Source organism: Jaculus jaculus, chromosome 1, assembly GCF_020740685.1.
Source record: "Jaculus jaculus isolate mJacJac1 chromosome 1, mJacJac1.mat.Y.cur, whole genome shotgun sequence".
NCBI lineage: Eukaryota > Metazoa > Chordata > Mammalia > Rodentia > Dipodidae > Jaculus > Jaculus jaculus.
Genome location: NC_059102.1, coordinates 56,508,324 through 56,580,412, shown reverse-complemented (window position 1 = coordinate 56,580,412; position 72,089 = coordinate 56,508,324). Strand labels below are relative to the sequence as shown.

The window sequence follows — 72,089 nt, the reverse complement described above, 5'->3', positions numbered from 1 at the left end:
ACTTTGCTAGGTTAAGGCACAGGGAATGGAGAACTGCTGATTTATTACATTGACAAAGGGTTAAATGGTTCCCTAGTGGCCTAAGAGAGTTAATGCATCTTCCAAAGCAGGTAATTTACTAACCAGGGACAGAGCAAAGAATATGGGATCATAAGATAGGAAGGTAGGATGTGTGAGGGGTCCTTGGAAATCACAGAGCACAGCTCTTAACTGAGGATGTGATTGAGGCTCAAGAGGCTAAGAGACTCTCTCACAGATGCAGTTACTTCCTTCCAGGGCTGGGCTTGATCTATGTCCTCTGACCTCAAGGATGATGGCTGATTTAGCTCTTTTGTTTCTGATTCCAATAGCCACTAAAAAAATGACCTTATATCTTACAGCAAAGAAGTCATTTGATATTTGCATAACACTTTTATTTAAAATCCTTTTGAAAACTATTTTATTTATTTATTTGTAAGCAGAGGAAGATAGAGAGAAGAGAAGCAGAGAGAATGGGCACATCAGGGCATCCAGCCACTGCTAGCAAACTCCAGACACATGTGCCACTTTGTGCCAGTACTATGGGTACTGGCAATTCGAACTCTGGTTGTTAGGTTCTGCAGGCAATCTCTTGAAGTGCTGAGCCATCTCTCTAGCCTCGCATAACACTTTATATTTGTAAATTCAGAGTGGTGATTCGTTTGTTTCTTCTTGGGCAGAAATGTTGAGGATGGTCTAATTTACTATGCTGATTATGGCTTTTGAAGATGAAATATAATATATATGAAACTGGCCCCCATTAGCAGGATTTCCTACCTGGCTCTGACTATAGCCATTAAGAAAACCAGCCTCCTCATCTCAGAGAGTGACTGTCTTGCTTTTTTTGAGTCAGCAGCAGTTGGAACAATGCTTTGCTTTTGGTTCAAGTGTGGACAGCATGAAAGCTGACAAACTTCATGCCATCCTGGACAGGAATGCAAAGAAGAAAGCTGTGATATCTTAACAATCCAGGTTAGTTTTAGCCACTGTTTAGGACCAGTGTGCTCCCATCAGATCAAAGTAAGTGCTTAGAATTATGGGAACAACTTCAGAAGTTCCAGCCACACAGAGTGGGTGGGTTATGGTGGCTCAGCTTGCTGGGGCAGGTGCTGAAGTGGGAAGTAGGGTGGGTTATGTTTTTTAGAAGCAAGATCTCACCATCTAATGGTATCAGTTAAATAAGTGATCCTGAATGAAGGTGGGGACAGTTGTTTACCTGTGAGAGCTCTGCCTTCATTGGACTCACTTCTGGGATGAAACTTGGAAAGATTACCCATCACCAACCCTAATGTCCCTGCGTGGGGCTTCAGGGCTGGCTAGTCCCAATGGCAGCTGTCCTCAGCAGCCTTCTGTTCCCTCCCCATTGCTAGGACTCATGTAGATTGAGTATGTTGTATCTTAAAGAGGATTGTGGAATGTTATGACTGAGGAGACTTTGGTTCTTGGTAATCAAGGCCCTTATTATATATACAGGGAAACCGAGAAGTGGATTGTAGTCACTTATCTGGGTGACCCAGCGTGACAGTGGCAGGTCTGGGAGTAGATCCTGTGTTTCATTCCACTGCACCATGCTAACTTCAAACAGTAACATAAATTATGTCAGGAAAAACTCATGTAATAGTAAACTGGGCTTTCAGGACTAGGATGTCAAATGTCTTTGGAAAGCTGTCTCTAATCATCTCACGTGACCTATATGTAATACCTGACAACAGTGTGCCCTTTGGGTTCATGTCACAGATGGCTGTGGATGTGAATGGACAGGTGGCTGGGCTTGTCAGTTTTTCAGGTAACAGGAAGAAGAGCTATCTTCCAAAAGGCAGGACTTTTCTTACTCATTGCTAATGTCCCCATGCTTACCATAGCTCTTAGTGCAAGAAGCTACAAAGTATGGATCTCTGGGATATGTTAGGAAGGAGGTTTCACTTATTTTACCATGTTTTCATTCCACTTAAATGTGGATCAGATGCTACTCTGGTTGTGGAGTATTCATCTAAGTTCTCGGATAGGAGTTTCCTCATCTGATAGGAAGACAAATCTTAGGACTGTGTAATGATCAGAGTGGATCATTATGTTTCTTTCCTGGGCTAACATTATATGGGAAAAGCAAAACAAAGTGTGTGTGTGTGTGTGTGTGTGTGTGTGTGTTTCTAGTTTTGAGAATCATATGCAGCGGGGTTGGGGAGATGCTCAGGGGTGAAAGAGAATGGCTTGAAAATCAAATGGGTTAAATGACTCTTCAGCTTTAAATGGCCTCACCATATCTTCCTTACTTTTTGGGCAATAATAATAATAATAGCCATTATAAAATCAAATCATTTTTAGTGGTTTATGGAGGAGAAAAACCCCCAAATTTATTCTCAGCTAAATTAAAATGAAATTTGAGGGGACATTCATTTAATTTGAAAGGCACATTGCATGTATGTGTTTGGAAACCCTACAACTTATTCCCCTGACTGTCATAAACTACTGTGCCATGACAACGAGTATACTGCAGTGCACATTGTAGTAAGGCTGAAGATGCTGTAACTCACATTTGGGGTGTTGGATAGAGCTCAGGCTCTAGGAATTGATTTATAACTTGAGGTGAAGCCATGAAACCACATGCACTGTTGTCTGAGAATAAGTATGACCAACTGCACCTGTATTCCTCAAAGAAAATGCTACTAAAATCTCTACTCAGCATACTTTTACTCTCTATAGTATTCAAAAGATATTAATCATACACTGTTTCATGGAAAGAATTTACTTAAGGGGAATTGACAATAGTTTTATATATTCCTCCTAAGTTCAAGCAACAGGGGGTCATGAGATCAGAGTATCTTTAAGAGTGAAAAGGTGCTATTTAATTCGACCTCCTCATTTTAAAGAAAAGTAAACCGACAACAAGGCTAAGGGACTTGTTTATGGTCACACAAGCAATCGTCAGGAATTAAAACACATGTCTGTGGAACTCCCAGTCTATTCTCTTGTCTGTTCCCCAAACCCATTAGTGTAACAATTATTTAAATCCCAAGGTTTGTCTACCATTTATTGCTTCCTATGGGCTAAGAATTTTACATTTTTCAAGTCATTTAGTCCTCAAAATAACTTATTTTTACCACTAATGAAACTTGGGTTAGAGTTGGTCCTAATGTGTTAGGGTCACATGGCTACTAAGAATTAAGACCAGGATGGAAACTAGAGCAAGGTAAGTTGGCACCCAAGCCTCAGTATGTAGGACATTCAGTTACATGTGAGTTTCAAGTGGGGGAATATTTCATCTTTAAAATTATGATCATGTATCAGATACTGCAAGAGACAAATGTATTGGGGCATCCTGCATTTCCATTTGTGAAATATGGCAACATTAGCACAAGCTCACCCAGGGTTGTCTCTCTTATGGTTGTGGGAAGAAGCACATTAGCACCATCTTTCATTTTCATGTTTATTATTATTATTATTATTATTATTATTATTATTATTATTGACATATTTCAAATGGATACATCATGTGTTGGTACCCTCTTTTCCCTTGTCCCTGCCCTCATTTCACTGGGGATGCTCCTCAGTGGGGATGCAGGTATTCCTCATGGAGTTGTACTTTATGCATTGTAGGAGCAGCAGTCAGTAAGTTTTGGGGGGAGGAAATGCCTCTGGGCATGATGACTCAACCTGTGGCTCTTATAATCTTTCTGTCCCCTCTTCTGAAAAATTCCCTGTGCTGTGGTGGGTGAGTTTTAAGTCTACTTCAGTGATGAGCTCTTAGGAGCCTCTGGATCTCTGCTTTGGTAGGTGTTGAGTGTCTTCAGTGTCTGTCTCCTTCACCCTGGCACTGATTATCAGGTTCAGCATGGAAGCAGCACTCATGCTCATCTCCCCAGTTCCTCTGTGGATTCAGCTGTGGCTTGGCTGAAGTGTGAGGGGTAGTTTATCTCTTCTTCTTGCTACCTTATGTAAAAGAAGAACAGATTCTCCAATGGAGAGTGAAGTCAGCATAGTTTAAATAGGATAAGCATTATTAATTTAGGGAGAATTTGATGCATGTTAACCCTCTTTTAGCCAAGACTCGTGAGAGCTTGACACTGGAGAACATAATCTTTGTCTTAATAGGATTCTGATATGGTTCCCAATTTCAGATATGGGTTCCTTAACACTGAGCATATCTCTTAGCCAATCAGAAAACTATTGGTTACCCACTGAGACCTCTGATTGCTCAGACCATTGTTAGCCATTTTCCCCTAGTAGCTCATGTAGAGCTTTCCAGCACTAGACAGTCTAACTGTTGGGGGACTGGCTTTCTTCTGAATTCCAGCCAGGCCTCTCTGTTAACACCATGTTTCTGCTGGCATTTCTGATTCTATAATAACTTGAAACAACGAAAGGCATCTATTATCTCTTATATTTCAACTCCTTGCAGTTCAAATTTGATCTAAGTGTACTGGAAGCTTGATGCTGAAAGAGATCTGGTTGGAATTGAAATGGGGCTGATGTTTGTGGCACTCTATAGCACTGAAGGGGCCATGCAAGTGGTGAATATGGTGTCTGTTATTCCATTCTCCCTGCCTTCACAACTTTCCTTTTAGATAATATTATTTAATATAAATTGGCCCATGCTCCACTTTAAATGAGAAGGTATGTTAGCAGTGTTACTCCAGGACATGTATTGGGGGCAGTCAGTGTAGTGCAGGCAAACTAACTTTACCATGTCCAGAGACATTTGTTTTTCCAAGCAAGGAGGAAAAGAGTTTTCTACAGGTTTCTGCTTTTTTCAAGCCCATCCTGAACTGACATTTGCACTGAGTTAGCAGCCAATGCAAGAATAGCTCAGGAATGCAAGAAGTTCTCATTGTGAGGAAACCTCTTTATGTAATTCATGGTGTTTCCCACCATGAGGACATCCCAGTGGACATAAAATAAACATGTGGTCAAATCCAACACCTATTTCCATTAAAACAAACAAGTAACAGGATAATAATAGAAACACAGTTTCTTATGTTGGGAAGAGAGAGAATATAAGAAAACTGGCTGGCTACATGGTGAATTGAAACATTTTCATTAATGTCAAGAATGAGATGAGTAAAGTTGGTTTTTGGGGTAGTAACCAATGCAATGAGTGGAAAAAAAATGATAATGAAAGAAAACTGTAATTACTAATGTATGTGCTAATTGTATAGCAAGGTCTATCAAATAGAAATTGTTAGAATTAGTTGAAAAGGAGTTTAGGAATGTGTCCAGATATAATCATAATATGTACAAACTGTTAGCACTCATATTTTAATAGTAACTAATAAAGTAAGTAGAAAAACACATTAAAAATAGCAAGAGACAGTTTTAGATGAGACTAATATAGATACAGATCATCATTCTGTCCAAAGGCTACTTTGAAATTCCAAGAGGATTCTCTTTTTTTTTTTTTAAATTATTTATTTATTTATTTGAGAGTGACAGACACAGAGAGAAAGACAGATAGAGGGAGAGAGAGAGAATGGGCGCACCAGGGCTTCCAGCCACTGCAAATGAACCCCAGATGCGTGCACCCCCTTGTACATCTGGCTAACGTGGGACCTGGGGAACCGAGCCTTGAACCAGGGTCCTTAGGCTTCACAGGCAAGCGCTTAACTGCTAAGCCATCTCTCCAGCCCTCCAAGAGGATTCTCTATGCAGTACAGCCAGGTGACACAAGGAGCTCTCACAAACCAATACTTCTATAAATCAGAAGTAATAATGAGATAGAACAGTTTGGAGATATGGAAAACACCATATACAGTTTATAGGACTGTAAATTGGTACGTACACTTTTTGGAGTTCAGCATTAAGATTATAATCCACTTTAAGGAATTTATTCTGTAGATAAACTCATGCTGAACCCATATATATACATAATCATAATATATATATATATACACACACATATATATATGATTATTTAAAGTAGTTTATAGAAGGTGCCTTATGCTTATGTTTTGAATATTAGAATCAGTTGCAATAGTGAATTGTAGGACCTATAATTTTTGTAGTTTAATGTAAAAATAAAAATATGTAAGTGGTTCTGTATGTACAGAAGGAGAAAAATTGCTAAGGTATTGTTAACAGAAAAAAAATCCAGTTATAATCTGATCTTAAAATTCATGTTGAAATTGTCTATGAATATACAGAAAGGGCTGGAAGAATATGCTTCAAGTATTAACAGTAGTTACTTCTGGGAGTGACATGGAGCATAGAGAAGAGGGTGGAAGGGCATGATCTTTTTTTATTCCATTTATTTCTTTTTAAAAAATAATTTATTTATTTGATAGCAAGACAGAGAAAGAGAGAGAGAGAGAGAGAGAGAGAGAATGGGCGCATCAGGGCCTCCAGCCACTACAAACTTCAGATGCATGTGCCACCTTATGCATCTGGCTTACATGGGTATTGGGGAATTGAGCCTTGAACCAGGGTCCTTAGGCTTCACAGGCAAATGCTTAACCACTAAGCCATCTCTCCAGCCCCACTTCTTTCTTTTTTTTTTTTTTTTAAATATTTTATTAGCCAGGTGTGGTGGTGCATGCCTTTAATCCCAGCACTTGAGAGGCAGAGATAGGAGGATTGCTGTGAGTTCGAGGCCACCCTGATACTACATAGCTAATTTCATATCAACCTGGACCAGTGTGAGACCCTACCTTGAAGAAACAAAAAAAAATTTATTTATTTGTTTATTTGAGAGTGAGAAAGACGCAGATAGAAAGAGAGAGGGAGAGAGAGAGAGAGAGAGAGAGAGAGAGAGAGAGAGAGAGAGAGAGAGAGAGAATATGAGCATGTGCATGCCAGGACCTCTAGCCACTGCAACAAATTACAGATGTATGCACCACCTTGTGCATCTGGTTTTACATGGGTACTGGGTTCTTTAGGCTTTTTAGGCAAGCACCTTAACAACTGAACCATCTCTACAGTCCTCCACCTGTTTATTAATTAGAATTTTTTATGAGCATTCATGTATGCATTATCTTTCTTGTAGTCCTTCAAAAATATTTGTTAGGGCTTTTCAAAAGAAGCCTATGTAGTTTGAGGTTTGCATTAGTGGTCAATGAGACAGATGAATAGGATAACACCATCTGAAAATTGTGCCTATATGTATCCAGTATTGAACATGTATATACACACACAAAAAATTAGGGAGAACACAGCCTACATATTAATGGTAGTTATTCTAGCAATAAGGAACTAAGTGATGAGGCCTGAATTTTCTTCATTTGCATATTATTTTAATTTTTGTCATAAAAATATTGAAAAGAATAGAACCCAATGAAATTGTATTTCATTTTAATCTTCATGGTTTCAAGGACTGGCAAAGGCGAGGAGAGATAAAGTGAAGAGAATTAGCAGGGGTCTAAGGTTCTTTAAAGTTCTCTTTTAGGAACTTGAGCACTGAGAGAGGTATGATGAATGAACCCCTCTTAAAGCAGTCACCATCCATTTGATATCAATTTAACCTCTTCAGTGATGAGTTTGTACCAGACATTGCTAAACAAACAGGGGCTTCGCAGATTCTTCTAGAAGCAAAAGAACAAAGTTTCCCACAAACTCTTGGTGAACCTTGTAAAATATTGGCGATTCTGCAGGTTGAAGAAGATATGACTTCCATTTGTCTTTCATATTCTAAATATTTCCAGAGATTTAAAGCCTTCATTGCTTCCTTTTGCTGTCAAAGAAATGAAGGAAACACATTTCAGTAGCACTTCCCTGAATGTACTTATCTCTAGCTACTGCTATAAATATGTGGTGATCAGATTCTCCCAGTGCCCTATAAATCAAGAGCTTTGGCCAGAACTTTCTCATGTGTTATGAAGAAATAGTCTCTTACCCTAGTTATATTATGAATTCTACAGTAATTCGATTCCCTAGGGGAGAGAAATTAACCAAAGGAAAAGTGGGTTTAAGCAATGCTAATTTGTGGCTTAATTTACAGAAGGTAGTGGAACATCTGCGTAAACTGGTGAATGGCTGGTGTGATGATGTTTCAGAGTCTCTGTGGAACCTTAGTTATGACTTTGGTACAAAGGAAGTTAAGTCATGGTTGCTTTCTCAGGGAGCTCAACGGCATGAGACAAAGAAGTCATATTCTGATCATTGTCAGAAGTGTGCCAGAGAATAGGCTTATAAAGAATAGTTCAGCTGATACAGAACACAGGACTCTTTCACTTTGAAGTCTGAATGGTCCAAGGTTAAAATGCTAGAATAGGGCTGGAGAGATGGGTTAGTGGTTAAGGTGCTTGCCTGCAAAGCCAAAGAACCCAGGTTCAATTCCCCAGGACCCACATAAGCCTGTAGGTCTCTCTGATCAGCAGCTCATGGTGGATGTAAACCACATCTTGGTACAGGGAATTATAGGCCAGTGCCAAGGGAAAAGAAAGAAGAAAAAGATAGAGAAGAAAGAGAAACAGGAGAAATTTAAGGTTCGGTTTTGTCTCACCCTCTCCAGGGCCCTTTGATTCAGGGGCTCCCTGTAAGGTCCTCTTGAGTGTTCCACTTTTTTGTCTAACTTTCAGGATATAGGGTTCTATGGTACCACTTCAATCTGGGTTCAGTTTTGTGTCCCCCTCACCCCTTCCCTTCCTCAAAGTCCTACCCTCCCTGTTGTCCAAGTTTTAAGATGTCATTCAGGTATGTCAGCAACTCGGGCTGATACAGATTAGGAACCACAGATGAGTGATATCATGTACAGTTGTCTTTCTGTGATTGTGTGAGTTCATTTACAATGATCTGTTCCATGTAGAATTCCATTGTGTAGATATACCACATTTTGGTTATTGATTCATCCAATGATGAATACCTGGGTTGATTCCAGTTCTTAGCTATTATGAATTGAGCAGCTATAAACATGGCTGAGTAAATATCTCTAAACTGAGATGTGGAGCTTTTAGGATAAATGCCCAGTAAGGGGATAACAAGGTCTATTGGTAACTCTATATTCATCTTTTTTAGGACTCTCCATATTGATTTCTATAGTGGTTATACCAGAGTACATTCCCACTAACAGTGAATGAGTGTTCCTATTTCTCCATATCCTTGCCAGCATTTGTTTTCATTTGACTTTTTAATGTTTGCTATCCTTATTGGGGTAATGTGGAATCTCATAGTTGCTTTAACTTACATTTCCATAATGGTTAGGGATGTTGGACATTTTCTAAAGTGTGTGTTAACCATGTGTAATTCTTTCTCTGAGAACTCACTAGTTACTTCTCTGCCCCACTTTTGGAGTAGGTTGTTTGATTTTTTTATTGTTTAGTTTTTTGAGTTCTTTATAGATTCTAGATGTTAGACTTCTGTCAGTGGTATAGTTGGCAAAGACTTTTTCCCACTCAGAGGGTAATCTACTGGCTCTGCTTTTAGTCTATTTGTCTGTGCAAAAGCTTTAGCTTCATGAAATACCATTGTTTGAGTGCTTGTTTAATTTCCTGGGCTACTGGGGTTTTGTTCAGGAATTCTTTTCCCATTCCTTATCATGGAGAGTGTCTCCTACTTTTTCTTCCAGTAGTTGAAGAGTTTCAGGTCTTATATTGAGGTCTTTAATCCATTTGGACTTAATATTTGTGTATGGCAAAATGAGTGGGTCTAATTTAATTTTTTTACATGTGGTCATCCAATTTGTCTGACACCATTTCTTGAAGATGCTATCTTTTCTCCAGACTAAATTATTGGTACCTTTGTCAAAGATCAAGTAGCTGTAGTTACTTGACCTAAGGTTTTGGTCTTCAGTTCTGTTCCATTGGTCTATGTTTCTGTTTTTATTCCAGTACAATGCTGTTTTTGTCATGATAGCTTTGTATTATAGCTTTAGATTGGGGATGGTGATACTGCCAAAGGTATTTTTTTTTCTTCCTGAGGATATGTTTGTATATCTGAGGCCTTCTGCCATTCCATATGAATTTTGAGATCATTTTCTAAGTCTCTGTGAAGAATGATGCTGGTATTTTTATTGGTATTGCATTAAATCTGTATACTACTTTTGGTAGAATTCCCATTTTTACAATATTAATTCTACCTATCCATGAGCATGGGAGGTCTTTCCATCTTCTCAAGCCCTCCTCTATTTCTTTCTTGAGTTTTTAAAAGTTTCATTATATAGGTTGTTCACATCCTTGGTTAGTATTATGCGAAGGTATTTAATATTTTTGTTGCTATTGAAAATGGGACAGCCTCACTGATTTCTTTTTCTGTATATTTATCTTTTGCATATAAAAATGCTAATGATTTTGTGCATTGATTTTATAACCTGCCACTTTGCTGAAAGAATTTATCACCTTTAGAAGATTTGAGATAGAGAATTTCAGGTCACTTTTATATAGGACCATGTCATCTACAAATAGGGCAAACTTGACTTCTTCCTTTCCAATTTGAATTCCTTTTATTTCTTTCTCCTGTCTTATTGCTTGGGCTAGTACTTCTACTACTATCTTGAAGAGCAGTGGTGAGACAAGGCACTCCTGTCTTGTTGCCAATCTCAGTGGGGACCCTTTTGAAATTTTCCCCATTAAGTATTATTTGGGCTTTAGGAGCTTTATATATAGTCTTTATTGTGTTGAGATACAAACCCTCAATGCCTATTATTTCCAGTGTTGTTTTAAATTTAATATTTTTTTGAGAGTGACAGACAGAGAAAGAGGTAGAGAGAGGAAGAGACAGAATAGGTATGCCAGGGCCTCCAGCCACTGCAAACTAACTCCAGATGCATGTGCCACCTTGTGCATCTGGCTTACGTGGGTCCTGGGGAATAGAGCCTCAAACTAGGGTCCTAGGCTTCACAGGTAAGTGATTAATTACTAAGCCACCTTTCCACCCTTCTTTCCAGTGTTTTGATTATAAAGTGGTTTTGCATTTTGTCAAAGGCCTTCTGTGTATCCATTGAGATGATCATGTGGTTCTTATGCCCAATGCCATCATTTGCAGTATGAATATTTATTCTGTGCTCTTATGGGTTGTTTTGGGGAATTTTTGGTATTATGGCTCAGTTAAAAGACTTTGGATCTAATGATGTTTGAACATAATTAGAATTGATTACAACTATGGGCACTTTTAAGGTTGGATGAATGCACTGAATTTTACATCATGTATGGTTATCAGCTTATGGGGACTGTGGCAGAATGTGGTGGTTTGATTCAGGTGTCCCCCATAAACTTAGGTGTTCTGAATGCTAGGCTCCCAGCTGATTGAAATTTGGGAACTAATTCCTCCTGAAGGGAGAGTATTGTTGGGGACAGGCATATGGGTATTATAACCAGTTTTCCCTTGCCAGTAATTGGCACACACTCCTGTTCCTGTTATCCACCTTATGTTGGCTATGGGGTGGAACTATTTATGATAATTTAGAGATATTGGAACCCTGTATAGTATATGGTTCTGTAAGTTATTCTAGATGTTCTGGAAAACAGACTGCTAAAAATAATTACTGTATATCTCAGTAAACACACTTCTGGATATGTACCCAAGAGAACCAAAGTCAGGATCTCAACAGGCTATCTGTGCTCCATGTTCATTGTAGTATTACTCACAACAGCCAAGATATGTAAATAATATATATATATATATATATATATATATGCACACATACATATATATCTTACTATATATAGTGATATTATATATAATATGTAAATACATCAAAAATATTTATTTATTTGAGAGAGAGAGAGAGAGAGAGAGAGAGAGAGAGAGAGAGAGAGAGGATGAGAGTGAGGGAGAAAGAGAAAGAGAGAGAAAATAGGCATGTCAGGGCCTCTAGCCACTGCTAATGAACTTCAGACACATTTGCCACCTTGTGTATATCTTGTTCTACATAGGTACTGGAGAATTGAACCTGAAAATTTCCATAATTTATTTTTTCTCTATAGCTGATTAAAACTCCACAGTCTATAGTACTATATTTACCTTATCCATTTATCAGTTGATTGACATCTAGGCTGGTTCCATTTCCCAAGTTTTGTGAATAGATCAGCCCTCTATATTCTTAACTGCTAAGCTATCTCTCCAGCCCTATTTATATATTTTTGTTAAAGTTATAAACAATAGGTTTAAAATGTTTCTTCTTTAAATGTTTCTCTTAAGGTTTGGTTAACCCTTTCTTTCCTTCCTCTTCTCCCTCATCTCCCCATGTTTCTCCTTGTTAACCTTTCCAATCCTAGGATCCCCCCACTGTCTTCACATTACATTTTTTCCACTATCTTCTGTTGTTAGGGCCTTTTCTTCAACTTGGCCCTTTTCTAACTTTCCAGTCTCTATAGACACTCCAAGTGGACTCATAGGTCTGGAAGTTCGAACTTATGATCCATGCATCAGAGAACATGAGGCATTTGTGTTTTTGATCCTCAGTTGCCTCACTCAATATAATTTTTTCTAGTTCCATTCATTTTCCTGAAAATTTCCACAATTTATTTTTTCTCTATAGCTGAATAAAATTCCACAGTCTATAGTGCCATATTTACTTTATCCATTTATCAGTTGATTGACATCTAGGCTGGTTCCATTTCCCAAGTATTGTGAATAGATCAGCCCTCTATATTCTTAAATATTTGTTTCTTTGGGTTTAAAGCCTAAAAACTCTTTCCTTCTAGTTCTTTGTATAGTTTCTATGAACTATGCTCACACTATGGTGCTTCAGAACACTAGCACTCATTTTTTAACATTTAACTCAATGTTGATATTCACTGTCTGACTTCCTCAGTCCCTTCTCCACTGTATACTGCCTAGCCTCTAGTAATCACTGTTCCACTCTTTTTCTATAATATCAACTTCCTAGGCTTCTGCATATGAGCCAGAAGTTTTTGTATTTGTCTTCCTATGTCTGGCTTATTTTGCTTAATACAATGCCGTTTAAGTTTGTTAGCACCATCATAAATGACAAGATTTCACTCATTTTTATGGCTGAATTGAATTCCATTATATATATATATTTTCTGTCTTCATTCATTTACTGATGGACACCCAAGTTGATTCCATATCTTGACTGTTGTGAGTAGTGTTGCAGGGAGCATGGGGCTACAGGTATCACTTTGATGAATTAATTTCATTTTGTTTGAATATATTTCTATAAGTGAGATACCTAGATTACAGAGTAGTTCTATTTAGACTTTTGAGGAAGCTCCATCTGTTAAGAGTTCTCCTTTTCTCTGAATCTTTCCCATCATTTATTATTATTTATATATTTGATTGCAACTGTTTTATCCCTCTCTTTTTAACTGAAGCTAATTATCAGTTTGACTTTGGACTCTCATTTTCAAGTGTCTTTTATTATACTCTGGAGGAAATTTCAAGAAGTTTTTGGATTTACAGATCTGTACATAGATTTATAGGCTAGGTCTGAGTTGAACATAAAATATATGAGTTATTTGCAAATGATAAGTTATTTCTGTTTGGGTGAATAGGATAATCTAAGAGAACACAGAGTGTGGAAAATATAAGGCAGTATTTCAATCCTAGAGTAATAAAACATAATTTTCTTGACAGAGGAGGATGAGCTAGCAAAAGGAGAAAATTATAATATGGACACAAAGGAAAAGATAATATTTCAGGTAGGGAAACCAGGCAGATATCAAAGACACAAGACTATGAGACATCATGCTGGCTTGACCACACAGAAATCATTGATGACTACCCTTATTTTATTATTTCTTTTTGTAGATTGAGGTGAAAGTCAAATTAGAGTGGATTGAGTTGTAACTATGCAGTGAAGGAATGGAAATTATAAATACAAAATCTTCCAAAAGACCAATTGTGTCTAAAAAGGATCTGTTAGATTTGAGCTTTAAAAAATTCAATGCTAGGGGGGCTGGATAGATGCCTCAGCAGTTAAGGCACTTAACCTGAAAAGGCTTAGGTCCCATGTTTGACTCTCTAGATCCCACATAAGCCAGATGCACAAAGGTGAGGCAAGTGCCAGGTAGCACATGTCCACTAGGTGGTGCAAGCATCTGGAGTTTGATTTAAGTGGTTGAGGCCCTGGCATGCCAATTCTCTCTCTCTCCCTCTTTCGCTCTCGCTGTCTCTAAAAATTAAAATTAAAAAATAATAATTTAATAGCAAGACTCCTATTAATGTCATAGACACTGTTAGGTCAGCTTTCCCCCTCAAGACAGCTAGAAGGCCAAACAAATAGTTTTAATCATTAAAGAACTGTAAATCTAGAAGAAAGGTCTTGAGATACCTCAGGGCTGCTATTGGGGTAAACCATTCCTGAGCACTGAGTATAGCATTCGTTACGGATTTTTTTCCTTGAGGAAGTTGTTTATTTGCTGAAAATGAAATAAGCAGAGATTTCATCAGATTTTTAGAACTACTGCAAATGACAATTTTTGGTTTGAACACACATACAGTGGGCTAGAATCATGAATCAAAACTAGACCCAATGACACAGAGGCTGAAGTTTAGCTCTGGGTATCTTGAGCCCTGACTTGGATTGTGGTAATTTGGGATTGTTTGTGCCCCAACTTAATTGATTTCTGGAAGAAAATTAAATCCTCACTAAGAAGTAAACATATCTGAAAGTTCACATGATCTCTCAATATTTAAAGTAAGATTCAGCATGTAAGCAAATCCAAACACAAATCATAAAAGTAGACAAGACTTGACTATAGAGCAAGGATACTAACAAACAACAGAAAAAGATGTCCAGGCATCAGATGATGATGGAATGATTACATACAAACTTGCAGCTATCCAACTAAGGTAGTAAATAATTGCCAAAGGGATTAAATGGTGATTTTAGGAATAAAAATAAACTTAAGGATGCAATGAGTGGATTCAATAGCAACCTAAGTCAAACTAACAGTGCCTTCAATGTGATGATCAATCCAGACAAAGCTTCAGATAAAAAAGATGCAAACAAATGAGAGGCTGAGAGTCATATATAAAATATGGTGAAAAGATGTAACATACTTGAATTTGGAACCTGAAAGAAGAGAGAGAACTCTCTCTCTCTATGAAGAGATACTGGAAGTTAAATTTCCAAAACAAATGAGAGATATTAAAACACAGGTTCAAGAAGTATGAACTCTAAGCAGGAGAAATAGAAGGGAGTTACTCCTCAACACACAAGATAAAAACTTGAAAACCAGAAATAAGTGAAAGAAAAACCTATCTTAGAGGACTGAAAGTTCAAGGTCAGTGTGGGACAATTTAGTCAGACTATCTCAAAATTAAAAACAAACAAACAAAAATGGTGGGGGAAGAGGCTGAGCAATATTGCTCAGTGGCACATTGCTTTTTCAGAAAGGTATGGAGCCTTAGATTCAATCCCCACCACTGTCATCCAACAAACAATAACCAAAAAAAAAAAACAAAACAAAAAAAAACCAGAAACCAAACTGGAGGGAGTGGGAAAAGATCATGAGTAAGGATTTAACCATCAAAGAACAGCCAGCCTGATGTTTTATTCTCAACAGAAATTCTTAGAATCAGTTAGTTTCCTACCATAGCTATGCACCACTATTGCATTTATGTGAACATCATGCCAGGTTGATTGCTGCTAAGTAGGTTAGACCATGAGTTGCTGGAACAGATGCTGGTCATTTTCTCCCAGCTGCTCATGTAGTGCCTCCAGCACTAGACACGCTGTCTGAAGACTGACTTTCTTCCAGCTCCCAGCCATGTCACTCCTCGTTATGTGCCAACAGCATATCGTGTCTTCAGCAGTAGGGTCTTACCACTAACCTTTGGTGGCTCATCAAAAGCTCTGACAGAAATCTGCCTTCTTTTGGGGATCCTTGTAGGTCTCTCTGATCAAAAGCTCATTGTGGATGATAGCTATCTGATGGTACTAGGAGTTACAGGTCAGCACCCAAGAAGAGAAGGAAGAAAAAGATAAGTGATATAAAAGAGAGAGATGAGAGAAAAGAGAGAGAGAGAGAAACAGGAGGAGATTAAAGTCAGTTTTCATCATACCCTCTCTCCAGGGCCTTGTGATTCAGGTGTTCCCTCTAAGGCCTGGTGAAGGTTCAACTATTTGGTTTGTCTTTTAGGATGTAGAGTTTTATGGTACCATTGCCATTTGGGTCCAGTTTTGTGTTCCCCACCCCTCCCTTACCCTTCTCACCCTCCCTATCATTTTGGTTTGGCTAACTGATCTGTTTAGTGATACAGAATCCATAGCTGGAGCTGGGAAACAAGTCAGAACCATATCAAAAAATGAGCCTATTCTCCATGATCAAGCACCTACCAATTGTGGGCTACAAATGGGCCTACAACTATTAAACTGTCTCTAAAAAAATATGCTTATCCCATTTATCTGGAGCTAGCTTTACTCTCCATCGGAGATTCTGCTTCTCTTTTTCAGATAGATGCAGATCCTAAGGAGAGAACCACCCCATCATACCTCAAAAGGGCCCCAGCTGAAACTAAGAATAATTGGGGAGACAAGCAAGAGTGCTGTTTTCTTGGTGGACCTGGCACCAGCACAATGGTGAAGGAGATCAACACAGAGAACAATCAACTCCTACCAAATCAGATATCCAGATACACAGAGGCTCCTGACGCCTTATCACTGAAGCAGACCTAAAATGAACCCAACAGGGCTCAGGGAAATTTGTGGAAGTGGGGGCGGTAGGGAGGGAGAGAAAGCATGTCAGAGCCACACGTTGGGTCATGTTATACAGAGACATTTTCTCCTACCCAAAACTGATGGTTAACTCCACAATGCATGACCCATATACCCCAACAAGAAGGGTCTCTGTAAGGGGGGGGGGCAAGGAGGAAGCTAACAATGGTACCAACGTGACTGTATTCACTGAGTACAAAATTAATAATAATGATAAAAAGAAATGCTTAGAATTAGGCGATGTTGCAGTCAGGTTCACATTGCTGGCAGAAATCACCCAACCAAGGGTAAAAAACCAAGGGTGAAAAACAAGGGTTTATTTTGGCTTACAGGCTTGAGGGGAAGCTCCATGATGACAGGGGAAAATGATAGCATGAGCAGAGGGTGGCCAACATCAGGTGGACAATGGGAATAGGAGAGTGTGCCAAACACTGGCATGGGGAAACGGGCTATAACACCTATAAGCCTACCCGCAACAATACACTACCTCCAGGAGGCCTTGATTTTCAACTGCCATCAGTTGGGGAGATAAACATTCAGAATACCTAAGTTTATAGGGAACACCTGAATCAAACCACCACATTTTGTTCCTTGTCCCCATAAACAGATATCCATACATGATAGAAAACACAACAATGCATTCAGTATAACTTTAAGAGTCCCCATAGTTTTTATCAATTCTAATGATGTTTAAACATCCTCATAATCCAAGGTCTTTTAACTGAGCCATAATACAAAAAAAAATCCCCCCAAAATCCATAATGGCACAGAAGTGTGTTTACTGGGATATACAGTAATTATTTTTAGCAGTCTGTTTTCCAGAACATCTAGAATAATTTACAGAACCATATAGTGTACAGGGTTACAATTTCTCTATATTACCATCAATAGATATAATAACTATTAGTTATATAATGGCTAAGTTAACCAGCATGAGGGCTATCTCATTGTAATTTTCATTTCATTTTCCTTTATGATGTAAGACATTGGACATATTTTCATACTCCTGTTGGATTTTTGTATGTTTGCTTTGGAGAAATGTTCATGCAAATCATTTACCAAAGTCTTTCTAAGAAATAAAATTATTATATCATTATAGTAATATTTATCCATTGAGCATAGGGCTTCCTTAAACTAATATACATATGCAAATATTTCAAATATTTTCTCTTATTTTTAAACGCAGCCTTTTCATTCTGTTGACTTTCCCTTTGTTGTGCTGAAGTTTTTTAGTCTGATGTAGTCCTACTTGTCTATTTTACTTTTGTTTGTGCTTTTGATGTCATATCCATATCACTGCCAACACCAATAACATAAGTCTTCTCCTTATGTTTTCTTCTAGACAGTTTCAGGTATCATATTTAAATATGAAATTCATATTGGGTTGCTTTGGTTTATGGTGTAAAATATGCTCAGTGTCATTTTTTTCATGTGAATATAGTTTTCTAAGCACTGTTTGTTGAGGAGAACATTCTTGTCCCCTCACTTATATATGATCACATGGGTGAATTATTTATTTATTTATTTAATTTTTATTAACATTTTCCACGATTATAAAATATATCCCATGGTAATTCCCTCCCTCCCCACCCCCACACTTTCCCATTTGAAATTCCATTCTCCATCATATTACCTCCCCATTACAATCATTGTAATTACATATATACAATATCAACCTATTAAGTATCCTCCTCCCTTCCTTTCTCTATCCTTTATGTCTCCTTTTTACCTTACTAGCCTCTGCTACTAAGTATTTTCATTCTCACGCAGAAGCCCAATCATCTGTAGCTAGGATCCACATATGAGAGAGAACATGTGGTGCTTGGCTTTCTGGGCCTGGTGGGTGCATTATTTTATGGATGTCTCTTCTGTTCTATTGTTCTATGTTCTAGTGCTATGCTGGTTTGTATCAAGCGCCTTGAACCATGGAGCAATCTCTCCACTGTCCATGCTGATTTTATTTCTATTGTTTTATGCTTCCGGTTTTGTCCTTATTTGCTTAAGATTCCCCTGGCTATTCAGGTCTTATGTGATGCTACATGATTTTTATTTTTTATTCTTTATCTTTTTTTCAGGTAGGATCTCACTCTAGCCCAGACAGACCTGGAATTCATTATGTAGTCTCAGGGTGGCCTCAAACTCATGGCGATCCTCCTATCTCTGCCTCCTGAGTGCAGGGATTAAAGGCATGTACCACCACACCCAGCTGATTTTTATTTTTAATTTCTCCTTTTAATTAATTAATTTTGCTTGTGTGCATGTAATTTGGTGTGTGTGTATGCGAGTGTGTGTGTGTTGTGGTATATATGGTGTATGCATGTGTATGTGCCTTAGCAGCAACCTATGAACTTGACTGTAGTGGGTCGCAGGAGGGGGCGTGGATATTCCTGAAAAGGATGAATATAGAGCTATCAACAGATCCAGTTATTCCCTTATTGGGCATTTATCCTAAATGCTCCATGCATTACCCAGAGCTATTTGCTCAACTATGTTTATAGCTGCTCATTCATTATATCTAAGAACTGGAATCAACCCAGGTGCCCATCATTGGATGAATGGATAGTGAAGCTGTGATACATTCATACAATGGAATTCTACTCCACAGTAAGAAAAAATGATACAATGAAATTTGTAGTAAAATGGACAGATTTGGAACAGATCATACTCAGTGAATTCACACAATCACAGAAAGACAAAGGGCACATGGTCTTACTTATCTGTGGTTCCTGATCTGGACCTGCTTGAGTTGCTGACATACCTAATAGGAAAATCAAGGCCCAGACCATAGGGATGGAAGGATTTGAGGGGAGGGGAAGAAGTGGGGGAAAAACAAATACAAAACTAAATCCAAAATGAACTGGTACCATAGAAACCATTATCTTTGGAGGTAGACTAAAAGTTATAACCCTCAAAAGGAGTAAGGGGGAAGCACCTGAAAAGAAGGGCCTGTAGAGGGTGGGATGAAGCCTAACCTTAAAAATTTTTTTTTCTGGCCTACACCTTCCAGTACTAGAAATCAGTTGCTACCCACATTGAGCTGTTGATTGGAGAGACCTATGAGGTCCCTAAATCAAGTCAGCTTTCTCTCAAAGCACTTGATTACCTGCCTGAGTCAAAAGGTAAGGCCCTATTGCTGAAGACACCATGAGCTGCCAACCTAGAGCATGGAGAGACCTGGCTGGAACCAGGAAGAAAGCCAGTCCCCAGACAGCCTATTTAGTGCTGAAAAGTGCTACATGAGCTACTGGGGGTAAGTGGCCCAAAACGGTTAGAGCAACCAGAGGTCTAAGCTACTCAGAAACAAACACATTGACAGGATGCGTATGTCAGTGCAATAGTGGCACACAGCCTTGGTGGGTAACTAGTATCTTTCAGATTGGCTAAGAGATCCACTCAGTACAAAGGATCCCATATCTGGAATTAGGAACCAGATCAGAATCCTATAGAGACAAAAATTGTGCTCTCCATTGTCAAGCTTGTACTAGTCTTTGGCTAAAAAGGGGTTTTATACATCAAGTTTTCCCTAAATTAATAATGCTTACTCCATTTAAACTATGCTGACTTCACTCTCCATTGGAGAATCTGTTCTTTTTTTTCAGAAAGTAGTGAGATTGGAGGAGATAAATTACCCCTTGCACTTTAGCCAAGCCACAACTGAAACCACAAAGGAATTGGGGTGATGAACATGAATGCTGTGTCCATGATGAACCTGATAATCAGCACCAGGGTGTGGGAGACTGATTCTGAGGATACTCAAACCCACCATAGCAGAGATCCAGAGGCTCCTAAGAGCTCATCACTGAAGTAGACTTAAAACTCACCCACCATGGCTCAGGGAATTTGTGGACGAGGGGACAGAAAGATTGTAAGAGCCACAGGTTGAGACATCATGCCCAGAGGCATTCCCACTCCCCAAAATAACTGACTTGTTCCTACAATGCATAAACCACAACCCCATAGGAAACACCTGCAACCCCACTGAAGATGGTCCCCAGTGGAATGGGCACAGCGACAAGGGAAAAGAGAGTATCAACACATGAAGTATCCATATGAAATATGTTGTTAATAATAATAATTACAAAGATTAAAAATTGTTTTTGACATTTTCACTCATATACATTGTATTTTGATCATATGGAGCCCACCTTACTCCTTTTTATCCTCTTCGGACCCATTGTACTTTTTTTTCTTATCACTTGCTACTGGCTATACCATAGAATGACTTTCCCTCCCCCAGTAACCATTAACTGTCATTAGTCCCTCCCCTCTCCATAACAGAATATTGACTGGTTTCATAATGTGCAGGCCTTATTCAGGTAATCATATCTGCTGTGAGTTCATGGGCACAATGGCCTTGCCATGTCCAGTTTCCAGGGCTCCACAGAACCATCCCCCACAATCCAGTTCTTATATCTTTTCTGTCCTATCTTCTGCCATGTTCCCCGAGCACTGGAAAAGATGATGTGTACATCCCATGTAGGGTCAAGCACTCATCAGTCACTTATCTTCTGACCTGACCAGTTATGATCCTCAGTACTAACTGCCGCTCACTGCTGGGAAACTAGAAATGCTCTTCTGACCAAGGTTGAGAGTATCACTGATCTGTTATTATAAAGATAAATGTTGAGGAGGCAGTTTACTAACGCACCACTTTAACAATAGTACAATAGTAGGTTCTTCCCTAGGGGCTTATAGTCTCCCCAGCTATGAACTTTTCACATATTTTCAGGACCAGGCATTAGTTTCTTCCTGTGGAGTGGGCATCAAGTCCAAACAGCATGACTGGCTACTCAGATAACTGTCATGCCACTATTACACCAGAAGGCATGTCTGATCTGATGGGACAGTATTGTCGAAGGCAGGATTCACTGCTGGGAGATATTACTGATGCCTTTTTCTCTGTCAGTATCTTGCATTGCACCTTCTGGCACTATGAAAGTGAGCCAGCAGGAAGGAAGCTTCTATCTAATAAAATAATCTAAGCTTCTATCTAATAAAATAAGTGAATTTCATCCAACTCAGAAGATTAAAATGCTATGAAATGTTTTATTTGACTCAGTGGAAAGCAATCAATAAGTAAAAGATAGTTAGAAAATCCCCCAAAGAATAAAAGTTAAGAGCTATCCTTACAAAGAATTCATGGGTAAAGTAAAAAATCACAATGTAAATGGGAAAAAATATTTCAATTAAGTGAAACAAAATTTGGGATATTATCACACATAAAATGTAGTTAAGTATATTCATGGGTGAATTTCTGTCCTTAAATACATGTATTACAGTAGAAAAATATGAAAGTAAATGATGGAATATACCTCAATAGGTTAAGAAAAAAAGAGTGGTAAATAAAACTCAAAGATAGTGGAAGGAAAATATAAATATCATGGCAGAAATAAATGAAAAAATGATGTATAATGTAGTCTTCATAACTCTAAGGAATGTGTCATGAATTTAGGTACGGTGGGGGCTCATGCATGTAGTTTCAGTTCTTAGGAGGCTGAGGCAGGAAAATTGCTAGGCTATATAGCATAGCCCTATCAAAATAATGTCAAAACTTAAAGATAACATAAAGCTGAACAATTTGGCATTGGTAAGACTCCATAAAACCATAGAAGATATAGTAGGCATGTGTGATGGTTAACTTTTCTTGTAAACTTGATCAAATTAGGAATCAAGAGCAGGCAGGTCTGTGAGGTTTCCAGGAAGAAATAACTGAGGAAGGAAATCCCTCCAGAGTGGGTGTTTGTGGGCAATGTATAATAAAAGCTCTGAGAGAACACAGTCCCCCCTTTTCACTAGGCTGCCCGTGCTACTCATTGGTGAGTGCTTTTGCCTGGCTGCCTTCACTGTTCACTCTTCCGGGGCATCTACCCTGTTTCAACTATCCCTTGTGGACATTGGAACTGAGTTTAATCAGCCTCCCAATGTGGACTAAAGACCAGTAGCTCTCCAGCAGCCCTCCAGGCTTTCACGCGCCTATTGTTGAACTCCCAGCTCATACATATCCTGTAAGCTAATCTAATAAATCCCTTTTGCAATACAAATTCATTCTATGGTTTTGTTCCTCAATAGAGCCCTGACTAATACAGCATGAAAATGGATTTTAATGTATATTCTGCAGACATTTGACATTATAAAATATTATAAATAACTTCATGATAATACATTTAAAATTTAGATAAAACAGATAAGTTTCCGTAAATATATTTGATGAAATGGAAAACTACCAAATGTAACTTACCTAAATAAGAGAACATGCGAAGGATATAAATAATTTTATAAAGAATCAGTAATTAAAAGTTCTCATGCAAACAAAGGTTCTAGCTCAAATGCCTTCTCTGATAAGTTTTACTAAGTATGTATGAAAGAAACAATAATAGTTTTACAAAATAACTTCTAGTGAACAGAATTTTGTTTTTTATTTATTTGCATGTGTATGCATGTGTGGTTTGAAGGTGAACTTTTTTCTTTTTTTTTGGTTTTTCAAGGTAGGGTTTCACTCTAGCCCAGGCTGTCCTGGAATTCACTATGTAGTCTCTGGGTAGCCTTGAACTTACAGCGTTCCTCATACCTTTGCCTCCTGAGTGCTGGATTAAAGATGTGCACCACCACGCCCAACTGACTTAATTTTTTTCTAGATAATTCTATTTATAATTATATTTATATTTATAATTATATTTCAAATAATTAAAGTACCTTTCAGTTCTCTTCCTTGAATTTGTAAAAATAATTATTTTTCTTTAAGTCAATTGGCAGAAGACCAGTTGTTAGGAAGTTGAATTCTCTAATGTTCATCATTAAGTATATCTTCTGTGAACCAGCCAGCAAAGATTTATAAGTGTCTTCATTGCTATTATATTTTTTTAGGTGTAATTCTAACTTTCAATGAATGGATAAGGGACTAGTGATGAATGCTTCTTTAGATTGGGTTGTTAATGTTGCAGGAATCCTTGATTTTGTTACTTAAGAACTGCTTCTGGATGATCCCTAGATGAACAGCATGGCTTTATAATGCACTGCATATATACCTACTTCCTGTGTAATGTGACCAATTTGTATGACACGAACTAGAACATTATATTGCCTTTACTTTAATCAATGATGGTAGTGGGATACTTTTATATGCGAGAGACTCTATTCCCATGTTTTTTTAAATTATGATTTTGAGTCTTTACTGAAATGAGTAAAGGTGTTGTTTCTTTCCCGTTTTTATTAGATAATGGAGTGATTTTCTTGACTGAGACGTTTTAGATTCTAGTTTTGACTTTCAGTTACTTGTTTTCATCATAAGATTTATATTCATTTAGCTCTATTTATCGTTGACTGTGATAGTTAAGGTAATGTCAACTTGATCTGTTTAGTAATCCACAGAAATCCCCTTCGGGTGGGTCTCGGAGGTTGCCTCTAGGAAGGATCAACTAAAGGAGGAAGTCCTTCCCCCAGAGTGAGCCCTTCCCCTAGAGTGGGGGGCCCCACTCAGAGGGGGACTTGATATAAGGAAGCTCTGGGTAAAAAGAGTCCCTTCCTTCCTTCCTTCCACTTGGCTGCTGGAGCTGCTCGCTACCTTCCAGCATGGAATGAAGACCAGTGCTGACTAAAGACCAGCATCAACTGAAGACCCGTGGGGATCGAAACCCAGGGGCTCCTCAGTAAGCCTCCAGGCTTTCTGGCACCATCTACAAGTGCCAGGTCGGGACTGCTGAGGCATCTGGCCACGTGGACTGAGCAGCTACCAGGTCTGGTGATTCTCGGGCCTGCAACTGCTATTGGACTACTGTAATTAATCCAATAAATTCCCTTTTTAAAATCATTCTAGCAGTTCTGTTCCTCTAGAGAACCCTGACTAATACATTGACCTTACCCATATTTATATACTAAGTTTAAAAGAAATATCCTTGGGCTGATGGCTCAGTGTTTAAAAGTGCTTGCCTGAAAAGTCTAATGACCAGGTTCAATTTCCCAGTATACACATATAGCCAGATGCACAAAGTGGTCCATGTCTCTCTCTCTCTCTATCAATCTCTCCTTGCAAATAAATAAATAAATAAAAGGAAAATGGGAGATGGCTTAAAAAAAGAAACATATTCACTAATCATGGACATAGTTATTATGATGAATCCCAGGGGGATATTTATAGATCCATTGGACATCTAGATAAAATGGTATGAGTATTATAGAACAATTAGATCGTATATCTTTTAGCAATTATTTGAAGAAATACCATAACACTGTATGTGGAAGACATCCCATTGGGGTATTATTAAATGCCATCACAGAGCTCCAGAAGACAAGGATGAACATGAACTTATCCTTTCTGAATTATGCCCAGTCAAGCCAGTGTAGAAGCTAGACAGACAGCCCAGTGAGTTATGCAGCCAGGACACTGATGTGCCCCAGGCCTCAGTGTGCCATTGCCCATTCTCAGACTCTGTCCAGGGTCCCAGCCTGGCCTCTGGCAGGATAATGGCTCTGGGGTGGGGGATTCTGAAACCTCAGACTAATAGAATTTTCTTCTCTTCCTATCTAGTAAGTGTAGTCCTCCTTAATTTCAACTCATTAAAAATGCTTTTTAGTTTGGGGAAGTGGAAGAAAGGTTAGAATAAAAGATATTTTGATTAAGAAAGATGACAATAATAAAGGCTCATTGTGGGCTGGAGAGATGGCTTAGCGGTTAAGCGCTTGCCTGTGAAGCCTAAGGACCCCGGTTCGAGGCTCGGTTCCCCAGGTCCCACGTTAGCCAGATGCACAAGGGGGCGCACGCGTCTGGAGTTCGTTTGCAGAGGCTGGAAGCCCTGGCGCGCCCATTCTCTCTTCTCTCCCTCTATCTGTCTTTCTCTCTGTGTCTGTTGCTCTCAAATAAATTAAAAAAAAAAAAAAAAGGCTCATTGTGGTAGACAGTTTTTTTTTGAAAGGAACTTGCAAAACATTTGCCATATCCTAAATACGCACTCTTTGCAGACTTGTGCACATATATTCCGCTTTCAGAATACTTTTACAAATTGTATGCAGACAAAAAAGGGTGGAATATTTTTAATAAAGAATTTTCACTTATCAATGATCTGTATTATAATAAATGAATTTCTAGTTATAGATGTTTACTACCTGTGTTATACAACAGATACCTTCTATTTTAGTTGCTAATAAAGGTCTACACAACTCAAAAAAGAAATATCCTTGCATATACTCCTGGACTTATTGTTTACTCAGCTGCTCTACCTTACTTATATTAACTAGAATTACATTTCTAGTCTATTACAGATATACTTCCTCTTCTTTTATGGCATCCTTTAAAATTGTTTTGGCAATGATACATGTTGCCAAGAAATTTGGCACTCTATTGCTTTCCATATTTTCATAGGTCTGAATGTGTACTCTTACAATATTGGCAAGGTTTTGGAAGGCTTTGTGCCCAAGGATTTTTATTATGTTCTCTTATTTGAATAAAAATTTGATTGTTAAGCATATCTTTCTTTAATACTTTAAAATATTTCTCAACTGATTCCTTGAACATAGCCCTGAGAGGTGGCTTACAATATGATTCTTGTTTTCTTTGTAAGTAATCTATTCTTTCTTTCTGGAAGATTTTTTAAATCATTTTTACTTTGTCTTTTTAATCTTAAATTTTATCTCTATATAGATAAATACTTTTTCTTGTATCTTCTGTTTGTCATTCTAGGAACCTTTTAAAATTTCAATTATTTTCTTTTGTTCCAGAAAATGGTTGCCAATTATTCCTTCAAATATTTTCTCCTGTGCTTTGCATTTCTCTCTTGGAGTCCAGTTATCCATAGGTAGGCAGTTTCTCCCCTCCTCATTTCATGTGTGTGTGGTTGTGCATGTGTGTGTGTGTGTGGTGTATGCACATGTATGCAACTATGCAGCAATCCCATAACTCACTTGTGGCATAATGTGCTCATGTCTTAGCCTGAGGTCAATGTTGGGTGACCCATCAGTAGTCCATTCTTACTTGAGCTGGAGTCTCTTACTGATCCTGGAACTTGCCTTTTTTTCCCAGAGAGCTACTGATTTTCCCATCTCTCCCCTATGGGGTTGGGATTACACAGTGCATGGCCATGCCCAGCTGTTTATGTGGGTTTTAGAGACAGAACTCAAGCACTGTCTTAGACGTTCATGCTTTCACAGGAAGTGCTTTTTTTTTTTTTAAACTAGTGGTTTGATACTAGTTCTTTATTAACATCATAAAGTATATTCTTTTTTTAAATTTTTTTTCTTTTTTAAAATTTATTTATTTGAGAGCAACAGACAGAGAAAGAGGCAGAAGAGAGAGAATGGGCGTGCCAGGGCCTCCAGCCACTGCCAAAGAACTACAGACCCGTGGGCCCCCTTGTGCATCTGGCTAACGTGGGTCCTGGGAAATTGAGCCTCGAACTGGGGTCCTTAGGCTTCATAGGCAAGCGCTTAACTGCTAAGCCATTTCTCCAGCCCAGGAAGTGCTTTTAATTGATGAACCATCTCTCCATGCTCTCCTTGCTCATTTCTAAGATACTGTTATATCTCTAATTCCTGGACTTTAAAAAAAATTATTTTATTTTATATCTTTTCACAATTTTTATTAACATTTTCCATGATTATAAAAAATATCCCATGGTAATACCTTCCCCGCCAGCACTTTCCCCTTTGAAATTCCATTTTCCATCATATTACCTCCTCATCTCTATCATTCTACTTACATATATACAATACCAACCTATTAAGTACCCTCCTCCCTTCCTTTCTCTTCCCTTTATATCTCCTTTTTAACTTACTGGCCTCTGCTACTAAGTATTTTCCTTCTCACGCAGAAGCCCAGTCATCTGTAGCTAGGATCCACATATGAGAGAGAACATGTGGCGCTTGGCTTTCTGGGCCTGGGTTACCTCACTTAGTATAATCCTTTCCAGATCCATTCATTTTTCTGCAAATTTCATAACTTCATTTTTCTTTACTGCTGAGTAGAACTCCATTGTATAAATGTGCCACATCTTCATTATCCACTCATCAGTTGAGGGACATCTAGGCTGGTTCCATTTCCCAGGTATTATAAATTGAGCAACAATAAACATGGTTGAGCACATACTTCTAAGGAAATGAGATGATTCCTTCGGATATATGCCTAGGAGTGCTATAGCTGGGTCATATTGTAGATCAATCTTTAGCTGTTTTAGGAACCTCCACACTGTTTTCCACAATGGCTGGACCAGGCTGCATTCCCACCAGCAGTGTAGAAGGGTTCCTCTTTTTCCACATCCTTGCCAACATTTATTATCATTTGTTTTCATGATGGTAGCCAATCATGAGATGGAATCTCAATGTAGTTTTAATCTGTATTTCCCTGATGACTAGTGACATAGAACATTTTTTTAGATGCTTATATGCCATTTGTATTTCTTCCTTTGAGAATGCTCTATTTAGCTCCATAGCCCATTTTTTTATTGGCTTATTTGATTCCTTATTATTTAACTTTTTGAGTTCTTTGTATATCCTAGATATTTATCCTCTATCAGCTAGATAGCTGGCGAAGATTTTCTCCCATTCTGTAGGTTGCCTCTTTGCTTTATTTACTGTGTCCTTTGCAGTGCAAAATCTTTGTAATTTCTTGAGGTCCCAGTATTAATCTGTGGTTTTATTGCCTGAGTAATTGGGGTTGTATTTAGAAAGTCTTTGCCAAGACAAATATGTTGAAGGGTTTCCCCTACTTTTTCCTCTAGCAGTTTCAGAGTTTCAGGTCTGATGTTAAGGTCTTTAATCCATTTGGATTTAATTCTTGTGCATGGCGAGAGAGAAGAATCTATTTTCATCCTTCTACAGATATATATCCAGTGGTCCCAACACCATTTGCTGAAGAGGCTGTCTTTTCTCCAATGAGTATTTTTGGCATTTTTATCGAATATCAAGTGGCTATAGCTACCTGGACTTACATCTGGGTCCTCTATTCTCTTCCACTGATCTACATGTCTGCTTTTGTGCCAGTACCATGCTGTTTTTGTTACTATGGCTCTGTAATATAGGTTAAAATCAGGTATGGTAATACCACCAGCCTTATTTTTGTTGCTCAGTATTATTTTAGATATTCGAGGTTTTTTGTAATTCCAAATGAATTTTTAGATTGTTTTTTTCTATTTCCATGAAGAATACCTTTGGAATTTTGATAGGGATTGCATTAAATGTGTAGATTGCTTTTGGTAAGATTGCCATTTTCACAATATTGATTCTTCCAATGCAGGAACAAGGGATGTTTTTCCACTTTCTGGTGTCTTCTGCAATTTCTTGCTTGGGTGTTTTAAAGTTCTCATTGTAGAGATACTTTACTTCATTGGTTAGGTTCATTCCAAGGTACTTTATTTTTTTTGATGCAATTGTGAATGGGAGTGATTCTCTGATTTCATCCTCTGTGTGTTTGTTCTCAGCATATATGAAGGCTACTGATTTCTGTGTATTTATTTTGTATCCTGCTACATGGCTATAGGTTTTTATCGCTGTAACAGTTTGCTAGTAGAATCTTTAGGGTCCTTTATGTATAGAATCATGTCATCTGCAAATAATGATAACTTGATCTCTTCCTTTCCAATTTGTATCCCTTTTATGTGTCACTCTTGCCTTATTGCTATGGCTAAGACTTCCAGAACTATATTAAATAAAATTGGGGACAGTGGACACCCTTGTCTTGTTCCTGATTTTAGTAGAAAAGCTTCCAGTTTTTCCCCATTTAGTAATATGTTGGCTGTAGGCTTGTCATAAATAGCTTATTTTATATTGAGATATGTTCCTTCTATTCCCAGTCTCTGTAGGACTTTTATCATGAAGGTATGTTGGATTTTGTTGAACGCTTTCTCTGCATCTAATGAGATGATCACGTGATTTTTGTCCTTCAACCTATTTATATAATGTATTACATTTATAGATTTGTGTATATTGAACCATCCCTGCATCTCTGGGATAAAGCCTACTTGGTCAGGGTGAATGATCTTTCTGATATATTCTTATATTCTGTTTGCCAATATTTTGTTGAGAATTTTTGCATCTATGTTCATGAGGGAGATTGGTCTGGAATTTTCTTTTTTGTTCTATCTTTGCCTGGTGTTGGTATCAAGGTGATGCTGGCTTCATAGAAGGAATTTGGTAGAATTGCTTTTTTTTTTCTATCCTGGAAAAGTTTAAGAAGCAATGGTGTTAACTCTTCCTTGAAGGCTTGGTAAAATTCAGCAGTGAATCCATCTGGGCCTGGGCTTTTTTTACTTGGGAGATTATTGATAACTGTTCAGATCTCCATGCTTGTTATAGGTCTATTTACGTGATTAATCGCATCTTGATTTAATTTCGGTAGGTCACAGAAATCAAGGAAATCATCCATTTCTTTCAGATTTTCTTACTAGTGGAGTAAATGCTTTTATAATATGTCCTTATGATTTTTTGAATTTCTCTGAAATCTGCCTCCTGGAAGAGTTGCTCAGTTTGTAATTTTCAAATTTACTCAGCACTGTAACTGCAAGCTCATTTTTCCTTGGAATTATAAGATACCTTGAGTGATCATTTGTTGAATGATTATGGTGGAAGAAGTTAAGGCAAAGGAGAGGCCGAATCCTGGGGAAAGACTTGGGTATGACAAAACCACTACCTAACACACCTGCTTGCTCGCCTCCCACAAGGCATCTCCTTGTGCTTAGGTTTTACTTTCAGGCCCCACAGAAGACAGATCTTATAGGAAGAAGCCTTTAGTGACTGGAAAGGCTGTTTTTTTTTTTTTTTTTCCCTCCTCTTTCCCAGGTACTGTACTTATAAGGAGGCATTCTTTAAAATAGTCCAATAAAGCCTCAACCTAGGCAGGGTGGTGCATAACTGAAATTCCAGTGCTTAGGAGGCTAAAGCTGGAAAATTATGAGTTGTGAGTTCAAGGCCAGCCTGGATTACATACCATTTCCCGACTAGGTTGGGCTAAGTGATGACAGCCCATCTTAAAAAAAAAAATACTACACCACTGAAGGCTTTCAAATCAAGGACAGACACTCGCTCTCTTTCTCCTCCCCCCATCTCTCTTTCCATTCCCAGTCTCTCCCTTTTCCCCTTTCTCTCTTTTTCCCATTCTGGAATCTTCTCAGCCAGTTGAAATAGAATCATTCTCTGACCACAAGCTGACTGAGTATAAGTTCGTGTATGGTGCAGTAAAGAAATCTTTCCAGATCAGTATGCATAGTGCGTAGTATTTGTGTGGTGCATGCACGTGTGCATGTTTGTATGTGTGTGCATGTGCTTATTTGTATATGCACATGCATATGAAGGCCAAAGGACAGCTTCAGATGTTATTCTCAGGTATACTCAGGTGAGCTATCCATCTCGTATTTTATTTTTTGTCTTTATGTGTGTGGTATATGCACATGCGTGTGCAGATGTGCACACTCCATGTGAGTGCTTGCAGAGGCCAGAGGAGACTGATGGGTGTCCTCTTATTGCTCACCTGCATATTTCCTTGAGTCAGGGTCTCTCCTTCAACCCAGACTTGCTGCTATCAGTGAGCCCCAGTGATTTATCTTCTTCCATAGAATGGGATTACAGATGCTTATGGTCATGCCCAGCTTTTTGCTTGGGTTTTGGGAAGTTGAATTTTGTGGTCTCCAGCCTATAAGACCCTTATGCTTAAGTGGAAAGAACTATTAACCTCTAAGCCATCTACCCCAGCCTCATCTACTTCTTCAGACAGGGTCTCTCATTGGCCTCAAGCTCACTGATTAGGCTAGACCTTTGCTTCCTTGGTTCTGGGATTTCAGGCACACATCACTATGTCTGCTGTTTTTGTGTGCACTGAGGACTGAACTCAGGTCCTCATGCTTTCGAGGCAAGCCCTTTATTGACTGAGCTATCTTTCCAGACCCCTGGATCTTAAAGGGTATACTTTTCTAGTTTTCTTTCCAAGGCCTGCAGCTGTGCAGTTTACAACATGAGGTATATGTTCCAACATGATTTCCCCATAGCCTGTGGTGTCTTTAGCAGTAGTATCTTAACCACTTAGCTCTGGTGAGTAACCAAGTGCTTTGGCAATGGAAAATTTTAGGTTCTTTGTAAAAACAGATTTTGAATCCAGTTAGCTTTCTCTACATTTAAATGTCATTCACTTCATAAATAAGCCAGCATTATCTTTTTATAAGTGTAGGAGTCTACTTCCTAAAGACTTAAGAGCCACAAAACCCAACACACTCAAACCTCAACACCAGTAATCATACCAGTAAAACTGCAAAACACTGAATTCCAAGAATGGCATGTGTAATGGCTTGTCAGAGATCACTGGTGGAGGTCTTTTCTTAGGTTTCCAATGCCTTTGGTGCACAATCATAGGGACCAATTGGAAGTCTTGGGTGTGTGCTTCTGTCCTACTCCTTGCAAAGAAGAGATGTGCAGCTGAGCAGGGTCGAGGGAGTGAGGAGCTCCATGCACTTGTGCTCCCAGCCCTGCTGATTCCTCTCCTGGTACTCTGCAATGTGATCCTACCTGCCTTCCCTTCCCCTTGACCTAGCCTGTGGTAGACAGGAGAATGACCAGCATTTGGAGAGGCAATGGTGCTGGGTGGAAAGTCACTCGCTGTTTGACTAAAAATATTATTGGACTTTCCTTAAGAAATTCCTAAGACTCCTAGGAAATCTAAGGCCTTTGTGAAAATTACCAAAATGTGACTGTGTGAAAGCCAGCTACTGTTTTTATGCAGGGGTTGTCAACCTTTTCTGTGAAGGGACAGGTCAGTAGTTTCAGCCTTATGGGCCTCACAGTCAATGTGATGTTTCAACTCTAACACTGTAACTAAGAACCATGAGCAACATGTACAGGAATGGCTGTTACTATGTTCTAGCAAAGCTTCCCTGATGAAATAAGGGATGGGAGATGAGTTTAGCTGCAGAGCACAATTTTTTACTTGTCTTTTATCCATGGTATCCTTAGACAGTCCTAAGGTAGTCCCTACCATTAGCAATGTGCCAGAATCCAGTTAGAAAATGAAAACTACTATTTTGGTTTTAAATTAACCAGATGTGAAGCAGTTGTATATGGTAACTGATCTCTTGACAGTACTCAAATGCTTTGGGAGATTATTAGATAGTCCTTCTATAATTTTAGGCAAATTCAAGTTTTAGGTTAAAGTGAAAATGTTGGCCTTTTTCCATTTTCTGGGTATGCAGTCATTCTAAAGGAGAGATGTTTGTATGAGTCAGCAGTCAATAAGTATGACTATTGTGATTCAACTTTTTAGAAATGTGTGAGAAGTAGGAGAAGAGAGAATTGGAAAGCAGGAAGGAGGGAGCCATTATGGACATGTGTTACCTGCACTTGCTAAACTGTCTCCTTAGAATGAATAGTGGTTTTGTTAACTGCCATTTGACTTGAGAAATTCCTACAAGTTACTCTGACCTTATGTGTAAAGGTGTAAAGGTAGGTCTTAGGGAAGAACCCTTAGCTATGAGGAATCAAGTCACTTCAGATGTCAAGGAGAAGGGAAACCTTCTAGAATCCTTGATCTGGGAGGTCATTGAACTTCCATGGATGGAGCTGTCTTTTGGGCTCAGATTCAGTTGTCCTTCCTCATATTATGGTCTCTTGCAGAAAGGGAGTGGTTAGCTTTCACCCACTGATTATTGGTTTTTGGTTATTTGTCTTAATTATGTTGGTGAAATTTGACTGGGTAAGATGTTAGAGGCTACAACCTTTCTCTTGATATAACTTTCTTCACATTTTACCCCCTTCTGCTAATATGAAGAGAATTATATCCTGGGTCAGAGCTGAGCTCATTACTCCATATATGACTCAATGTCCCCATTGATCACCTGAATATTGAGTATGGATGGAAAATGCTCTGGCAGAGTGAGGTAGGACAGGGCCGTGAGTGCTCTGGAATCGCTACTCACCTTTGTTTCTGGAACTTTTTTTTTTTAAGTCTTTCTAACTTATAATTACTTGTTAGTGAGATTTTCCAGGATTTACTGGCATTATCTGTAGATGTACCTCATCTTAAGTGAAATCATATGTGAACAGCCTCTTGCCAGCAGTCACAAAGCATACTACACGATCAACATTAAGTAGCAGGCCAGTATCACTCACTATAGCTACATATATATATGTGTGTGTGTGTGTGTGTGTGTGTGTGTGTGTGTGTGTGTGTGTGTCTATGCTGGTCACTCTTGTCAATTCAACTGGATAGGTTACTATGAGGGTGTCCTATAGTCCCCAGTTTTCCAAAGCTTCATAGCAGGCCAAAAAGACTGATATTCTCAAATATGGAAACCCATGATTTACCAGTCATGGGTGTGGAAAGTTAGCAGGCAGTCTCATTCTGTCTGGGGAAAGAGTTGTCTAGTATCTCAGACAAAGCCACATTTTCCTTGTTCAGAGTTATCCCTCTCTTATTAAATAGAAATATTGGCTGTGTGTGTTTGCCAAATCGTAGCCACCTGATGAAGTGTTGCATGCTCTTACAGTGTCTCTTTCCAGTTTCACATTGTTCTGACTAGCTGTGCTGTAGTTAGGTGAGGTAAACTACAGGCACATACACTAGCTCTTTCAGGGTCAATAATATGGAAAGGAGAGTCGACTTTCTTACAAACTCACTTTATGTTCAATGACAAGTAAAAGCTCTTAGTATAGTCTTGGAGTTTTAAGCTACACATTTAAACCACTAAAGGAAATGTATGTGTCTATTGACATTTTTTTCATGTTTTAAGGCTTAGGAAATTTCTGTGAGATTTTCTATTTCTGAAAATTTGAAATTTTAAGGGAAATTATTATATATACTTCTGGCACACTGATGATTTTGTGAATTTGCTATAAAAGAGAGTTTAAAAAGTTACAGGGCTGTGTAGACTATGAGAACTTGGAAGAAAATAGATATGCTTTGTTTTATATTATATTATCAATGTTTATGAACTAGATATATTACTAACAATTTTTGGCATCTGCTTTCTTACCTCATATGTAGAACAGGGATATAATACTATTGCAGAGGTTTGCTTGGAAATTAAAAGGGTGATGTTAATAAACCCTTTGGTGTGGTATCTGGGTCATAACAAGAGCTCAATAAATGTTTTATTGTCTATTACTCATGTGAGCATTATTGTCATTTCATTGTCTAAACACTTGGATCAAAAAAGGTGCCATTAAAGAATGTATGTTGCTAAGACAGGGCTTTTTTTTTCTTCTTTCCTTTCCATCTTTCTTTCTTTTTATGTATAATTTTTTTTTATTGACAACTTCTATACTTACAGACAATAAACCATGACAATTCCCTTTCCTCCCCTACTTTCTCTGTCACAACTCTGCTGACCATCATATCTCCTCCCTCTCTTCATTAGTCTCTCTTTGATTTTGATGTCATTGTCTTTTCCTCCTCTTATGATGGTCTTGTGAAGGTATTGCTAGGTATTGTGAGGTCATGGATATTGAGGCCAATTTTTGTCTGTACATTTGCATTGTAAGGAGTCGTATCCCTCCTTTGGCTTACGTTCTTTCTGACACCTACTTTGCAATAGTCCCTGAGCCTTGGGGGGGTATAAGAGATGTTTCAGAACTAGACACTACTCCGTCACTTCTTTTCAGCACTATGTTGCCTTTGGGATTATCCCAGTTGTCATTGCCATCTGAAAAGAGAAGCTTCTTTAACCCAAAGTGAGATTAGCATTAATTTATGAATATGAACATTAAGTATAGTGCTTATAGGGCAGTTTGGTGAGTATAATATATGCATTTAGTTTCAGACAAGAACAGGATTTACATGACCTGCCCTGCCATAGGCTTTTGATTAGGTTTTCAGTACCAGGCATGTATTCCCTCCCATAGAGTGGGCCTCCAGTCCAATTAGAGAGGAGTTGGTTTGCACCTATTTGGTCATTTGGCCTATCTGGCTAAACTTGAGGCTTCCAGTGTCCACTGCTCACTGTTGATGACTTCTGTCTCCCATAGGGCTGCATGCAATGCAGCCTTTTCCAGCTTTCAGTCAGCTAGTCTACAGGGAGAAGGTTTTCAGCTCAGCCCCAGCTTGATTTCTCAGTGACCTTGCCATCCAAGCATGTGGAGTCTTCAGCAATAGGGTCTAACCATCTGTTTCTGGTGGAAAACCAAGGGACTTGGCGATAGCCTGTAATGTTTTGGAGGCAACAGGGACCTCCCTGGCCAATAAATCACTGGAACATATCCATCCCTGGGACTGAAAATTTTCTAGTAACAATCTATAGCTTCTGAATGTGCCTTTATCAAAAAAAAAGTAGGCTTTCATATGCTCTTCAGAATATCTTAACTTTTGATTGACCCTTCCCCCACTCTTCTTTTATTCAGTCTCTTCCCCTGGCCTTGCTTCCAACATTCTACTCCCTGTAATCTGTTTTTCTACTTATATATATACAATACAATCCCCTTAAGTCCTTCCCTCTCTTCCCTCCCTTATAGCCTTTTTCTAGGTTACTGGTTTCTGCTACCAATCTTTGGTTTCAGTTCACACAAAAATCAAAACATTTGTAGCTAGGATCCACATATGAGAGAGAAAATGTGATATTTGGCTTTCTGGGTCTGGGTTACCTCATTTAGTATAATTTTTTCCAGGTCCATCCATTTCCCTGAAAATTTTATAATTCCATTTTTCTTTACTACTGAATAGAACTCCATTGTGTATATGAACCACATCTTTTTCATCCATTCTTCTGTTGAGGGATATCTAATCTGGTTCCATTTCCTAGCTATTGTGAATGGAGCAGCAATAAACATGGTTGTGCAAGTATCTCTAAGGTAGTGAGAAGAGTCATTAGGATATATGTCTAGGAGTTCTATAGCTGGATCATACAATAAATCTATTTTTAGCTATCTCAATAATCTCCACACTGTTTCCACAATAGCTGCACCATATTACAGTTCCACCAACAGTGTAGAAGAGTTTCCCTTTTACTGCATCCTCAGCAACATTTATTGTCATTTGATTTCTTGATGGTAGCCATTCTGACAGGAGTGAGATAGAATCTCAAAGTAGTTTTAATTTGCATTTCCCTGATGGCTAAGGATGTAGAACACTTTTTTGATGTTTATAGGCCATCTGTATTTCTTCTTTTGAGAACTCTTTATTTAGTTCTATCGCTCATGTTTTTTTTCGAGGTAGGGTCTCACTCTAGCCCAGGCTGACCTGGAACTCACTATGTAGTCTCAGGGTGGCCTCGAACTCATGGCGATCTTCCTACCTCTGCCTCCCAAGTGCTGGGATTAAAGGCATGCACCACTATGCCCGGCTTTAGCTCATGTTTTAATTGGGATGTTTGATTTCTTATTGTTTTGCATTTTGAGTTCTTTGTATATCCTAGATATTTTCTCTCATCCTGTAGGTTGGCTTTTTGCTCTATTCACAGTATCCCTTGCTGTACAAAAGCTTTGTAATTTTATGAGGTTCCAATGGTTGATTAGTGGCTTTATTTCCTGAGCAATTGGGGTTATATTCAGTAAATCATTGCCTCTGCCAATATGTTGAAGGGTTCCCCCTACTTTTTCCTCTAGCAGTTTCAGAGTTTCAGGTCTGATATTAAGGTCCCTTGATCCATTTGGACTTGATTCTTGTGCATGGATAAAGACAAGGATATATTTTCATCCTTCTACATGTAGATATCCAGTTTTCCCATCACCACTTGTTGAAGAGGCTATATTTTCTCCAGAGATTTTTTTTTTGGTGTTTTTCTTGAAAATCAGATGGCTGTAGCTGCCTGGATTAACATCTGAGTTCTCTATTCTGTCCATGGATCTACATGTCTGTCTTTGTGTCAGTACCATGCTGGTTTTATTACTATGGTTTTGTAATATAGCTTAAAATTGGGTATAGTGATACCACTAACCTTATTTTTGTTCCTCAAAATTGTTTTGGCTAGTTGAGGATTTTTGTGCTTTCAAATGAATTTTAGAATTGTTTGTTCTATTTCTGTGAAGAATGTCATTGGAAATTTAATGGGGATTGCATTAAATATGTAGATTGCTTTTGGTATGCTTGACATTTTTACAATATTTATTCTTCTAATCTAAGAACATGGGATATCATTCCATTTCTTAGTGTCTTCTGCAATTTCTCTCTTGAGTGTTTTAAGGTTTTCATTGTAGAGATCCTTCACTTCCTTGGTTAGGTTTATTTCAAGGTACTTTATTTATTTATTTATTTTTTTAGGTAATTGTGAATGGGAGAGATTCCCTGATTTCATCTTCTGCATGTTTGTTGTTAGTATGTAGAAAAGCCAGTGATTTCTGTGTGTTTATTTTGTATACTGCTATGTTGTTAAAAGTGTTTATCAGCTCTAAACATTTTTCTGGTAGAGTCTTTAGGGTCTTTTATGTATAGAATCATAGCTTCAAATAGTAATTCAATTTCTTCCTTTCCAATTTGTATTCCTTTTATGACTGTCTCTTGCCTTATTACTATAGCCAAGACTTCTAGTACTATATTAAATAAAAGTGGGGACAGTGGACACCCTTGTCTTATTCCTGAATTTAGTGGAAAAGTTTGAAGTTTTTCCTCATTTAGTATTATTTTGGCTATCAGCTGGTCATAAATAGCCTTTATTATGTTGAGATATGTTCCTTCTATTCCCATTTTCTGTAGGACTTTTACCATGAAGGTATGTTGGATTTTGTGGAATGCTTTTTCTGCATCTGTTGAGATGATCATGTGATTTTTTTCCTTCAGTCCATTTATATAGTGTATTAGTTTATCAATTTGTGGATGTTGAACCATTACTGCATCTCTGTGATAAAGCCTACTTGGTTGGAGTGAATGATCTTTCTTATATATTCTTGTATTCTGTTTGCCAATATTTTGTTCAGAATTTTTGCATTGATGTTCATGAGGGAGACTGGTCTGTAATTTTCTTTTGTTGTTTTACCTTTGTCTGGTTTTGGAATCAGGGTGATGCTGGCTTCCTAAAAGGAGTGGGGTAGGATTCCATCCTATTTATTTCATGGAAAAGTGAGAAGCATCAGTGTTAGTTCTTCCATGAAGGTCTAATAAAATTCACTAGTGAATCCATCTGGGCCTAGACTTATTTTAGTTGGGAGATTTTTTTTTAATCTCTGGATCTCTGTACTTGTTATAGGTCTATTCAAATGCTTTATCTCATCTTGATTTAGTTTTGGCACATCATATAAATCTAGGAAATAAATCCATTGCTTTCAGATTTTTAAACTTAGTAGAGTATATGTATATATTTTTTGAATTTATTTGGTATCTGTTACAATGGTGCCTTTTTTCATCCCTAATTTTATTAATTTTCATCTCTTGTCTCTTTCTTTTGGTCAGATTTTCTGGGGGTTTATCAATCTTGTTTACCCTTTGAAAGAACCAACTCTTTGTTTCATTGTATCTTTCTATTGTTTTTTGGTTTCTATTTCATTAATTTATTCCTTAATCTTTATTATTTCTTCCCTTCTACTGATTTTTGATTTGCCTTGTACTTCTTTTTCCAAGGCCTTAAGTTGAAGCATTAGTTATTTACTTGTGACCTTTCTAATTTCTTGATATAGGCACTTAAAGCTATACATTTTCCTCTTAGGACTGCCTTCATTGTGTCCTAAAGGTTTTGGTATGCTATGTTCTCATTATTATTTGATTCTCTGATTTTTTAAAATTTCTTCAATGATTCAATCATCATTCAATAGTATATTGTTTAGTCTCCATAATTTTGTATATGATCTGTAGGTTTTCTTGTTGCTAATTTGTAGTTTAATCTCAGTGTGGTCAGATAGAGTATAAGGAATTATTTTAATTATCCTGTATTTGTTAAGATTTGCTTTGTATCTTAATATATGGTGTATTTTAGAGAATGTTCCATGTGCTGCTAAGAAAAATGTGTATTCTGTTGTGTTTGGGTGGAAAATTCTCTAGATATCCGTTAGGTCCATTTGTTCTAAGATGTCATTTAATCCAGATGTCTCTCTGTTTATTTTTTGTCAGGATGATCTGTCAATAGATTACAGTGGGTATTGAAGTTGCTTGGTGTTATCTGTGCCCTTAAGTCTAATAGTGTTTGATGAAATTGGGAGCACCCATGTTAGGTGCATATATGTTGAGAATTGTAATATCTTCCTGTTGAATTTTTCCTTTAATCAATATATAGTGACCATCTTTATGTTCCCTTACTAATATTGGATTGAAGTCTATCCTGCCAGATATTAGGATAGCAAAACATGCTTGTTTTGGGGGCCCATTTGCTTGGAATACCATTTTTCATCCTTTCACCCTAAGATAGTGTCTGTCTTTTATGGATAGATGAGTTTCTTGGGGGGCAAACAACAGAAGGATTCTGCCTTTTAATTCAATATGCAAGCCTGTGTCTTTTCATTGGGGCCTTGAGGCCACTGATATTAAGAGTTATTATTGAAAGGTATGTGTTTGTACTCACTACTCTTATTTTGTAGTGCTTCCATTTTCCCTTTACTCTCTTGTATTATGTGTTTTCAAGTTTGATTTATTTTTCCCTGTTTCCTTGTATGTATGCTTTCCTTTCTCTTTAGCATGGAGGATCCCTTCAAGCATTTTCTGTGTAGCTGGCTTAGTTGTCATATATTCCTTGAGTCCATTTTTGTTGTGGAATGTCCTTATTTCTTCATCAATTTGTATAGATACCTTTGCTGGGTAAAGTATTCTTGGTTGACAGTTGTTATCTTTCAGAACTTGGAAAACATCTTTCCAAGCCCTTTTGGCTTTTAAAGTTTGTGTTAATTAATCTGCAGTTATTTGATGGATTTGCCTTTATAAGTGACTTACTTTTTCTCTCTACGTGCTTTCAATTTATTTTCTTCAGTTTGGGTGTTTGGTAGTTTAATTATAATATAGTGAGGAGAGGTTCTTTCCAGGTTTTGTTGGTTTGGTGTTCTAAAAGTTCCTTGTATCTGCATGGGCATTTATTTCCCAATTTAAGGGAAATTTTCTATTATGATTTTGTTGTTGAAAATGCCTATTATGCCTTTGGAGTGAAATTCTCCTTCTACCCTACCCTGAATTCTTACGTTTGATCTTTTCATAGTGTCCTGAATATACTAGAATTCCAATTCATGCCTTCCTTATTAGCTTGCATTTCTCTTTGTTGGACTGTATTAGATCTGACACTTGACCTTCTAGTTTAGATATTATGCTCTCTCCTTCATCCATTCTACTGGTGAGATTTTCTACAGATTTTTTTTTATTTGACTTACTGTGTTTTTCATTGCTAGTATTTATGACTGGGTTTTTCTTCAGTATTTCTATTTCCTTATCCATGTCTTGTATTGTCCTCCTTATTTTATTAAATTGGTTAACTGTGTCTTCTTTGATCCCTTTGTGTTCCTCTTTGACTTCTTTGAGCATATTTATAATCATTCTTTTGAAATTTTTCTCAGGCATTTCCTTTAAGTCAGTCTCACTGGAAGTCATTTTTGATGGATTTATAATTTTTGGTAGAATTATATTGTCTTTCTTTTTTGTGTTACTTGTATTATAATGTAGAGATTTTTGCATCTTGAATTAATTTGATTCTTGGGTTTTCTAACTATCTGCATTATTCTTAAATGTGTCAATCAATCTGATGTTATATATCTTAAGGGTAAGAGCTTATGGTGCTAGGTGTGGCTCTTAAATGACTCCCAGAGTAACCACAATAGTGACCCTAGTTGTTGGGTTTGCCTCCTTTGCAAGTATTCTAGTAGGTTGGGTGGAACAAAATGCAAGCAACTTCTAAATTTAACTGAACAATATGTACATTCAATGAAAACCAGTATAAAATATTTATGCAAGAGTAGGTATTAAGACAAACAGATCTTCTCACAAAGTAAAGTCCCTGAGGATGTGTGTTACTCCACACCTTTAATCTTGTCAATTTGAAGGCTGACATTTCTGGTTTGTAGAGGGTTCCAAAGTCAGCTTGTGACTGAGTGGGACCCTGCCCTAATGAACAACAGAAGAGGAAGCAAAGGCACTATAAATCAGGAAACGACAAATGACAAGCCCAAAATATAGCTTATTTAAAAATTCTAAATCTGACCATTCATCAGATTTAACACATAATTTACTCTGACATGGAATGTGCAATTAGCACTTCTGATGCAAGCCTATATACCAGGCTTTTTTGGTGGTACTGACCTGGTGTAAACCCAGTTACCTTTTGGGATGGCTTTAGTCTCAGCTTTGCTGTGGACCCACTTGGGTCCCTCTTTGCTGTGCTCCGGTCTCAGGTAGGCTGATTGGGTTAGTGGGTTGCTGCTCTGGTTTCCTATGCTGTATTCTGTGTAGGTCAGTTCTCTTCCCCACGTCTCCGGTGCTTGCTGGAGATGGTAGCAGGGGGAGTGGAGGCTGTAGGTGTTGGCTGAAGTTGTACTGCTGATACTCATGATCCTCTTCCTCATGAAGAAAAAGAGAAAGAGAATAGATGTTCCAGGACCTCCTGCCACTGTAAACAAACTCCAGATGCATGAGCCACTTGTGTATCTGGCTTTACTTGGGTACTGGGTAATTGCACTTGGGACATTAGGCTTTGCAGACAAGCATGTAACCACTGAGCAATTGCCCCAGCCCCTTTCTGTATTTCTTTTCTTTCTTTTTTGTATTTTCACTACAAAATAATTTATTACAACACAAGCATTAGCACAAGACTCCTATGTACAAGCCCAAAGCACTCCAGACCACCCAGCTAGGCGACTGTCTTCTTCCCCCTTGCCTTTCGGACCTCTTCTATCAGATCTTTTAGATACTGGATCTCTTTGGCCAGAGAATCTGCCTTCTCTTTCAGAGCTTCTTTCTTTTCTTCTAGCTCTTTACACTCCCCAGTAAGGGCCTCCTGCTCTGCCCTCTTTTTCTGGCGGTACCTATTGGCTGCAGTCTTATTTTGCTCCGTTTTTTTAAGTTTCTTATTCAACTTTTCAACCTTGATTTTTGCTGCCATCTCCCCAGGAGGATCATAAGGTTTGGGATGGGCAGACCTGCGGGGGACACTTGGAGATGGCACACTACTTGGAAATCCCCCAGAGGTAGAGGGACTGTGCTGGGGAGAGCCAGGGTAGGACTCAGGCTCATACAGATGCCACTGTCATTATCTGAAGGGGTGTCTTCCTCCTCTAAGCACTGAGGGGTGATAGAAATGTAAACTGCGGTGTCAAGTTTCCTATCTCCTTCAGAAATATCAACTTCACTGCCTAGTTCTAAAACTAAAGGAATGATCTGGAGTGGAAGACAGGACCCCTGGAGAAAAGGAAAGAGGTTGCAAGAGGCAAAGGGAGTAACCTGGTCGACTTTTGTTGAACTTTCTGGGAGATGGCCAATTGGGTTCACTGTCTGGGGAGGCTCCTTATCAGTCTCTTGGACTAGAGGGGCAAATAGATCACATGTGTCATCAAAAGTATCCAAAAGCTCATCTGGCATGGTTTCCAAGTCACCCATATGAAACAGGGCATCAAAACCAAACTCCTTCAGATCCATTTTCTCCAACATCCAATCTGTCCTTGAGAAGGGATCCTCCTTGCCGGTGTCTGAGGCACTGACCAACCCGTCCACAGCCAGCCATTTGGAGGTGCCTGACTTAGCCTTGTCGCTGGAGAACCCATGAGGTTTGAAGTGCTTGGCCACCTCCAGGTAGTCGTCTAAGAGACCTAAGCTTTCTTCAGCCCCCAAACCCGACGGGTCGAAGGGGGACATCAAGTCCCCCGCCAACACCTCGCTGCTCAGGAAGCTCATCTCGGTCATGTTGTGGGGTTTTGTTGGAATCTAGGCATGTGCTTATTTCGAAGGTGTCTTTGTCGGGTATAGCAACGCTGCTGCTGGATGTCGTGAAAAGCGCCATGGCTTAAGCCAGTGGGGTTTGCCACTGCAGAGCCTGGTGCTGCGCGGGCACTGCTGCCTCTAATATGCCATGGTGGCCGCACACCCTGCGGGCGGGAGGGAGGAGGGACAAAAGCCCGCAGCGGGCACTACATGGGTTGGCGGGGGTAGCATAAATCTGTATTTCTTTTTTAAAAATATTTATTTATTTATTTATTTGAGAGAGAGAGAGAGGGGGAGAGAGAGAGAGAGAGAGAGAGAGAGAGAGAGAGAATGGGCACACCAGGGGCTCCAGCCACTGTGAACAAACAAACTCCAGATGCATGCGCCTCCTTGTGCATCTGGCTCACATGGGTCCTGGAGAGTTGAACTGGGGTCCTTTGGCTTTGCAGGCAAACTCCTTAACCACTAAGCCATGTCTCCAGCCCCACTTTCTGTATTTCTAATCTGCCATATGGAATTGTTTTCCTTCTGTCTGAAATCTTTCAGAATTTCTTGTGGTGGGAATGTTCTAAGTCTTTGTCTGAAGCATTTCTATTCCATCTTCATTCTTTTTTAAAAAACTTTTTGTTTATTATTTTTACTTATTTTTTTGAGAGCAAGAGGGAGACAGAGAGGGAGAGAATGGGCATGCCAGGGCCTCCAGCTACTACTGCAAATGAACTCCAGACGCATGCGCCCCCTTGTGCATCTGGCTAACGTGGGTCCTGGGGAATGCAGCCTTGAACTGGGGTCCTTAGGCTTCACAGGCAAGCACTTAACCACTAAGCCATCTCTCCAGCCCTCCATCTTTATTCTTGAGGACTGTTTTGCTGGTTATGGAATTTGAGGCTAGCAATTATTTTACTTTCAGCACATTAAAGACTTATTTTTCCCCCTACTTACAATATAGCTTTTGATCTAACAACCACTCTTTTGAATGAAGTCTCTCTTCTCCCTGCTTGCTTTCGTCATCATCTCTTAGTCTCGAGTGCTCATCAGTATGGAAGAGTGGCTTACTTTTAGTTTCCTTTCATTTGTTGGCCTTCAGCTTAATGATGAACTAGAAATAAATTCTTATCCCAACCCTTCTTCCTTCATATAAATGAGACTAAAAGGAAAATGTCCATCTACTGAATGGAGAAAGACACAATAATTAGCAAAAAGGTGTAGCCGTAAAGCCCCTTCAGTCATCATTTCGGACTGAATACTCATTGCTTCAATTATCTTACAAAAACCTATGAACTAAGTCAAGTATCAGACTAGAAGTTCCTCCTCATATCTCCTAGAAAAATAAATATAAACCCTTGCTTGAGTAAACTGTTTCCATTTCACTCATGAAACTAAGCATCTCTCATTGAGAGAGAAATGTTATGAGTAGAAATGGACTTCATATATAGCCAGTTTTAGGTATTAAACATAGCAGGGTTACCATATTTAGATAAATAAATATTTTAGAGTTTTTGGAGAAATATTAAACCCTCAAAACAACTAAGAAAGCTGAAATTAATCTGAAAAATTAATTACTTGAAGTGAATTTGATAGTAGTTTTAACTACTTTCTTCAAAGCACATCTGTATCTAGTTTGTGATGTGGATTCTAGTCATGGTATTATTTGGACTTCTATGAATTCCACTTTAAGACAACTAAACTACTTGGATATGATCTGGAAGGAAGAACAGTGAGTCATAATTCAAGAGCTTTCTGATACAATTCTAGAGACCCTTGAAAGATCTGTGGGCAATGCCCTTATGCCCTTGACTGAGCAATTGAAGGAAATAAAAAGAATATGCATGGCTTTTGCTTTCCCGAAATCTTCAAGTAAGAGGGGAATAAGACATGTTTATGAGAGTTCAGATATAAAATAGATTATATATCTATTATTATCACCAGTATCAGGATCACCAGTATACAGGAAAACAGTATGAAAGAATATGGGAGTTTAATTCTAAAAGCAACACATGTTTTGAAAATTCCTGTTTCAGGATATTCAGGGTATGCACTGTGATTTTTTTTTAAGGTGAGTTCCTGACATAATTGGAATGGAAACTGAGATCCCAGTGTCTTGAATGAATTGCATTATTAAGGACAAACAAAAAATTTGTTAGTTGTGGTGGGGGGCACAAGAGTTGGGGATAGAAGGGTAAGACAGAGAAAGAGAGAGAGAAAGAGAGAGAGAGAGAGAGAGAGAGAGAGAGAGAGAGAGAGAGAGAGAGAGAGAGGGAGGGGGAGGGAGGTACATAGGGAGAGAGAGAGAATGGAGCGGCACTGAATGGTTGACATAGAATCAGGAGAGCAGGAGAGGATACAGGGTTGAATTCTTCTCCACACATTTCCTCCCTAGGAAGCACTAAATCTTCAATAATGCCTGAAAAGATTGTGAATCTAGACTGACTTGTGTGCCCCTGCTCTAGTCAGGCAGAGTAGAAATAGTTTGATGCAGGGCACAGGCAGCCAAGTGAAATAGGAGGCTATAAGTCACAGACAGGATGGCAAAAGCATCACACCAGCCTGTGTAAGGACCTGGAAACCGGCCAAGTTTAGCTACAGCTCTGAGGAGAAAGAGACTCCAGATGACAACTGAATAATGCTAAGGAAGCTCTTGGAGGAGATGGGAGTTGATCTGGAAACCTGAAATATGGATCACACTTCAGCTGAAAGCTATGGAGAAACCAGTGGGAGGAATGTGCAGGGGCAAAGTCACAGAGAGGAGGGTTCTGCTTACTGTGTTCTGCAAGCCAGGCTGTGGGGAAAGCACAGTCCGAGCCCCGACTTATGTCTATGTGTCCCTGGTTCTTATCTTTGAGGCTTTGCTTCCTGCCACCAGACAACCTCTGAAACTTGTTTTCTACCCCTCACACACAATGGTGGAGGCAGACTGTAGGAGACCACAATGGCCAAATGCACAATGCTGTGCCTCCTGGTTGTGATTAAGTTGTCATTTGACGCATTTTTGTGTAGATATGGCTTTTTGGGGCACCTCAGGAGATGTCAAACTCCATAACAGAGCCCTGGGTCCAAAGAACTCACACACAAGTAAATGAAAGCAGACCTGACACTGTGCTTTGCCCCCTGAAATATGGCTGCCACATCTTTGAAAGTCACAAACCCTACTGTCTATCATCCCCCAACGACTCTCCATTGTAGATTCTTGTCAGCTCATATGCAACCTGAATCTCTTGACACTGGGGAAAAGGTGAAGTAAAAATGCAATAAAACCTACTTCAGACGGGATGTGCACTTGAATGTGATACTCCAGTTCAAAGACAAGGTTGGAAACAGCCTAAGATTTCTGACAAACTTGTAATTAATGACCATCAAGTGCTTTTGATTAAAGACAGTGAATCTAAAGCCACATGGAAGGTGACCTAAGTTTTTTCTTTTCTTTTTTTTTTTTTTTAAGTAAGGAAGTTACTTGCATCTTTGAGGGCTATTTAATGGCTATAGACCTTTGGTCAAGGAATTGGAAATTTAGCCATTGGTACGTCACATTCTGTGTTTGATTTGCAAACATCATTTTTCCTTTGCCAAGTGACCACTCAACTGAAGTCAAAAGTTATCTGATTACAGGAAATCACTTGATTGCTCTGGTTACTATAAATATTTTGTGAGCTTGCTCTAACCAAGCACCCTCAGAAAATTTCCATGTTTTCATTTTATTGTGTATATACAACTTGGGTAATGTTCCTTCCATTTTGGAAAGTGCTGTAACTTGAAAAGATGGCTTTCAAAATTACTTACAAATTTTTCCATTGTGTTAAGGTTGTAGGCCATTCCAATATGGCCCTGGTCTTAATATGATAAATTAGTGATGCATACTGTGTTTAGAGGCAAGATACGGAAAAATTCTTTCATGCTAATTTCCTGCCCGTTTGTAATCATTAGGTCTTAAAATTCCCCATATATCTCTGTCAGGTAGATAAAAGGCCCCGATTACTTAACTGCTGCTCAGATATTTCACACACCTGGTTTTAGGTAACATTTCTAGCATAAGAACAGAGGAAGGTCTAAGGAAACAAAACAGGGAAAATGCTTCCAGTTTGCCACATCAAATTTTATTACATTGGGTCATAAACAACCTCAATTAGCGAGGCCATCAAGACTGCCTCTGAGAAGCCATGGTGTGTACATTTCCCTGGGAGCAGATGGTAATTGTGTAAGATCCTTGTACTGTCTTTAGCTCTGGAGATTTACAAGGAGGATGGGACCATGTTTACCAATGAAGCCTGATGCTCTCTTCACCAAATCAGTTGATTGTCAGGGTCCAGCCAGACCTCTGGAAGGGGTTAAGTAGTAGTCCAGGGGGAACACTTGACATCTGCTCCACTTACAACGTTTTGATCTTGTTGTTTTTGGCTTCTAAAGGGAAGATCCACAATGAAATGTGTGTGTGTTTGGGGTGGGGGTAAAAGAGAGAGAGAGAGAGGGACAGAGAATGAATGAGCACAACCCAGTGATGACAAATCAAACAAAGGCAAAAGAACTTTGTTTTTAGTTTTAAAAAGTTGGGTGGGATTCTGTGCTCTGACATAATAATAGGAAGAAAGACACTGGAGTTTCCTGTTTGAAGCCTTTTGTGACCAGGAATATAAACCATGTGGATGTTTAGTGGTCATTACTTAATATTTTAACATGGGTGTCCATGAAAGCCAAGTATGTACTTACTCTGAGCCACATGCCCTTGGATTGGCTGAGCTGCTGGAATGGAGACTTTTCTCTCTGCTGCAGAACACAGGAATTCATGGGAAGTTTAGGCAGAAGCCTGTACTAGATAGAGGTCCAGCGGCCATGGGGTTTGCCATTTGTACCATGTTCCTTTGGAAGTACAAAGGGAAGTCATAGGAAAGGAATGGGAATGGGGTGGGAGGTAGCTTAAAGCAGGTTTCTTTTCTTTTCTTTCTTTTTCTTTTTTTACTTCTTTATATATTGACAAGTTTTATACTTGAACTTATTCGCTGATTTTAATTGCTAAGGTGTTCTTAATAGCTTAGAAGAGTAGGAAAGCGAAAGGAGAGAGGCAACATTGCTGCTGTAACCTCAAGTTGTGGGGGAGCAGGGCTACAACCTCCTAAACCTTCGCCTGTCTTGCACTGCCACTGACTGACTCTGCTCTCTCCTCTTAGATCCTGAAGGCCTGGGTGTGCTGATGGTGGTTCTGGTCAGGGGATTTGAGCACTAATGTATCTTCCTGCCCTGACTCCCAGTTTTAGTCTCTAATCACGATTTTTGTTTTTGGCACCTCTAAGAGAATGACATAGCAGAACCTACAGAAAGCTATCAGGAAGCTGTGGTGTCCACTACAATGTCTCCTTCCACCTGTACTTGGAGGCTGACGTTAAAACTATGGCTGCTTTGAGGTTCGATGTGTTCTCTTGGTCTACTACATGCATTTCATGTACATTTTCTCAGACATGTTCTGAGTAGCTTTGAGTTTTCCCAAACAATGTTTAATTGTGGGTGCAAAGCTAGCTTTGTGAGGAGCAGAGAAGTCAAGCCCAGAGTTTGGCAACAGAAAGCTTATGAGGAGGAAAGGGTAACTTTACTACAAGGGTAGGTTGTGTGAAGACAGAAAGTCAGGTTCAGCTCTTGCTGGGACCTAGTTAATATAAGGGAATCTAACTTCAGCTGAATTCTGTGACTTTGGATCTATGAGATATCTGGTATTTTGTATATGGGTGTAGAGGCCATGAAATTGACTTATCCTTGGGCACAGGCATGCAAGTGGTCAAGGTACAATCTCCCTACACCTGGGAGTAGGTATCTCAAATCCTGTTCTTCAGTCAGTCTTCAGGGACTTGTGGGTAAGTGTATGCTCAAGAGTCCAGGTCTAGCAGAGTTGACTGGAGGCCTCCTAATGACAATCCCATCCACACCCAGAGATCAAAGGTTCTGTTGTCCTGTGAATTACTTTGGAGGAAGATGTGTCACACGTGGCTGCTGTTAGGTGGAGCTGGCTCCAGCTACATCTTTGTAATCCAGCTGCCCTGGATATCCATCTCCAAGCCCTGGATTCTGGGTCCAGCCATCTGGAAAGGGTATAGGGCCAGGCCCCAGCTGCCCTTCATCTGCCTTTCATGTCACCTGGAGTCTGCTCAGTGAGATCTACTGTGAGGGCTTAGAACTAATCTCCCATAGTTTATGAGCCCAAATCCATTTGTAGTGAGGAAGACCCCAGCTGACCAGAGGCTTAAACAAATGTCCTTCTTCATGGTGTTCCTATGGCGGGACTCAAGTTCCACACACATGATGTAACGCAGAGCTGGGACAGGCTTTTTGCTCACATGTGGCTCAGAAATCATTTACAAAGCAAACAGAAAAGACATCCCTGGGCAGGCCACTTTCCCCTTGCGTTGGGCCAGGCCTGTGCTCCTAGAGGGCTCATCTGATCTGAAGGTGCGATTGAAAACAGGTGTCCACCCAGTGCCTATAAAACATATACTGGCAATAGGGGAGATGCTTGGAAATTCCTTCAACTAGTAGAAATATGGAGACAATTCCCAAATCTGACTTTGCCTCAATCTTTCCAGATCTCCAGCCCCATACCTCTCTGTTAAAAAAAAAAAAAATTACAAAAAAGCTTGCAGGGAAACTGGGAGCATATGGTTCCACCACCCCATTCTGTAGAAAGAAATGTGAAAAAGATTAGAAAGACTGTCAAAATATCAAGCTTGGTCTTGCAGGGTTGGAAAAGTGGTTCTCCCTCCTGCCTAAAACTATCGCAGGACACCATCAGGGTGACTCAAGTGACCTTGAGCCTTAGAGCTAATAGGAACTCTGATTTGGATGCAAGATTTATCCAATTTCTATTTGGCAAACAAATACAATGTACTGCTGCTCATGTTTGGGATAAACACTTGATTAGATTCTTTTAAAATATGACTATTTCTGCCCACAAAAGCAGGGACTTTAAGGCGGGTGGTGTCCAGTGGGTGGGAGGATTGGATCTCCTCTATTTGTTGTCAGCAAGAGCTCCAACTTTTTCCTACCTTGCAAGCTCATTAAGCACACGCTTGAATGTGGGGCTACTGACAACGCAGCTGTATTTCATTTGTAGATAATTGATGCAATAAAGGTAATAACCAAATGCGATCTGTTGACTCCTGAGCTAATTTGGGTGTAGATGTTACAGCGCTTGTGCAGCTGGGAATGTTGCCATCACACAAATCTGTTTGAGATAAATGCACACGGTTCCTGGTCCCTAAAGACAACGAGGAAAAAGAACAAACCATCACCTACATCAAGAATGTAAAACTACATGTCCATAAATATACTAAAATCAGACTTCATTATGTAAATAGGTGACATTAACCCTTTATACACCGGAAAGGCCAAATGTTAGCACACAGGCAAGAATGTTTTAGACATTTTTAGTGTAGAAACCTGAAAAACCTTTATTGTAAGGGTGTGGAACAATCATTTTTCTGCCTCCTTTTTCTGCATGCAGATTTGATTTTCTGTATATTTCCAGAAGTTCCTAGCCTTCTAGCATCTCTGATATTTTTGCCTGGACCTAAATATTTGTGTTTAGAAGATAGAGTTCTATGTCTTTAATGGCAGCAGCTAAGATGGATAGCTTCAACAGGAAGGAATTTGGAACAAAGGACAGATACTCAAAGAGAACTTGGGATAAACCAGAGACAAGAGTCTGGTCCTGGTTGCACCCAGCCCACTGGCTCTTTTTATATGCATGCTGAGCTGAAATTTGGTTTTAAATGGCTACAAAACCCCCCAAAAGAATATTTTGTGAACATGAGAATTATATGAAGTTTAGTTTAGATAAATTTCAACTCAAATGAAGTTTTGTAGAATGCAGCCACACTTTTTTTTTAAAAAAATTTCTGATGGTTGCTTTGGCTGCATTTTAAACATTTACCTTGCAGTTTATACTAAAAGTTTACAAACCTCTGGGCCTAGACTACAACAGTACTAATATGTTCAAATGAAGAAAAACTAGGCTTGATTGTGATGCCTATTAAATTGAAAATTTCATATTTCCAAATCAGGACACAAAGAGAGGCCTTTCTTACAGGGCCATGGTCATTAGTGTGTTTCTGAAATGTCCTAACCTTTTCTCCCAATGCTGACATTTTGGTTTCTTACACAGTTTGTTTGCAAACATTGTTTCTCATCTACTTGGAAACCTTGTCCTACTAATACAGCATTTTTTTTATTTCATTTTTGCACTAAAGCTGCTCCATGAATTGTTTTCTCTAAAGATAGTTTTTAAGACTCAGGTACATTAAGGTATAATTAATACATAGGTTTATAGTTCTAAGAGTTTTAAAATATTTTTATTTATTATTTGTACATGGAGAGAGAGAGAGAGAGAGAGAGAGAGAGAGGGAAAGAGAGAAGAGAACATGTGTATTCCAGGGCCTCTAGCCACTGCAAATGAACTCTAGATGCATACTCAACTTTGTGCATCTGGCTTTATGTGGGTACTAGGGATGTGAACCTGGGACAGCAGGCTTTGCAAGTAAGTACTTTTAACCTCTGAACCATCTCCCCAGCCTATAGTTCTATGGATTTTTTTTTTTTTTTTAGTTCTATGGATTTTGACATAGCTACCATCACAACCAGGATATAGAGCATTCCTATTAGTCCTGAAAGTTACTTATTCCCTTTAGTAATCAGCCTTTCCCCCTCTTTGGACTCTGTCTGTGGGGGCTGTACTTTCTGTTCCTATAGCTTCACCTTTTCTATCATGTCACATACATGGAATCAGAAAGCAACAGACATTATTTTGTAATAAATATTTTAAGGGTATGATTCATTTCCCTCAATTACAATTTAGAAACTCTTAATAGATGATTTTTAATTATAGTTTGGAGCAATCAAATAATTAATATTAAATCCATTTTGATGATCTAAAAAAGAAATTAACAATTATTGTACATATTACTAAGCTTGTTTGTATAGGTACAATACTTATGGGGAATAGCTTCTGAAGTTATTATGAAATGTTACTCCTAAAAAAAAATTTGGGGCTGGCGAGATGGCTAAGCAGTTAAGGCCCTTGCCTGCAAAGTCTAAGGACCCATGTTCAACTCTGCAGTTCCCACATAAGCCAGAAGCACAAGGTGACACAAGCAGAGGTCGCACATGCACACCACCTTGTGAGTTTGATTGCTAGAGACCATGCTACACCAATTCTCAATCTCTCTCTCTCTCTTGCTCTCATATTTTTTTTACAATAATTAAACGTTTATTATTTCCAGAATTCAGTGAGTGTTATACATTGTCAAATGCTATAAGAAACATAATTACCCCTATTTCAAAGACAGAAAAACAGGCCTACAGCCTGGACCCCTCCCCTCCCCCTTCATCTCATCTGAAAAAGTGAAAAATAGCAAGAGTGAGCCTCAGAGAAGTTAAGTAGCCCAACCAAAGTCACTGAGTGAGTAAGTGAGGAATCTGGCTTAGAATTCTCAACTTGCCTGAGTCCCCAGCTTATGAAGTAACCCTTGTCCATGTGTCTGTCTCTTTTGAATTTGGGGCTTTGTAGAATTTAACTTTATCCAAAAATCCTAGTGAAGGAATGGAGCTCACACTCAATGTCCAGAAGTGAGGAGATGAGTGTCCTTGCTCAGGAACCTTTTCCAGTCCAAATGGATCAGAAATGCTGCAGGAGGATCAGGAGTGCTGTGCAGGGATCAGAACTGCTATGTGAGGATCAGGAGTGCTGCAGGAGGATCTGCTGTGCTGTGTGAGGATCACGAAGCTGTGAGAGGATCAGGAGTGCTGCGGGAGGATCAGGAGTGCTGCGAGAGGGTCAGGAGTGCTGTGAGAGGATCAGGAGTGCTGCGGGAGGATCAGGAGTGCTGCGGGAGGATCAGGAGTGCTGCGAGAGGATCAGGAGTGCTGTGGGAGGATCAGGAGTGCTGCGAGAGGATCAGGAGTGCTGTGGGAGGATCAGGAGTGCTGCGAGAGGATCAGGAGTGCTGCAGGAGGATCAGGAGTGCTACAAGAGGGTCAGGAGTGCTGTGAGAGGATCAGGAGTGCTGCGGGAGGATCAGGAGTGCTGCGGATGGGTCAGGAGTGCTGTGTAGGGATCAGAAGTTCTGTGGGAGGATCAGGAGTGCTGCGAGAGGATCAGGAGTGCTGCAGGAGGATCAGGAGTGCTACAAGAGGGTCAGGAGTGCTGCGAGAGGATCAGGAGTGCTGCGAGAGGGTCAGGAGTGCTGTGAGAGGATCAGGAGTGCTGTGAGAGGATCAGGAGTGCTGCGGGAGGATCAGGAGTGCTGCGGGAGGATCAGGAGTGCTGCGAGAGGATCAGGAGTGCTGTGGGAGGATCAGGAGTGCTGTGAGAGGATCAGGAGTGCTGCGGGAGGATCAGGAGTGCTGTGGGAGGATCAGGAGTGCTGCGAGAGGATCAGGAGTGCTGCAGGAGGATCAGGAGTGCTACAAGAGGGTCAGGAGTGCTGTGAGAGGATCAGGAGTGCTGCGGGAGGATCAGGAGTGCTGCGGATGGGTCAGGAGTGCTGTGTAGGGATCAGAAGTTCTGTGGGAGGATCAGGAGTGCTGCGAGAGGATCAGGAGTGCTGCAGGAGGATCAGGAGTGCTACAAGAGGGTCAGGAGTGCTGCGAGAGGATCAGGAGTGCTGTGGGAGGATCAGGAGTGCTGCGAGAGGATCAGGAGTGCTGCAAGAGGGTCAGGAGTGCTGCAAGAGGGTCAGGAGTGCTGTGAGAGGATCAGGAGTGCTGCGGGAGGATCAGGAGTGCTGCGAGAGGATCAGGAGTGCTGCGGGTGGGTCAGGAGTGCTGTGTAGGGATCAGAAGTTCTGTGGGAGGATCAGGAGGCATGGCACCCAAGAATTGGGCTCAAATGTCCACTTTTCCACTTACTGGCCCTAAGCCTTTGTGATTCGTATAAATTCCTTGGGCCCTGATTTTTTCTTCCTGACCTGCTTCTCCAACACATTGTCTGGAATGTGTGAATGGTATCTTGATGCTCATGGAAAACTACATTGTTTCAAAGTTTGTGTCTGTAATTAAAAAAAAGCTTTACTGTAGATCATAGATGAGCCTAAACAATGGTACCAAACTGCCTGTATTTGTTGAAAAGAAAACTAATAAATTAAATTAAAAAAATTCAAAAAAAACCCTTTACTGGCTAAAAATTAGTTTATCCTTATTAAAGAAAACACGCTTTCCAAGGAAAAGGTAATTGATTTAATAAGGATGAATATAGAGGAATGGGTGTCTGATTCCTTTTAGAATAAAAAAGTTACTGTTGAAAACTTGAATTTAAAGCACCAGGGAAGAGGCCTGATAAAATGATAAACATTTTACAAGAGCACTGATGTGTCTGGGTACTTCCTGTAACTTTACTGAACCCTCTGCTCATGTCATCATGGAGCTTCTCCTTGGGTTTGTAAGCCAAAATAAGCCCTCTTTTTTTCCCTGAAGCTGCTCTTGGTTAGGGTGATTTCTGCCAGCAATGTGAACCTGACTGCAACATTTCCCATCAAAGAAAGCACTTATTTCAAATATTGTGCTGATTTCCCAGAAATTGCATTTTTCTGTGGCATTGGTTATTATCATGCTCATTTTCCTTTTAGGCAATTTCATGTCAGAGTGAAAGGTTCCTGAGTGCTCACAATGTTGTGCTAGTGAGTGCAAATAAGCTCTAAAAAGTAATCAATGTTCCAGGGCGTCAGCTCTATTTCCTTCTCCTTTTCCACTTTCCATAGTTAGTGTCTGGTATGGGTAATATAGTATTGTCTACTGGTGGTCCTTACTGCCACCGCAGGTGGGGAATTCTCTAACGATTCTTTTATTGGAAGCCACCCATGAATACAGTGGACATATAGTGGAATTCACACAGTAATACAGTGGAAATTTCCACTAACTGCTGCTAGACCTTGAGGTAGGATTTCAGTCTTAACACATTTATTCTTTTGAATTTCTCCTAACTCCTAAAAGAGATAAAGCAACATAGATGCAGTTCATCTTAAGCACATTTCTTAGTTTTGAGTTTTAGCTCAAGAACTCTAGAACTTTCCTGTCTTTCTTGACAGTAATGGACTTTGGATTAAAACTCAAGGTAACAAGTACTGAAGTTGGTCTGAAGTTTTCATCTTATTTCAAACTGAACTCATGTTACTCCTGTTGAAAATTGTACTGACAAGCCTATACATATAATTTATGATATTTCCTATCAAGATGTTTAGCTGAATTAGAAACATTTGTGAACAAGTCTGTGGCCAGTTAAAAGGGATTTTTCTGCTGGAGAAGAGAGGAGGGCATGGAGCATAGAGGCATACAGAGAATTCAGAACACTTATCATTTCAATGACTATTGATCAAGTAATCTACCATAAACTGTTTACAACTGTGACCATTGTTGCAATCACAGAAGACGTGTTTACGGGTAGACATTAAGCTTACTTCTAGTGTTGCTCCCAAAGTGTGCTATTTACAGATGTTCCTAAACATCTTATTTTATTCTAATGATTGTTATTAAATAGACTACAAGATTGGCTAGACAAGACTGAGAGGGGAACAAGTGAGGCATTGTCTGTTTTGGGGAGGAACATGACATTTTCCACAATAAAAAGAAAACTTTTTCTAAAAGATCCTATTAGAAGCATGTGTGTACACACACACACACACACACACACACACACACACACACAGAGAGAGAGAGAGAGAGAGAGAGAGAGAAAAGCCCAACATTTTTGAAAGAGGCTACTGCACTGACTTGTTAATCTAGTTAAGGAGAAAAGAGATGTTGACCACCTTGTTGCTAATGTGACATTGAGACAATTTACCATGATGATTGAACACTAGGGCTATGTAAAATAAAAACACATTTCCCAGAGATTAAAACAAGACAACACCAGCTTCAGATATATTCTAACTAAAGAAAATTCTAAGAGCATTTTTTAGTTTATGTAAATTTCTTTTTAAAGAAAAGAAAGGCTACAGCTATTTGTAAAAGAATATAATTTTAGAAGGTGGAATTGTGGCCTAAAGGACAAACTTCTGGAAGCAATGATGGAAAAATGGCAAACACAGGTGTGTTCACATAGATGTGACTTCCAAGAGCAATGCATGGCTGACCTCTCATTGGCTCTATCTTGGTGCTACTGGTCATGGACTTCAGGCTACTCATGTGCACGTACACTGCATGCATGAGACGGCAAATGACTGATTTCTATTGAGGCTCACATGCATAAATATAACAAGAATTAAGTGTCCAGTAGAGGCATCATGATAAGAAATGCAAGAAGATTTCACAATACTCTAGGTATGAAATGACAGGTGCTGGCTAAGGAAAATGAATAGAGTGGATCAGAAGGGGAGATTTGGGAGAGGAAAAATTGGTAGAATTGGTGCTTTGTCTGGGAGAGTACCCAAATGACTCTTTTGTTTTGGACTAACTTAGATCAATAGAGGACACTCCAGGACCAGGTGATGGTGAAGACAATGGTAAGCTAATTTCAGAGAAAGTGATTTTAAGGAAATTCTTGGATATCAAAGGTTTTGAAATACTAGCTGAAGGAGGAATTATACCATTGATGACTCTTAGATTCATCTCAATGGAAAGTATGGGTTTTCATGCCTGGAATATTAATCAAAAGGACATTGATTTGGAAAGGAGTCATTTTGACAGCTTCAGTGTTTCAGATCAGAGTAAATTATTGAAAGAAGAGATGCATAGTGAGAAACAAATACTTCTTGAAGAACCTGCCAAATTTTGGGCTACATGCTTTTGCATACTTTCTGACTCACTTATGTTTTCAGAACTACTTCTTTTTTGTAGTTTTATGTTCATAGAAGATGAGAGGAAGCTACTTAGTTTTCACATAGGCCCCCTGCCTCCCCAAGTATACAGCTTTCCCCATTATGACATCTTCCCATCAGAGTAGTGCATTTGTTGCAACTAATACACTCATTGGCACATGTTTCCTCCCAGAACCTACAGTTATCTTAGGCTTCATTCTTTACTTTCATGTGCAAGTGTATGCAGTATGGACATGTGTGTGTCTAAAAATATTCATATGTAAGTGTGAGCACATGTGTGTGGGGAGGCCAGAGGTTGATGTTGGGTGTCTTTCTCAACCACTCTCCACTTTAGTCTTTGAGACAGAACTCTACTTCAACCTAGAGTCCATCAATTTGGCTAATCTAACTAGCCAGTGAGCCCCAGGGTCTTCCTGTTTTGACTTCCCCACCACTAGGATTGCAGGTGTGTGCAACAATGCTCTGGATTTATGTGGATGCTGAACATCCAAACTCAGGTCCTCAGGCTTGTCTGGAAAACACTTTATCCACTGAGTCATTGCCCGAACTCCAGGGTTCACTCTTGGTATTATACATCCTATGGACTGGCATGTGTATAAAGACATAGATCCTTATTTGTGGTGTCACTCAGTAATTTTGCTTCCTCAAAACATCCTTAATGTTTCAATAATTTATTCAATCTCTTCCCCTGACCTCACTAGGGCCTTTTCACACTATTAATCTATTCTTCTACTTACATATATACAATATCATCCTATTAAGTGCCCCACTCCCTTCCTTTCTTCCTCTTTATCCCTTCTCCAGTATAATTTCTGGCAGTTATTGAGTTTTTTATTGCCTCCATAGTCTATGCTTTCCACAATGTGACACAGGTGAAATCATATAGACTATCTTCTCTTACTTAGTAATATTCATTCAACTTCTTCCATGTCACTTCCTGACACAGAAGCTCATGTATCAAGTATAAGTATATCTGACCCTGAAAAATGCCCCACATGTTATTTTACTTCATCTATTAAAGGCCATTTTGGTTGCTTCCAGTTTTTGTCAATTATAAATAAAACCTGCTATAAATGTTGGTCCATAGGTTTTTGCATGTGTTTGTTTTCATCATATTGGATTGTGAGGTCATGCTTTCTTCTCTTAAGCATCATGAAATTTCTCTCTCCTCTGAGGTAGGTAATCATATATACTGGCTAGAAGCACTAAAGAAGGCTTCACTACTCCTTCATAGATGACAAAATGAAGGTTAGAATAGTATGCAACTGTTCACAGGCTGAGATTTAAAGACATATTGACTTTCTGAAATCTTCATACTTTTTTCCCCCTGTACCATAAAACTGACTGGTCAATAATTATCTTCACATCTCAGCTGTGCATTTTGTGGCCTTTTCCCCACCCAAAGTCACTGTAGCAGTCAGCTTCACATTGCTGGGATATACTTTCAAGGCAGGCACAGTTACGGAAGAAGGGATTTATTGAAGCTTACAGATAGAGGGAAAGTTCAATAATGGCAGAAGAAGCTTGTCCACTTTGACAAGTTCATGCAGAGAGAGAAAAGCCACCACCAACACCATAAGCAAGAACAGGCCTGGAACCCCAGGTAAAACTCTAGCGTTTTCTGTATCTTTGGTGGGAAATTCCATATCCATCCCCACATCTTAGAGCTGGACCCTAGGATCTGCCCACACTGACAGCACCTCCAGCCCAAGTTATAAGCTTAAATAACTCCTGAATCTATTGGAGGTAGGGGCATCCATTCAAACTACCACAGTCACCTTAGTAATTGCACATGGCGCTTAAGATTTTTTTGACACCTATTTATAACCTTGTGCATTATTTTGGCTGAGTAAAACCATGTTGAATGACTTAATTATCTCAGGAAGGGCATTTACTAACAGCTTTTGCTGTGGCTGACTCTATAACTCCTTACAATCATGAAAAATTCCAGAGTTCACAAGCAGCTCACATTAAGAGCTTCAGCCCTAATCGAGTATATTTAGCCTGGACAACAAGGGCATTTGTGGAAACTGGTATAGGGCTGACTAAGTGACAATAATATGGATCTTCCATCTTTAGTGGGACTTAAGAGTGTCTTTTACTTCACATACTGGTTGATATCCATGAGGATATAGCTAATAGTAAAATTAATATGAACTGAAGAAAGTGGAGAAATATACTATTTTATACCTCAAGTCAATAGGTAAAATTTATGTCTACTATGTACATGCTAATCTACTTAGGTTCATTATCATGGATGACATACAGATGAAAGAACTGGAAGGAAGTATGGAGAGATTCTGCAGTGAGAAAGAAGTCAAAAGGGGTCCAAAAAACTTTTATTATAGGGTGACATCTGAGTAGGATCTTTGTGGCAATAACCACTATTGGGCCATTCCATATCCTTTCCCCTTTTTCTCTTACTAGTCAAACTCCAGCTACAAATTTAGCTCCTTTGCAGAGTGGGTAGCAATGTTGTTTCTTCTTTGTGATGAAATGAACAAGACAGGATTTCCAGGAGCTTACTCTAGTTTTTTTTTTTTCTTCAAATTTTTATTAACAACTTCCATGATTATAAAAAAAAAAAATCCCATGGTAATACTCTCCCTCCACCACTTTTCCCTTTGAAACTCCATTCTCCATCATATCCCCTCCCCATCTCAATCAGTCTCTCTTTTATTTTGATGCCATGATCTTTTCCTCCTCTTATGATGGTCTTGTGTAGGTAGTGTCAGGCACTGTGAGGTCATGGATATCCAGGCAATTTTGTGTGTGGGGGGAGCAGATTGTAAGGAGTCCTACCCTTCCTTTAGCTCTAGTTTTTTAAAGATAAAATGAGTCACAGTTAACATGAAAGACTTCTGCCTTGCCACTTTCTTTTGTCTGGAGTGTGGTTTTGATGCCCACCAGTTGGGTCAACCATTTCACAACCAAGAGAATGAGTCACCAGGTAAGTGGGATGAGGCAGGAGGATGAAGGTGCCTGAGCTCTCAGTGAAGTCCTCAAGCCCCTGTGAATGAATCCCTTGTTTTTTTTTGTTGAACAAAGAAAGTAAACCTCTCCTAGGTTACAAGCCACTGCTGTTAGGTTTGTATTTAAAGTGGTCAAATCCCAGTTGACAGGGCCTTGAAGGGAAGGGTTCAGGAAAGCTGAGTGGAGGGGGAAAGACCATTTATGGGAGGCACAGGGTAATTGGGCATGGAAATGGGAATATAGGTTACACATCCACGAAGAAGTAGTGTGGGAAGTCTGGAAAGTCATCCCTTTTGGTGAGAAAGCCTCCAGAATGATGAAGGGAGAGGTAAGGCATGTCTTTGACTTATTACTAATTTGCTGTCTTCTTATATTTCTGGGAAGATGAATGATGGATTCCGTGCTGACGGGGTTGATCAGGCTTTTGTGGAGGATAGTTCTGTTCTTGGGAATACAATTTAACTCTCAACCACTATAGCTTATCAAATCAACTTTCCTTATGAAGACTATACTGTATTATCCTACTGTATTATACCTCAAATGGGTAATGGATTTATGGAGGCTGGGATAGCAGACGTTGTGCTCTTGGCTTGGAACATAGCTTCTTCCTGCGCAGTAGAAAGCACACTGCAAGACTGGTGAAGATCTGACTGGCTGCATTTTCCTCTCCCTATTGAGTTTCCCTTATCACTCAGAGTTTGGGGATCCCCTCTGGCTTCAGGTTGTGTCCTTTATCCTGCCAGTGGTACTTTGACTTGGCTGCACTGTTCTCACTGGGGAAATGTGCTCCATGCTGATTCCAAGCCAGCTCCTGAGGTTCTGGTGTAACAGGTCTGGGCTGGTTGTCACCAGTCTTTGTTGCTAACAAACACTCTGGTGACTGCTGCAGATGGTTCTCTCAGTGTCATTTGGGAAATGTCGCTCCTTGTTTACTTCCTGCTTTCCCCTGTGCTTATGTTCTGGTTCTTTCCAGAATGAAAGGAGTTTCCAAAGGCAAGGGTCTTCTCATAATGGCTGGGAGGTGTCGTGAGACACCCCTCGGTTTTAGACTTTCCTTGTCTCTCATTTTGTTTCGGATTGCAGATTGTTACTTAACTAGAAATCTTGTATAAATTCAGAAGGGGTAAATAAGAAAATATAAACTGCCACCATTCATCTATCTAGGCAGAATCATTTTTAATGTCCTGGCATATTTCTATTTACATAAAAATTGGGATCAAATGTATTTCAAAGACCTTGTCCTTTGTGCTTGATCTTGTCAGGTGTATTTGTGTTGATACTGCTAACATGGAGGTGAAGTTATTCTGCTTTCTTCACACATCCATTTGTTGTTGCCTTATAAACCTCTTTAGAATGTTAGTGCAGATGTTTTTGTATGATAAAGAAAAGATGGTTCTGATAAATACTAAGATCTTATTGGTTTAACATAAGCAGCAATAATGCTCATTTCAGGGAAGTCATAGAGAGAAGTAACTTATTCTAGGTTTGGGAGACTTTGTGCTAAATAGACACTAAAGCCTTCTCTCTTCTGTGAAATAGGACACCAAAGGTACGATGTCCCCATCTCTCTGAGCATTGTCACAGTGGTGGTAGTGTAGGAAGAACCTAGATATTCAGATTTTTGAATCAGCCAGGAATCTGTGGTTGTGAGCAACAGGAAGTAACCCTGACTGGATAGGGGAAGCTCCCGAACCACAGAAGAAGAGAAGAACCAGGTTTCAGGTGATATAAGGAGCTCAGAAGGCCTAGGGTAGGTGTTAAAAGGTCTTTGAGCACTGTTCTCAGATTTGCACAAACATTTTCCTGCTACCAGGCCTCTTTTGTAAGAGAACCACATTGATTTTCTCATTCATTTACTTATTGATCACAGATTTATTGAATGGAACCATTATTTTAGCTTGCAGATTACAGTGGTGAATAAAACAGACAAAAGTCTCTGTTATCACAGAGATTACATTCTAGTTAGGAAAGATTAGCAATAAATTAACAACTATTAGTGAAGCATGCTGCATGTTACACAATGCTATGTGGTACTGAGAAAGAGGATAAATTGAAGAGTAATACGATTATTTTTTAATTTTTAAATCATTTTATTCTTTTTGTTTTGTTTTGTTTTGTTTTCAAGGTAGGGTCTCACTGTGGTCCAGGCTGACCTGGAATTAACTCTGTAGTCTCAGGGTGGCCTCGAACTCATGGCGATCCTCCTACCTCTGCCTCCATAGTGCTGGGATTAAAGGCGTGCACCACCACGTCGGCTAAATCATTTTATTCTTTTATTTTTTTTAATTGACAACTTCTATACTTACAGACAATAAACCATGATAATTACCTCCCCTCCCCCACTTTCCCTTCACAACTTCACTCTCTTATCATATCCACTCCCTCTTTCCATTAGTCTCTTTTTTATTTTGATGTCATCCATCTTTTTTTTTTCCTATTATGAGGGTCTTGTGAAGGTATTGCTAGTTACTGTGAGGTCATGGATATCAAGGCCAATTTATGTCTGGACAGTTGCATTGTAAGGAGCCTTCCTTTGGCTCTTATATTATTTCTGCCACATCTTCTGCAATGGACCCTGAACCCTGGAGGGTGTGATAGAGATGTTTCAGTGCTGGACATTCCTCTGTCACTTCTCAGCACTATGTTGCCTTTTGGGTCATCCAGTGGTCACTGCCACCTGAAAAGAGGAGTTTATCTAAACAAAAGTGAGAGTAGCATATGACTATGAACATTAAGTGTAGTGCTTTCATGAAGTTTGGTGAGAATAATATATGCAGTTAGCCAGACAAGAGCAGGCTTTTTATACACCTAAGGTTCATGACCTCCCTGCCATAGGCTGTTGGTTAGGTTTTCAGTGCCAGGTATGTATTCCTTCCCAGAGAGTAGGCCTGCATACCAATTAGAGAGCAGTTGGTTTCTCCCAGAACAGACATGCCACTATTGCACCCGTTTAATCATTTGGTCTGTTTGGCCAAACTTGAGGCTTCCAGTGACCACTGTTGATGACTTCTGTCTCTCATAGGGCTTCATGTGGTGCAGCTTTTCCTAGATTTCAGTTGGCTGGTCTACAGGGAGGTTTTCAGCTCAGCACCAGATTGATTTCTCAGTGACCTCGCAGCCCAGGCATGTGAAGTCTTCAGCAATTGGGCCTTACCATCTGTTGCTTGTGGGAAACCAAGGGCCTTGGCAATACCCTGTAATGTTTTGGAGGGAACAGGGACCTCCCTGGCCAATAACTCACTGGATGGTATCCTATCCCTGGCAATGAAAATTTTCTACTAGCAATCTGTGGCTTCTGGATGGGCCATTATCCAAAAAAGTACACTTTCATATGTCTTTCTCAGAATCTCTTAAGTTTTGATTGACCCTCCCCCGACCCTTCTCTTACTCAATCTCTTTCCCTGGCCTCACTTAGGCCATTCCACTCCCTGTAATCTGTTCTTCTACTTACATACATATAATGCCATCCCCTAAAATTCTTCCCTCTCTTCCCTCCCTCATAGCCTTTTTATAGCTTACTGGTCTCTGCTACTGATTTTTTTGTTCCAGTGAGTGATATGATTTTAAGCTAACATGGCCAGGAAAGACTTGAACTAGAAAGGTATGTCTGAGTGAAGACCTGGAGGAAAATGTGGTTCAGGGACATGAACTTTCCTGGCTGAGAGGACAGTGTTGACTAGCATTTTAAAAGCACTCTGGCCTTTAAAGGTCAAACGCAGTGGGGAAAAGCTGCTGTTGAGACAGCTTCTGAAATTTGCTGGGTGTGAAATGATTTGGGTTTGGGCAGGAGTGATCTCAGTGGAGGTGATGAGAAGTGATTGGTTTTTTTTTTTTTTTATCTTTTTTAAATAAAGAAATGTCAAGACTTGATGGTAGTTAGGATAAGGAACCAGGAGAAGAGGTTAGTCAATGATGGTTCCCAGGTTTTTTTGACCTAAGTAACTTTTTAAGATGAAAAAAGGCTGTGGGAAAGAGCCAACGGGGGGAGGGGTGACTGGGAGCTTAGTTTGGACACATTAAGATGAAGTCAGATGAATGTCTGAGTAGGCAGTTGAACATGCACATAGGCAAGTGGTGCTCAAGGGACAGGTATGCTCTGGAGATTCTTTTATTTTTAAGTTTTTTTGGTTCATTTTTATTTATTTAGTTGAGAGCGACAGAGAGAGAAAGAGGCAGATGGACAGAGAGAATGGACACCAGGGCCTCCAGTCAACTGCAAACAAACCCCAGATGTGTGCACCCCCTTGTGCTTCTGGCTAACATGGGTCCTGGGGAATCGAGCCTTGAACCAGGGTCCTTAGGCTTCACAGGCAAGCGCTTCATGGCTAAGCCATCTCTCCAGCCCCCCTGCACTGGATATTCTAATTCAGAAGATAACTACAGATGAGTGGTATTTTAAAATAATGTGTCTTATTAAGATCAACTTAAGTGTGAGTGTAGGTGAGAAAGAGTCCCAAGGCAAGAACATGAGGTCGGGAACCAGAAAAGGAGACTGGGAAGGAGCAACCCACCTCACTGAGCTGACTTGTCTCTCAAAGCCCTGCCCAGATCTGGGAAGTGCCCCACACTTGATACTCTCATCCAACTTGTCAGCAGTAGAGAAGGGGCTGGTTCCTCAAAGTCATCATCAGAAGGAACAGACTTTGACTAGGATAAAATAACATGTGGCCACCATATTCCCCTTTTCAGAATTTATTTGGTATACATTTATAATTTCACCAAAGTATTGAACAGAAGAAGCATTCTGCATATCAGCAACTTAGTCACACAGGTGTGGATTATATAAAGGTTGCAGATCCTTAAACAAATCCATGTTGTTTCATTTCTTAATAAGGATAAGTTCAAAATCCTCTTGTCTTTGGAGCCCTTGGAGCTCTTGAACTCCAAGGGTGTGATTGCTAAATGGTTTCCTATATTGTAGGAATGGCTTAAGGCAAAGATTGTGTCTTTTTTGGCTCTGTGTCCCTAACACAAAACACAGGACTTAATACTGGGGTTTGATAAGTGCCTTAGAAGCTTTCAGTGCATGGATCATGTGGGAAGCTGATAATGTTGTCTCCCTTCTTGTTATTAGGTATTTATTGGATTGCTTATATTCGGTATAGATCTGTAGATGAAACAGTCTTAAGCCAGAAAGCACATTTATTGCTTTTCATGATTGAAATGGCTGGGTATAGTTGTTAAGCCATGTATTCATGTCTGTCTACTTCTCCCTGAGGCTGACATTGAATTCCTGATCCACCTGCCTCCATCTCCTCAGTGCTGGGATTACAGGCATTGTCCCTGGTTTACCTCTCACTTTTGACAGAACTTCCTTCTTCATGGATGACATTCTCATATGGGATCTTTCCTCATTCCTGGTTCCTAGTGACTGGATACTTATCAAAAGATTCAGCCTTATATTCAACTGACTTAGAAATCTCGTGTAAAAGAAATGTCTCTCTCTGATTCCCAAAGATGTTCTCAGACATGGGTCACATGTTTATTTGGCTCAATCACTGTGGCCAGGATGAAGGAATATCTCAATGCCTAGGCCTAGTAAAATGTTTACCTTGAATGTTGGGATCTTGGGGTTTGGCCTCACCCCAATTGCCTTGGTTAAGATGTAATCTTTCAGGATGCAGTAAGGTGACAAGAACACATGACGAAGGAATGGATCCCTAGATTAACCTACATGAACAGATGAAACTTGACAGGATGAAGAATTTCATAAGGGGTCAAAAGAGAAGCAAATTCTTCTTTTTTTCTTTTGTTTTTTTGAGGTAGGGTCTCACTATGGTCCAGGCTGACCTGGAATTAACTCTGTCATCTCAGGGTGGCCTTGAACTCATGGCAATCCTCCTACCTCTGCCTCCCGAGTGCTGGGATTAAAGGTGTGCACCACCACGCCCGGCTAAAGAGAAGCAAATTCTTTGAGCATCTGTAGTGTCTCTTCCCACAAACCTGTTGCATCTGGTTGTGTTTGATCTAACTATGGTTTGAAATGAGTTGGCAAATCACAAGCAGTTGCTGTTTAATTTAGTAAACTACACTAGGGCAATGAGGACAGTTGTAACTTCAGCTCTGGAGACAGCCCCAGGCATTGGTTTGCCCTTCTGAAGGCTGAGGCAGCCTGGAGCCTTGCCTGCAGGACACCCTGTTAAACACAGTGATGAAGTTATCATGGGCTTGGTGAATTCTCTTATGGATTTTTTTTTTTTTAATGATAATACCATCAGCCAAGGAGATGAAGCAAGACCTGGTGCTTTCGAACAATGAAGCTCCTTGGCTGAATATCACAGATCTTGGAAAAAAGAACTTTGCTACCCTGGAGAGTCAGTCCTTGTAATTTGAAAGGTGTTTTGCTGGGGAAAGAGGCCTGTGATTTGTGAAGCAAGACTAATCTGTTCATGGGAAGCTGCAGCATGAAATGAGACAAGGTGTGATCACCTGTCAAGTTCCAAAGAGAGATGATTTAGGGGAGATAGGGGCTTGGAAACGTGGGGAGGGGTGTTACTAACTTAATCCATATGATGCTTTCAAAACAAAAAGTATATTAGGGGCAAAAGGCATGAAACAGACACTATTCATTGTCTCCAGGTGAGATTTCTCCTGTGAGTTTACAAGCAAGTGTTGGCATGCTGTGCGCAGACATTTGTACAATAGATTAGAGCACCCGGATAGCCACAGATGAAAAGTAGGGGGAGACACCTTTGACTCCTTCCTTTCCCTGTCTAATTTATCTATCTCATTTATTCCAGACAAGGGCTCCTTTACTTTGTGAAAATTAGAGACATCTGTACTTATCCAATCTGCATTGAGGACAATCAAAGCACGCAACTGCCAGGTGTGAACAGATGCCTTGTAGGGTCAGGAGGGTGACTCCTCCTCCTCCCCTCATGGACACTGTCTACAATTATCAAGAGGTATTTGCAGGAGTGGGTGGGGAGGGAGGGTAGGAGATTGGTGTTCTGGAAGAAGAAGCAGATGCTGGCTGGACCAGGATGACTGGCAACGTGTTTCCAACTGCGGCAAACACTTCCCAGTTCCTCCTGTTAATCTCAGGGTTTGGGGAACCCTGCAAAGGGGAGGCACAGCTTTTTGAATGGCTCTAGATTTGGGTAGCATTCCAACTGTAACAACTCACATCTATGTACATTCTCCACACTAGGTTGCGGACAGAGTCTAAGAATGATCTAATGTCCTGGAAAGCTTGGACTGCAAGAAGTCTCAAAGTACTGAGAAAAAATGATGAAATTCTATCATGACTCCCATCTGACTTCTTTCACATTTGAAATTTTCTTTTCTTTTCTTTTCTTTTTTTAATTTAAATTCAAGAGCTGCCATGCAACTGAGTCATTAGAGGATTCAGAGTAGCTTAGAACCACTTGGGTATGTGAATCCAGTTTTTCTTCTAATTAATAATGCCATGAGCACACTATGTCAGACATGTTTGTGTCTTTCCACAATGTTAGAATTTATTGAACAACAATAAATTTACAAGTTGGTTTTGTTGGCTGTGCTTTGCCAAGTAGTCCAGATTTCTCTTTACTTGGCCATTAGCAAATACAGGTTATTTTATTCCAATCTTAATCACCAATATTAACTTTTTAATTTATTTTTTAATTTTTATGAACATTTTCCATGATTATAAAAAAATATCCCATGGTAATTCCCTCCCTCCCCCCGACACTTTCCCCTTTGAATATTAACTTTTTGTTAATCACACATATTACATATGTACATGTAGCTAGATTACAGAATGGCTACAAAAGGGTCAAAATGGCCATTGCAGAGTTCAAGGAGTTACTGGAGGCATAAGTAAAGAAATAAAGACAGTGTTTAGATATTAGTAAACCTAGTACTTTGAACCCAGATGCAAGAACCTCTCAAGAGCATTTCTGATGCAGATATTTAGTATTAATTATATGTACTTCATATATACACTAAACTGGGACTAGATGCACTTCCTATCTCAGACTTCTACCTAATGGCTCTTCTCTGTGGGGAGGAGTGGGAGAACAACCTTTTTCTTTGCTAGAATGTTGTACAGGCCTTTGAATGTATTAACTTCTTTAATGGTTCTTTAAGAATATTTTACTTATTTATTTATTTGAGAGAGAGAGAGAGAGAGAGAGAGAGAGAGAGAGAGAGAGAGAGGGAGGGAGGGAGGGAGAGGCAGATAGAGAGAATGAGTATGCCAGGTCCTCTAGGCACTGAAAACAAACCCCAGATGCATGTGCCACCTTGTGCACCTGGATTATAAGTATGCATCTGGATCCTGGGGAATTGAACCTGAGTCCTTTGGCCTTGTAAGCAAGCACCTTAACTGCTAAGTTATTTCTTCTTTATTTCTTTAATGGTTTTTAACTTGGAATAATTTCTATATTTCTCCCTTGGTTTTATTCCATTCCTGTGGTGGCCAGTTGCTTGACCATGTAGCCCATAGAATTTAACAGTGCACTCAAGTTAAACCCAGGTGAATTCAGATTGCCTTGCAACTACGTTCATTTTCTACTCACCATGTTTCTCAAAATATAAGCTTAAATGTCTTGATGTAGCTTTTTCAGTGACCATGTCCCTCAAGTTTTTCATCCACCAGTGGCCAAGGGGTATTTTATATGTGGTCATGCCATGCTTCTTAATTCAGCAAAATTTTCTTAACTTTATCATAATTAATTTAGAAATGGGTGTGCTCACTGAGCCCTGTACACTTGGTTCTCTGTGAAATGTGATGGTGTGAAACTTATGTAATCAAAAGAAAACAGTGCTGTTGTTCACTTTATTAGTATATGTATTTGAGAAATTAAATCTATTATGTTGTTTTTTTTGTTTGAGAGCATGTTCGTGTGTGCAAGTACACATGTATGCAGGTATACATGAACATATTTGCACATAACTGCAGAGGCAAGAGGACAATATCAACTGTTGTTTCTTTCAAGTGCTACCTACCATTTTTGAGACAGGGTCTCTCATTGTTCTAGAACTGTCTAAATAGGCTTGACAGCTGAACAGAGCCTTGGGGATCTGTCTGTCTCTGCATCCCCAGCACTAGATGACAAGTGTGGGCCACAACACTTTGCTTTTTTTAAAATTGTGGGTATGTAAATCAAACTCATGTCTTCATGCTTACCTGGCAAGAATTTACCATTTGTGCTTATCTCTATGGCCCTAGTTCTGATTTTCAAGAAAAGTGTCATCTAGCTGGGAGGCAAAGACCAAGATTTGGAAATCAGTTCATGGAGACTGTAAGTGAATGTGAATAGAGCAGAAGTACTGGTTAAAGGATTGTTCATGCAGTGGAAGTGGGAAAAATAGATTTCATGGAGGAGGTGGACATGACCTTGTGTGTTAACAGTTTGGTTTGAATTAGACTGAAACAGATTGCTGAGGTTGGCTGTGTTGATGGGAGGATAAATATGGAATAAAATACAGGGGAGCAGCAGTGGTCTAATTTAGTAGGGCAAAGGAGTCTTTGAGGGGAATTGGAAGTATAGAGTGGGGTGAATTACAGATTTATTTTAATCATAGGAAGAAATTTAGTTGTAAGATTAGTTTTAGGGGAAAATGAGAAATAGTAAAAAATGCCTGGAATTATAGTTGGGAAATATTATTCATGATAGATTAAGGGACTGGGGGAAGGGTATGGGACTTAAGATAGGGAATAAGGAATTAATGGTGACCACTCTTGAGTTACTTGAAGGAGAAAAGATAGGGTTCACTTGACTAGAAGGAATTAATGGTGGCTACCCTTGAATGATTTGAAAGAGAAAACTACATGGAGTTGAAGAAGAAGGGTTTGGTAGATAGGAGTTTTAATTTTATATTTGACTGGTGTGACTGGTGGTGATTTTTTGCTAAATGCTGAAGAAGGAAATGGCATAGATAAAAGGAGATGATTTTGCTTTGGGCCATTTGAGTGGTTATTTGGATATGACAGCCTCCCAAGGAGATGGTCTAGGAAACCACATGACAGTAGGAAGTGAGTCAATTGCCAATGTGTGAGAAGACCATCAGAGTGAGAGTAACTTGTGAATGTGCTTGTCTTGCATGCTGTGATGTTTGTGAGTGAGGAGGCTGGTGACTGGCTGACCAATGAGCCCCAGATCCTTCTGTTTCTGTCCCCTTCAGCACTGGTGTTACAGGTGTCAGTGACCATACCTTTTATTTATTTAGAATGTATTATTTATTTGAGATAGGGAAAGAGGGAGAGAAAGAGAGAGAAAGAGAGGAGAGAGAGAGAATGGGCATTCCAGGGCCTCCAGCCACTGCAGACGAACTCCAGATACATGCGCTACCTGTGCATCTGGCTTACAGTGGTACTGGGGAATCAAACCGAGGTTCTTTGGCCTCACAGGTGAGTGTCTCAACCACAGAGCCAGCCCTGAACCTGGATTATTATGTGAGTACTGGAGGTCAAACTCAGATCCTCATGCTTGCACAGCAAGAACTTTTTATCACTGATCTAGAGATTTTCTTTAAGCAGTCTCCAGGGTGCCCAGACCCTGCTTACTTCTTGACTTCCAGGAAATGTCCATCTTTGTACAGCCATGACAACACAGGGTACTCTCTAGATCCTTACCAGCCCCTAGAAACTGCCTCTGAGCTGTGATATCAATGAACTTGGGATGGCTGTGGACACAGTGCTAGGATATTTTGAATAGTTACTTCAGGCCATGTACAAAGATGGACTTTTATAGCCCTCCTGAGGTAGAAGCTTAGCACATATTTCCAGAACTGGTGGCTACTTGGAATTGACAACAATATCCTGGTGGACATAAGAGGCCAGTTGTTTCAAGTATAGCCATGTTAGCAAGTGCTGTCTGTGGACAAGACAGGCTGAGCAGGTATGCATGTGGCAATGCATGTGAAGGCAGCCTAGCACTGGGAACCTCAAATGGAGACTGTAGGTTTTGGAAGAGGCAGATCCTTTTACCCAGGGCTTGAAAGGCTGTTTGCAAATAGATAGTGGAACTCTAGTGCTGTAGGGAAGGACCCCTTATGTCAACTTTTATGTGCCAACTTGTTAAAGAACACTATCCTCTACCCAGCTTGCATCCATGTCTGCAGCTCTTCAGTTGAAGGGCAAAGAAACTGCAATCCAGTCCTAACTTGAGCTAGAAAGCCCCTGGGCCCTGTATTGCCACCCATCAAATACCCTACTGTGGTGATCATCCTGACAGTCACAGTTGGTACCCAGTAAGTGAAGTAGTCATTTATGTGGTTAAGTGTGACAGATTTGCATAGATAAGAGTCTTGTAAAATATCTGTGTGAGAGGATTTACCAAGGAGAAACATGCAAGCCCAAAGCTGGAAGGAAGCTGGAGGAGAGTGTGGGAGAGGAGGTGAGATTTGGGAAGCAGACATATGCTTTTCAGCTGCCCTGAGCAGCTTGGAGCAGCCTCTCCTGTGGGAGGGGAGGCTCTGCAGGTTGCAGTGTGGATCAGAGAGATTTATGCTCTGCACACCGAACACATGCCCACGACTCTCCACGGCACAATTTTGAAAAGGTGATTATGGGTCTGACATGAAGGAATATTTTATATGAAATTGCTGAAAGATCTCTGGGCACTAAGCAATAATCACCTCAGTACTTTAGAAAGTGTTCCAATTTATCTCCCATTGGCTTTTTGGCAGCTGGGATTTGTGTGCCATTTAGCATCCGCTCCTGGGCATCCTGCGTGCCACCATTCTCAGCCAGGACGGCTCCCCTGCAAGGAAAATAGACTGCAGGGTAGGGATAAGTCCAGAGCTTTCAAAATGTGCAGAGATCTAAAATCTGTAATTCTACTTCTGGCAATATTTCAAAGAACAAAAGTCAGAAAAAGGATGTCTATTGGAAAGATGCATACTCCATGATGTTTATCATATGGTGACATTAATTTTATTTTTTAAAAATATTTTATTTTTATTTATTTATTAGACAGAGAAAGGGAGGAGAGAGAGAGAGAGAGAGAGAGAGAGAGAGAGAGAGAGAGAGAGAGAGAGAGAGATTGAGAATGGGCATACCAGGGCCTCTACTTTAGCCACCGCAAATGAACTCTAGACGCATGTGCCCCCTTGTGCATTGGGCTAACATGGG

General features: G+C 39.6%; 1 pseudogene; it reads right to left on the bottom strand.

Annotated features, from left to right (window-relative positions):
• Nucleotides 1-42,127: 42,127 nt before the first annotated feature.
• On the bottom strand, nt 42,128-43,275 carry LOC101617480 (annotated as a pseudogene).
• Nucleotides 43,276-72,089: the final 28,814 nt, after the last annotated feature.